A 72,089-nucleotide genomic window follows, 5' to 3' on the forward strand; every position below is an offset into this window, starting at 1 on the left:
GCCTTTTGATTTATTACTTGTTAGATTATGCTAGGTCATGTGTCTGAAAATTCTACAATTAAACACATTAAATTAAAATGGAAAAGTTTTAAAATGAGTAGTAATGAGTTCAAATTCCAATTCAGATATCTAACTAGATGTGGGATCTTAAGCAAATGATTTTAACTCTCTTACCCTAAGTCTCCTCATCTATAAAATAGAGGTAGTAACAAATTAGTCAATCAATCAATATTCATTAAGCACTTGCTATGTGCTAAGTACAAAGATCTTGAGTATCAAATGAGATAATATATGCTTTGCAAACTTTGAATCACTTTATAAATGTTTTTGTTGTAACTATTTTAAATTCAATCTCTAAATAGTTAATTTTTATTTTCTCCAGGACCACAGCAGGTAGAATTTAGGAGATATGACCTCAGTTTTTGCCCTAGTAAATATTTTTTTTTTTTTAGGAAGAACACGACAAAACAACCAATTATTACAAAGATTACATAAGATCAACGAAATTTTCTAGCTCAAGAAATCTACCATAATTTTCGGCCATGTGTCACTTATTTTTAAAAAGCTGAAATAATTTTTCTCACTTAACATGATTCATAAATAAATGTCTATTAAAATTAATGTATATGTATAACCAGAAAAAAAGAAAAAAATTTAAAAGAAGTATAAGTTAATGATACTAAATGGTAGATGAAGAGGGAGCACTTGTCAGAAATAGGGTACAACCTCCACAAAGCTATGTAGATGAGATATCCCCAGAAATGTAAATAAAATGGTTTGATTCCAAGATAAAGTATATGTCTTGGATAAGCCTGGAAAGGCCCACTGGCTCCATATTATATATGGTTTTAAATGCCAAGAACATGATAAAACAGTAGAGGGCCAGAATCTGTGCTAAACATTGCTTTTCCCCCTTTCAGGACACTTTCTTAGGAGAAATAAGACTGAGAAATTATCAATGATTATTTCTAGGAAGTTGCTTTCTTTCCAAGCTCCCTTCATCTTGAAAAACACGTTACACCATCCAATAATAGGACATTAAGAAGTAATTTTAACCTACTTCCTACAACTTGCTTTTTACAACAAAACCTGTTGATTTCTATTCATTCTTTTTGGGTAATGGTTCTTGCCTCAGTATTCTCTTTCCCTCCACATAATCACATCTTGCTTGTTCCTTATTATCTGTTTTGAACTGATGTAATTTTTTGAGGCTTTGCTTCTGGATATTTTCAAATTGTCTCCTGTGTTTGAGCTTGCCTGTCATCATAGTAGCTATCATTGAGGTTTTTTGTTTGTTTGTTTACTTTTTTTGTTTAATTATTTCAACTTCATTCTTGAGTTTGGACTTTATATTAATGACAAGTTCAACACACTTTGGGGGAAAGGGGACAGGTTTGACCCCAGATTCTGTCCTTTTATATATATCCTTCTACTGCTTTCATAGCTGAGATTGGGATTGAAAGTTTTCAGTACATAGTCACTGGTGTGATCCTGCGAGTGGCTTGTTTCCTGCCACACTGGTCTGAATTTTGAAAGTTCCTGATCCAGTTTTCATCAATTGGTTTATTCACAGTTAAATTTTAGTAAGTATCTATTGAACTCAGTATCTGTTAGATTATTGAGAGGCTTTTTTTCAGTTTGGAGTGACTGAACCTTGCTCCCTTTTTTTTTTCTGGGACTCCTGCCCTGGTTATTTCATGTAGATTTAGATGCTAGAGTAAATTTTAGAAATGAATCTCTCTTGGTATGATCCTGGGCTCAATTACATAACATTTCTGGAACTGATTTCTCGATCAGTGAACAAGTAGGATGGGCTCATATAATTCAGAACTAAGCAATAGTCACTGAACTGACACATAGCCCCATGTAAATTCAAGGATCCCTTAGGGTCTCTCATGGTTCCTGCCATGGCATTATATCTCATCTTTCTAAATGACTGAAAAGCTTTTCTCATTCTTGACTAGTCCTGCATCCCTAGTGTCCACAGATCTCTCTGTTTGCCTCCCAAGCCTCTCTAGGATGAAAAAAAAATGAAAATTAGAAGAAAGAAGTTAAATAAGAATTCCTAGAAGAGTTTAAAAGTGAGCTAAAATAATTTTTAAAAACTAAATGATAGATGCTGAAGGAAAATATAAATTTAGTTTTAAAAATGGTAAAAACTTTATTGAAGGAAATATCCTAGATATGTTTTATGAAATCATAAAAGAAAACTGCCCAGATATTTTAGGGGAGCTACAAGGTTAAGGAAAAATAGTTCAAGCAGTGAGGAAGAATTTAAATGCCTTAGAGCCACAGGCTTGAGCACACAAAACTTAGCAACAATTTTAAGGAATGGAGAGCTTGAAATATATTTTTGAAGGTAAAGAATCTGAATTTATAACCAAGAATCACAGACCTGAGTATAATCCTGCAGGAGAATAAAATATATTGTTAATGAAATCTAGGATTTTCAAGTATTTCTGATAACTATACCAGAGCTAAGTAAAACATTTGGTGCATAAAATTAGGGCTCAATAAAAGCATAAAAAAGGTAAACATAAATGGGAAATCATAAGTGACTAAAAAAAATAAACTGTTAACCTTCTAATATGGAGAGATGGGATATTTAACCACCTTGAACCTTATTATCACCAGATATCTTAGAGGGACTCTAATTAGACAGAGGGCTTAGGTATGATTCTATTATATTTGGATGATCTCAAAAGAATGGAAAAGTGAAATGTACTGCAAGAGGGAAGATGAGAGAGGAATGAATACAAATATAAAATATATTCAACCTATTCTGGAGGAGAGAACATGGGGTAATGGATTGAGACCTAAGCTTAGAATGAGGAAGAATCACAGCTTTTTGTTAGATTTGAGTCTAGACTCTGATCAATATAGACTAAGAAATCACTAGTAATTTTGGAGAGAACTCTTTCAGGGGAATTCTAACATTGGAAATTGGATTGTAAAAACTTAAAAATGAGGTACTTATAGATAGCCTTCCCAAGGAGTTTGGCCACAAAGGGCAGAAGAAATATAGGACGATAATTAACAAAGATGCAAGGATTATGATGTTCAGTGTTTTGTTTTGTTTTTGAGGACAGGGCAAAAATGGGCATGTTTGTAGACAGTAGGAAATAAACCAGTAGATATGAAGGATTGGGAAAAAGTAAAAGGGTCAGAATGACAGAGGGGGAAATCTGTCTGGATTCCCATCTGGACATGGGATGGAATGGAAGAGCTTGACAAGCAGAAAGAAGTTAGCCTTAGTAAGTATTAAGTCCATTTCATTATATGAAATATGGGTGCAAGAGAAGATCATGGTGGAAGGCATCTGAGTGATATGAAATGAGGAAGAGCAGAGAAGAAGGAGCACATGGGGAATGACTTCATTTTTTTTTTTTTTTTGTTTAAAAAAATGAGGTAATATTCTTACTAGAGAAAGTGGAAGCTATGGGAGGTTTGAGCAGGGATAAAAAGGATTAGAAGAGTCACTTTGGAGAAAGGGGTAGTGAATTGATAAGGCAGGATTACCTAGCAGCAGAGAGGACCCAGCTAGGTGCTTTTCTTCACTTTTACTCCACAGCATGTGAGCAAAGGTGGCAAATGGTGGGAGTGATGTAAAGCTGAGCACAATTGGGAAAATATTAAGGGATTATGGGATCCTCAAGAGAGGGTGGCAATGTGGAATTTAATTGGTTCACTGAATGGTCAAGAAATGCAGAAAGAAAACTGGCTAGTCCAAAGGAGATGGTTTGAGGGAGAATTGAGGGGTGAGTGAATGACTGGAAATCACAATAGAGATGAAGAATAAATTTTAGTAATAGGAGACAGGTAATAGTGAAAAGCCAATAAATTATGGTCAGGTAAAAATAATTTAAGAGAAGCATAAAAAAGTAAATATGAATTAGATATCATAAAGAACTCAATTAGGCAAAAGTATTTATATTCTTCCATGAGAAGATGATATATGTAACTCCTAAGAACCATCACCATTAGGACATTTTGAAAACATCTACATAGACAGAGGGAATGGATATATGTTAAGGACCACACCTAAGTACAAAACCCAGAAAACCTGTAAAGGATTAAAGGGGATTGTACCATTAAGGGATTTGGCAGTTCTCAGAAAGCCCCCACAACCTTGAATCATAGCACACTTGAAGGAATTGCAAATCAGCCTTTACTGATGTAGATATTGCTTGTGGATTGGGAATGAAATAAATCAGAGGCAAGAGGGAAGAGGAGAGAAGTCAGAGAATGCAACTGCCTCTCAGTCTCCTTGTGTCATTATCATCCTCTCACATAAAGAGATCTGTTCTGCTGGTCAGAATTAGATTCCCAACAACCACTAGCAGGTGGCTCCTGTAACAGGTATGAGTTGATTATATTGAGATGATCTAAAAAAAATGAAAGGTCTAGCATTGGAAGAAGAGGGAAAGGAGAGAATGATAAAAGAGAGAACAAATTAAGAGAGGCAGGGGTTAGAAATAAAACAGACATTTGAGGAGATTCTAGGTAAAAAGAGATAAAGAAAAATAGAAAAAATAGCTTGGAGGGAAACACATAGTAATCATAGTGATAGTAATATAGTACTCATATCTGAATATGAGTAGAATAAACTCACATTTAAAACAGAAAGAATAGAAAAGTGGATTAGAAATCAGAATCCAACAATATGTTGATTACAAGAGACATACTTGAAACAAAAAGTCATACACAGTTAAATTCAGGGATTAGAACACTATCTGTTATGTTTCAGCTGAAGTAAAAGAGACAGGGGTAGTAATCATGTCCCAGACAATGAAAAAGCAAAATTAGACCTACTTAAAAGGGATAATAAAGGAAAAATGTTTTCTTAAAAGACACTATAGACAATACATTACAATAAATTATAATTTTTTATAGTAAGTTTCTCTGATAAAAGCCTTTCATAAATTTGACTCAGTTTCTTGTGAGTCATTATCAATTGACAAATGTTCAAAGAACATGATGGACAATGTTTAGGAGAAGTTATCTAGTCCTATAAGAATGATCTAATTATTAGAGAATGAAAATTAAAACATGTGATGTGATATATCACCTTACACCTATCAGATTGGCTAATATAAGCTATGAGAAAACAAGAAATAACAAAACAGGTTCTAAAGAATTAAAAATAGAACAAAATGTGAAACATCTTATAAGAAAAACAATATATTTAGAGAACAGATCAAGAAGAGAAAATATGAGAATAATTGGACTACCTGAAAGTTGTGACCAAAAAAGAGAACCTTGATACAATAATGCAAGAAATAATCCCAGAAAATTACCTGAAGTGATAGAACATGAGGGGAAAAATAGAAAAAGAAAAAATCCACCAATCAGCACCTCAATTAGATCCTTTGTGAAAAACACATAGGAATATTATTGTCAAATTTCAAAACTCCCAGACCAAAGAAAAAATTTTGCAAGAAACAAGAAATAAAAATTCAAATATGCTGGAGCTACAATTAGAACTGTACAGGACTTATCAACATCCACAATAAAAGACTGCAGGACCTGGAATAATATCTACTGGCAATCCAAAAAACTGGCCTGTGGCCAAAAATATCTTATCTAGAAAAATAATATTGAATGAGAAAAAATGGATAGTCAATAAACTTGCAGATTTTCAGGACTTTCAATCAAACTCAATAGAAAATTTAACATTAAGAACAAATATCAAAGATCAATTTCAAGGAACTTATCCTTGACAAATTGTTTTAGTATATGGGAAATGTATACCATATGTTTAAGACTGACATCAGCAATAGGGTCAAAAGAAAGATTGGGGCAGAGTTAAGGTAAAAATCATAATTATGTTATATAAATGAGGTTCAGAGGAAGATGACTCAGAAACATTAAAGAGGGGAGAAGGGCTCATAGCTTACATCAGGAATGAGTTCAATAGGCAATGCTACATATATACCATGAAGGTATAACATTGTCCAAAATCTATAAAGAATAAGGGGGCAGATGAGGAAGCAAAGGGTGAGGAAAGAAGACATGGGAAGGATCCATGGGAGGGGTGAGGTTAAGTAATAGCAAGGCAAGTAATGGAGCAGAATTTAATTAAAGAGTAGGAAGGATGTGTATATGTGTATGTATATATATATATATATATACATATATACTATATATATATTCACATATGTATATGAATATATCTTTTCTTAACTATAACCTGCTTGGGGGAAGTGGGAGGAGATGAAAGGGGGAAAAAGAACAAAGTGAAAAAAGGTGCAGAACAGAGAACACAAGAATAATTTGTAAGGAAGTAAAGAAAAGATGGACACTCATGAATATGATTTCTTCTACTAATTTATCTATCTTTACTTCCTTGAACTGATAATTCATTATTATATATTTTGAATCATCCCTGATGCTCTGCTGGGCACATGACTTGGTTCTCTTTTGTTTTGTTTTATTTTGTTTTGTATTCCTTTTGTTTTTCTTTTTTCTTATTCTGTTTTTTTAATTAAATAATCTTGTGTATACTAAATTTTTCCTGCTTCTTTTAGATATAACAGTTGTCTTGCACAATCTTCTTTGTAATGTGGGATTGCATAATATACTTACTGATATGTTCTCTAGGTGACAGTGACACAGTGTCTACCATTTTCCCATATATAAATACCCAGGTATTCATGCTCTCTATTTCAGAATCACTTGTCCTCAGCCATGGTTACTTCCTAGTTCCCCATTTGTGTGATATCGTTAGCAGCCCGTGTCCTCATTGTTGGTGCCTTAGACACATTCGTGGCTGCTGTATATGAACATGCTGTTATCATTCCAGATAGGATAGAAACACCTGTTTCCCAGGAAGATGCCCTGGATGTTGATGAACAAAAACTAGGATGTTTTGGAGAAAGCAATCAAACTGGCAGCTGAGAAGGTATGGTTCCTTGCTGGGCAAGATGTTGGGGCATAAAGAATAAGTTGAAGGGCTCTGTGCTTTTGTTCATATTGAGAAATTGATTTGATTTGTTTCTGATGTGGTACAGATAGAAAAAATGCTAGATTTGAAATCAGAGGATTTGGGTTCAAATCCTGTTTCTTCTACTGGGAAAGGCATTTAAAATCTTTGGAGCTATTCTGCTTTTTGAGAAGATTGGATCTAGATGATATCTAAGTTTCCTTATAGCTTTATATCAGTGATCTGTTGTGATCCTTTTTGGAGAGTAGAACTCAGCTCAGATTCTTGAGGATTGAGTTCTAGTTCTCAATTAACAATCTCTGTAACTAAGCAAATCATGGATTTTCTAGACCTTTGCCTTTTCTTATGTAAGATGACAACCTGTATCTTTCTGGATTTAACATTCTATAATTCCATTGTTTTGAGCAGTACACAAATAATGGTGACCCTTGAAGATGGAGTTTATGTCTGGGTTTTCACAAGGGAAACCATTTACCCATATCTAGAAGACCTCACAGACCCTAAAGTAAACTGGATTCCATGTACTGAACCAAACAAGTATTTTTATTATTTTTACTGTATAAGCAAAGAAGATATGATTCTATAAAAGGCACAGTAACTTTATTTTATTTTTTTAAAAGATATCCCTTCCAGTTTATTTTGTTTTGTTTTGTTTTGTTTTTTCATAATTATAACTTTTTTTTTTTTGATAGAACCCATGCCTAGGTAATTTTTTTTACAACATTATCCCTTGCACTCACCTCTGTTCTGACTTTTCCCCTCCCTCCCTCCACCCCCTCCCCCAGATGGCAAGCAGTCCTATACATGTTAAATATGGTACAGGACATCCTAGATACAATATATGTGTGTAGAACCGAACAGTTCTCTTGTTGCACAGGAAGAATTGGATTCAGAAAGTAAAAATAATCCAGGAAGAAAAACAAAAATTAAAACAGTACATTCGTTTCCCAGTGTTCTTTCTTTGGGTGTAGCTGCTTCTGTCTATCATTGATCAATTGAAACTGAGTTAAGTCTCTTTGTCAAAGAAATCCACTTCCATCAGAATACATCCTCATACAGTATCATTGAGTAACTTTATTTTTTGTTGTTAATTTTTTTTAGTAATATTTTATTTTTATAAAAAGCATAAAGATATTTTTCAACATTCATTTTTGTAAGACTTTCCTTATTAATTTTTTTTCCTTGACTCCCTTTCTTTCCTCCTCCCCCAGATAGCAAGTAATCTGATACAGATTAAATATGTGCAATACTTTAAAACATATTTCTATATTGTTATGGGCCAGAACTCTGAACTTGAAACAAAGGATTTTTATAAGGTATTAAGTCAGTGGAATTGATAGAGACAATGGTTATCTAGTTTAGCATGGTTCAGTATGATAGATTTAATCTTACAACAAATAATGGTTTCCTAGTGATATAATGATTGGTTTATACTCCATGTAGAGCATATAAGCTAGGAGCCTTAGCCAGGATTCATTCAGAGAGATTCAGAAGGCAGAGAAGACGGGCGGGAGCTCAAGCTCTTGGAACCAAAGAGAGAGGTAGGCCTCTAAGAAAACTAGTCAAACCCCAAGTGAAGGAGATAGGACTTTGAAAGAGATAATAAAGGATTTGGACTTTAACCTCAGGCTACTCGTGTGATGATTACTGAACTGAAATGAAGGCTGCTCCCAGAGACCCCAAGAAAACCAAACCAAAGAGAACACCACACTATATGTCATGGTGTACAAGAAAAATCAGGCCAAAAGGAAAAAAAAAAATGAGAAACTAATTAAACCAACAAAAAAATAAAGATACTATGCTTTGATGAACATTCAGTCTACATAGTTTTCTTTCTGCAAGTGAATGGCATTTTTCATCCCAGGATTATTGAAATTGCTCTGAATAACCACATTGTTGAGAAGAGTCAAATCCATCACAATTGATCATCACACAATCTTTCTGTTACTATGTATAGTGTTCCCTTCATTCAGCATCATTTCATGTTAAATCTTTCCAGGCTTTTCTGAAATCAGCCTGCTCATCATTTCTTATGGAACAATAATGTTCCATTAAAAGACATAGTAACTTTAAAAAAACGTATCAACTCTAGTAGAGTAGTATAGTAAAGAAGACCTGAGTTCAAGTTTTGCCTGTGGCACTTTCTATCTACATAACTCTGACCTAATCATTGAACCTTCCCATGCCCCAGGTCACCAAAATAAATGCTAATCTGCATTATTAGAGAGCATTTCTTCATTGATGATCCCTTATATTACAGTAATCACTGGTCCAATGCCATTCCATAATATTGATATATAATAAATTATAAATGATGGAGAGAAAGTATGATCTACTGTATAAAAAGATATCATTGGAATCAGGAAGATTTTATTTTGCACTGCCACTGATACACACTAGTAGAATGCCCATGGACCACTTAACATCACAGTTACTTACCCAATACTCTAACTTTGAGTTATAGATGAGTTGAATTCTGAGATCTGGACTAGTAAACTCTACACCTATCTTTGGTTTGCTTTGCCAATGAAAAAATAGTTTCAAATCTTCACAAAAATATTCATTTAAAATATGTAAAAATCCATAACATATGTAACAGGATGCTGCACTCCCTATGTATCACAAATAGAGTAGGCTTCTTTTTTCAGCATTCCCTAAAAACATAGGCCCTGAAAACCTAGTTCAAAAAATATTATCACACTTGTGAACCCTGGAATATATTCTGCTTGAATCTTTCAATTCTTTAGCACTACTCTCTAGGCTGAGAGGTTAAGAAATCAGTCTTTCACACAAATGTTCTGTATTCAATGAATCAAATTTTTATATACTGGCTGTTATTTGGCATGTCACCTTTTACAGAGGAAGATGGAACACACATACATACAAACACAGACATATACAAAACTTTCTGCTTTTTCCATAAATATTTTATTACATTCAGGAGTAAAATATATAAGAAATGCAGTTATTACCTGCAAAACTGTTTTTTTTTTCAAATCCCATTAGTGCAAGTGGTGTTTTAATGTACAAATTTCCTTGAGTTATGTCTGGCTCCTGATTATTATTAATTTTAAAGATATTTTCATGTTGCTATTTGACATTTGACAAATGTTTTGTGTTTACAAAATGTAAAAGATACTAATCTGTACTAGTGAAGGGAATTCTCTTATTGGTTGTTCCTTACACTACAGTAATAATAGGTCCAATGGCATTTTGGAATATTTACACATAATAAAATATGAATGATAGATAAATATTAAACTAAAAATTGTTATTTTTTTAAAGAAGTACATTTAATGAAAGGAACCAAGTATTTTTATCTGTTTATTAAGTATATTGTCATTATTGATAGGACAAATATTGGTGTACTTTGTTTTGAATGAACCAGTAAAATAATACCTCATATGAAACACTGCATTTTCCAGACATTTGCCCTTTGAATAGCAAATTTCCTTAGTACTTTTAAAAGTGACTATTCATATACTACTTCTCAGAGATACCCTCTGTTCATAAGTTTATATGTTGAATTTTGTTAGTTGGTACCCACTGTTTCCTGGAAATCAGAGTTTAGACCTACAGGAGAAAGATTCAACAAGAGTTGCATGTGTTGGTCTCTGAACAAAAATCACTGGATGTTGCAAGTATTTTGTTATTGCAGACCATGTTAGAATTACAGTACTCAGCTGATTGTTGGAACCTTTCCCAGTGGAGAGAGCATTCACTGTATATTTTAACTGTAATTCAGAAGGAACCTGCTGGTCCTGGACCATGGAGGAACCTGGACCTCATGGTTCTGAATTGTTCTCATTTCCCTGAGCTGATCACCCAGAAAACTGATAAATGGCTGATATAACTGAATATTGATAATTATCCTCAATTATAATGGAAGCATTCACTTATGTTATTTCCTTAGATCATCAAAACAAAACTGTGAAGAAAACAATGAAAGTATTATCATATGCATTTTACAGATAAGAAAATTGAAGGTCTGAAGAAGTGAATTTTCCAGGGTCACACTCAAATATATGAAAGAGCCAGGATATGAACCCAAACCTTATGATTGAGAACCCAAAAAGATCAGATTTACTAAGGGATTGTGTTATCAAAAAGAATTAATGTATAAAGAATGCTATCCAACTCTTCCTTATTTGAAAAAAAAAATAGCATTCAAACAATGATTTAAAGGTACTAATAGTAGAGTAAAAAATGCTGCAGTTCAGATTTTGGCTTCATGTTGACTACTTGTGAATCCTTCAGCATGTCATTTAAATTCTCTGAACTGTTAAGTCATCAGCAAAATGAATGAGTTTAGATTTGAAGGCCTCTTCCCATTCTAAATTTACTAATTATCTTTGAATTAAAGGACAAAGCAGAATTTCAGAATCAGAACATCAGATGTGATTATGTTTTCCAAGAAAATATATTTGCTAAAAAGTGATTTAGCTTGAATGTGTCCAAATGTAAGGCAACATGATCCAAATGGATAGAATTTTGGATCTGAATAAGGAAAAGGTTCAAATCCTGACTCAAATATCTATTAGCTATATTACTGTAGAAAAACCACTTACTGTCTTTGTTTACTTTTTAGTAAACTTAGTAACTTTAGTACTAAAGTTTAGTAAACTTTAGTAAACTTTAGTAAACTTTACTGTTTTAGATTCTCATCTTTAAAATGAGGGAATGAAACTCAGGGGGCCTTTCAATTTTCCTGTCCGCCACAGTTGAGCATCACATAACCTTGTCATTACTGTGTACAATATTTTTCTGGTTCTGCTCACTTCACTTAGCATCAGTTCATGCAAGTCTTTTATGGCTTGCTCATAATTTCTTATAGAATAATAATATTTAATCACATCCATATACCATAACTTATTTGAGAATTGGGAGCAGTTGTTAGAAGATGTGAAGATGCAGACTTAAAATGGATTCAGGAAAAAAAAAACTTTCTAATAACTAGAACTCTTGAAAAATGGAATGAGTTACTTCAGGAGGGAAGGAGTTATACCTCCCTGGAGACCTTCAATTTGGATGACAAATTAATGGATATGCTATTGAAGAGATTGGTGTTCAAGAAATTGAATCATGTGCTCTCTAAGGTTCTCTTTATCGCTCAGATTTTTCATGATGATAATAGCTTACTGATTTTCTTTTTTTTTTCTCTTCAAGAGGGGAATTTTTTTACTAAGAGCATCCATAATGGTCTTTAGCAAGGAAAAGGGGTTTTAGCATTAACAATTGGGAACACAAGTCCCCTAGCAGTAACCAGGAGGAAGGTGCCATTAAGATGTGACATACCTTACGGATTTTCAAAAGAATAAGTGTCATAATTAAGAGGAGGTTTGGCATATGTACACTATTTTACTATGTGTGAAATTTTTAGAGCCACACAAGATGAACCCCAACAAAAATATTTTGACTTGAACCCACAGAATTCATCCATTTTGTGATAAAGCCGAGACTGGAATTCAAATCTTTGGGCTTTCAATCTATTGTTCTTACCATATATATGACATTAAAATGATAATAACTATACTGAATCATTTACTCTGTTTCCTGATTTGTAACTTGTTCATAATGTATATTTGATTTTCAGGTTTGGGAGAAATTATTTGTGTGTGAGGAAAAAAATTCTTTCAACTCTGTATCATAGTTGAAATTTCAGGCCCTACCTTTGTTTGCCTACATGGTTCAAAGTGAAAGAAAATACTGTTTGTCTTTCCACCTTAAAAAAATTAGTTTCATTCCTATCTGGTTACATGCTAATATATCACTCGGGTTATTAAAGGAAAGGCAAAAGTCAATAAGAGCCTTTACGTGTGTTTATATTGTCATGAATTTAGAACATGGATTCAGAAGGTTCTGAGAAAGGTAGTTTAAGAAAGGTTAATTGACTTATTTTTCATCACTCTAACTTTTGTGACATTTTGGCTGTTAAGATAAACTATTTTATATGTAGGAGCAATTAAAAAAATATATAAAAACATCTGTTGCTTTCAAACTTGAACTAGATTCAGCCATACATCAGTGCAAAAAAGACTGCAAAAAAGACTTAGCTGCTTGGCCAGAGAGAACTCTAGCTATGCGGTGGCAAACATTGGAGACAAGAGAGAATGTGATGTCAGTGACTCCAGCTGGCTACTTGATGGCTGATACCAATACAGCATTGATGTAGTGTTTGATTCAGAGGGGAAACTGGTGGCCATATACTATAAGGTAAGGAATTATTGTGGATAGCAAAATCGTTAACCTTTTTTAGTAAGTTCCTTGTTTGAAAGAGGCAAAGGTTATTTTCTGTAGTATCACATAAGGGCTCTAAACATTTGTAAGAAAGGATGTGGGAAAGACATTTAAATTGGGCTTAGCAATAGGATTTTTTGTACCCTTTCCTTTTTTGAAAAAAAAAAAAAGTAGAAATCCTTTTCTCCTTAGAATAATTTTTTGACTAACTGTTCAGCCAACCACTTCACTTTTTTTCCCTTTCTTTTTTTTCTTTTTTGTCAAGCAGTTGATAGGGGTAGCACATTGGCAGAAAGTGTTACAACAACTTTAAGACCACATAATTCAAAGTGAAAAACAGATAATATCTACATTTTTTATTAAAGCTTTTTGTTTTTCAAAACATATGTGTGTGGATAATTCTTCAGCATTAGCCCTTGCAAAACTTTGTGTTCCAATTTTCCCCCTCTTCCCCCACCTTCTCCCCTAGATGGCAAGTAGTCCAATATATGTTAAACATGATAGAAACACATGTTAAATCCAAGATATGCATGCATACTTATACAATTATCTTGCCACACAAGAAAAATCAAATCAAACCAGAAAAAAATGAGAAGCAAAATAAAACGCAAACAACAAAAAGCCAAAATGTAATGATGTGACCCATACTCAATGTCTACAATTTTTTTTGACCCCCCCAAAAAAAATCACAGATGTGAATCAAAAGATTTATTGACTGAAACTGATCTGATTGTCAGTGTTGGCTTTCTCATTTGCACAAATATAGCAAAGCACCAGCATTAATGTTATTTTCATGCTTCATATAGTAGGCAATGTTTTATAGTGAAAAAATATAAAGAATAAAGGGAGCCAATTTAGCTTCATGAAATTCTAACTAGGCTTCTCCATGCCAGGATCAAGTTTCCTAAAATCAATTTGAGGCAAACTCTATAAAAGGTATACCTAGAAGCAGCAGCAATGAAATGGGATTAAAGCATTCAAGTGGGAATTGGGCAACAAAAGTTTCTAAGACTCCACAAGACCATTTTACTTTTAGGCATTGCATGAAGGGGAAGAGTTTTCCTGATGTAATTCTAGTCACTCCTATTTTAAGTAAAGGTCACATCCTTTATCAAAGGATTCTTCCTAATTTTGTATTAAATTGAGGGGTTTCTATGGTTCTGAAGGAGTGTAAATGCTGTGAGCACCCTCTGATCTAGAGCATACTGGACCAGAGACCTGTTTGTTTAGCCTCAGTCACTAGATTAGAGAGGAATGAAATTCAAGATTTGAACATGAACAACTTTGAAGAAGAATGACATGATCAGACCTGTACTTAATTGGTAGCTAAGGAGAGGATGGATTGAAATAGGGATACACTTGAGACAGAGACTAACCAGAAGGCTACTGAAATATTGCAGGCATAAAGTTGATAAGAGCCTTCATCTTTGTGGCATTGTGATAGCAGTATGAATGGAAAAAAGAGAACTTACATAAAAGATAAAGGTAGAGATGCTGAAATTCATAGAGACACGTTAAATACCATGTAAAATTTCCTCTCATTAATCTACACTAATTTTATGTAACTCTTGACCCCACATATGAAGGAAACATTCATGATATTAAATACATACATATCTGATGGACTATTTCTAATAGTCTTTTTTTTCCCTTTTTTAATAGTACAATTCCTTTTTAACTGATGTTCAGTTCAACTTCCCTAAAGATTCATTGTATGTGACCTTTGATGTACCTTTTGGAAAGTTTGGCATATGCTTTAGACATATTGTTTAATGATTGTGCTGTAGTTGTGGATAAATTCCAAGCAGATTGCATAATGTTCCCCACAGCTTGGACCAACAATCTGCCCTCCTTGTCTGCTGTTCCATTTCATTCATTCTGGGCTAAGGCCATGAGAGTCAATTTCCTTTTGGCAAATATTCACAATACCAGCATGCCCATGACAAGTAATTTAAGATTTATCTTATTTCATGCCCTAATACTCAACCATTAGCTTTTCAAACTAATTAACTCTACTGATTACAGCATTTGTATTCTGTGACAATTTTATTTATACTTAACAGATGAGGAAATTCAAGCACATAGAAATTAAATAATTTGTTCAAATCCATAGGATAACTAATATTTCATGCTAGTGTTTTCTAGTCTTTTGCTTAAACTTTTTTTTTATTAAAATAAGTTATAATTTAAATAAGTAGTAAGTTATCAAGATATTGAACAATATCTGTCTAGTGCTGTATAATGGAGAAAGTTCTGGAGTGGAATGAGCCCCAGATCTACCATTAACTATTTATATAACCTTGGGGATGTAACTTATTAAGTCTTATTTTCTTCTTTTTTAAAATGAGGAAAATAATACTCATGCTATCTATTTTCTAACTTGGAGTGTTAAATGATTCAATGAGAAATGTTCTAATATTTATTAACCATAAAGTACTACATAAATAAAATAATTCATGCTTCTTTCTGTATTATTACAATTCTTAAGGATTTGTGACTTGGTCAATATTATCGCTCCTTTTATTAATATAAAATAACAACTCTCATAAATATATTTTAAACCTTCTATATTGTATATGTGTTGCTCCCATTAGAATGAGTTCTTCAAGAACAGGAAGTTTTATATTTTCCTTTTCTATTTCTATTTTCCAGTGCTTAGCATAAGGCTTTTTACATAGTAAGCACTTAATAAACATTTCATTTATTCATTCACTCACTCATTTATTCATTCACAAGAATTTTAGTTGAAAAATACATCACCCACAAGAATTTCAATTGAAAAACATGTTACCTTAGAGTCATACTTCTGATGTTAAGGCATTTTTTATTTAGCTAAATTGGTCTTTGGATAGCAAACATGCCATCTAGAATAAACTAGATTTTTTTCCCCAAAGTCTTTCTATGGACCCAGTTTCTTTTTCCTGTTCCTAATAGTTCGCAATTCTATACTGCTTTAAAATGTACTAAACACATTCCACACTCCTGTGTGACATTTGAGAAATTGTTTAATTCTTATTTGCTTTAAGCATTTCTTTAGGACTTCTCTATTCAGTCACAGATTTTGATTTGCATAGACAAAGAGAGTTCTCCCTTTGGGAAGTCCATGAGTCACTATCACAGATCTTTCATGAATTCCTGTATTCCTAACAACCCAAAGAAGAGAACACTATTCAAGCATTTTGCTGACTTTTCTGGCAAAGAGCTAGATAATTGTCAACTATCATGAGAAGTCATAATACTATTGGTAATGTGATTAGTAGAAATAGTTTTCTCATTTTATAGAGGAAGAAACATACACTCAAGTTAAATGCTTTGCTGATAGCACAACTAGTGTCAATATCAGGCCTCAAACCTTCTTCTGACCGTTAGACCAGTGCTGTTTCCATAAAGAAGTTTTAAGGAGTGATAATTTCAGATTTTATTCCTTTATTCCTTAAATTCAACTGGGAGAAGCACTCTGAATTTGTGACAATTCAGAAAAAGTAAACCCAAGGATGCTACCAACTTTGTGTGTGTGTGTGTGTGTGTGTGTGTAGTTTTTAATAAAAATGTGTTTTGTTTTCTTAGGGAGTGGAATCTATGCACCAGAGGCAAAGTTTATCACTATGACATGGAAACAGAAAGTGGCCAGCTATTGCTATCAGAACTGAAATCATGGTCCCGAATTTCTTCCAACTACTTTGTAGTTGTAGATTGGAGTGCCTTTGTCCCAAATGTCAAGCCATTTACTTCTGATCAGGAAAACTTCCTTGGGAATGTCTATTTTGATTATGTTTACCTTCACTGAGCTTACTAAAGGCAGAGGAAATTACACTATCAGAAAGACTTCTGTTGTCACAAGCTACAGGATATCTAAGAAAAGAAGTGAAGTGTATGCACTAGGGGCTTTTGATGGTCTTCACACTTTTGGGAGAAAATATTATTTATAGGTAATATAGTTGGTTTTTGTTTGTTTTGCTGAAACAACTGAAGTTAAATGACCTATTCAGGGTCACACCACTAGGAAGTGTTAAGTGTCTGAGGCCAGATTTGAACTCTGGTCCTTTTGACTTCAGGCTTGGTACTCTATCCACGGCGCCACTTAGCTGCCTCAGATAATATAAATTATATATTTTTTCTTACTTCTGTCCACTTCTTGCCACTCATTTGACCACTACCAGCTTATCCCCACCCTGTGATGGGAGTGATATATTGAAACCATACTTGCATCTTGATTGGCTAAAGTGAGGCTTTTGTTATCACAGGCTAGTTACAACAACATAAGACAGTCATAAGGAGCTCCAGGCATCTGATACTTGGATCACAAGAGACATTTTAGAGGCAGGGAAGCCTGCTTTGTATGAATCAGCTTGGTGTGTCCTCAATGCATATCCTTGTTCATTACCCTTTTCCTGCCATGGTGAAGCATGTCTCCTCTTGTTAACTGTTGAATAACTTATTTCTGCCTCATTTCCTTCTCATATCAAACATAAAGTCCCAGAATGGAGGCCTGTCTGAACCAGGCCAGCCTCAAATACACAGGTAGTCTGAAATATTGCAACAAGCTCCTAATTGATAATCTTGCTTCCCAGCTCCTCTCTCTCTAATTTATCCTTTATACAGGAAAAAAAAAAAAATCTTTCTGAAGCACAGATTGGATCATGTTACTCCCTCCCTCAAGAATCATCAGTAGCTTCTTATCATTTCTATGATGTAACTAGAGCTCCTCAGTATGACATTTAAAACCCTGTGCAATCTGGGGCCAATAGGCCTTTCCAAGTTTATTCAAGAGATATTTTGTCTTAGAGGCAAACCATTTTATTTACATTTCTGGGGATATCTTATCTACATACCTTTGTCCAGACTGTACCCTATTTCTGAAAAGTGCTCCCTCTTTCTCTACTTTTTAGTATCATTAACTTTGACTTTTTCAGTTTTCTTTGAAAATAAATGTCAAAAGGCTGGAAATTATGGCAGATTCCTACAGCTAGAAAATTTCATTTTTATTGGAGATTAAATCTTATGTGATGATTGACCCATTGTGTTCTTTTTCTTTACTTAGGTATTGAGTGAAGGTCAGTCAGAATGCATAAGTTATGTTCCATTGCCTATTTTAGTGATGATGCTATATGGGAGAGTATTTGAGAAAGATCCACCTTGTTTGGTACACTGTGATCCTCTTTTAGAAGAGGCAATATGGAAAGAAGTTTAAAAATGTCTTGGGTTCTAATTGCTATTAGTTTCTAATCAGTTACCCAAATATAGGAATTTAGGCAAGTCAGACACACACACATATATATATGCATATACACACATATATATTTCTTAGGACTATTTGGATATGAATTTTTTGTTGTTTATGTGGCAAATATATTTGTTTTTCAAAACAATTGAGATAAATGACAAAATAATTATTAAAATTATTCATCTTCCCCATCTTTCCATTCTTATTTTGATATCATCCAAATATATTAGAATATATTAGATTCATACCTGGACCCTCAGTCTAATTAGATTCCCTCTAAGATATTTGGTGATAATAAAGTTCCATTCCATATTAGAAGATAAACAATTTAACCTAGTTTAATCACTTATGATTTCCCACTTATGTTATAACCAAGTCAACAAGATAAAACTGTTTACCTTCTAATATGGAGTGATAGTACATATAACCATCTCTAGAAATTTATTATCTTAGAAGGAGTCTAATTAGGGAAATACAAAATATATTTAACATATTTTGGAGAAGAGATGGCATGGGGTACTAAATTGAGACCTAGGCTTAGAATGAGGAAGAATTGCAACATTTATGTTAGATTTGAGTCTAATCTCTGACCAATTGAGACCAGGAAAGTCACTTAGAAAGTTACTGGGAAAATTTTCTAAGATTGATTAATTTATAGAGTAGGTTTAGCTCTGCATGAGTAGAGGATATTCTTCACTGGAAATTCTTCATGCTAATGAAACCACAGATGAGTCAAAAGCAATTTTTTTTTTTTTCTGGGAAAAGGCACAATCTAATAGGAAAGGCAATTTGTCAACAGTAAAACAAGGGCCCATAATAAAAGGGTAGAAAAGAGTGTGAGAGAGACAACTGAAGATAGGACTGATAAGAATGGAAATGAAAAGGAGTAATAATCAGGGAAGGGAGCTTTGGCCTTGGTAGTCTACAATGAAAACTCAATGAGATATACATCTGTGTCACGCCCTTTTCATCAGTATAGGTAATATTAATTATTAATCCTTGAGAAAGAGATGGGAAGGGTGGAGATATTGAATGGATGAGAGGCAGACAGAAGCAGAACAATTCATCTGATGGAATCTGAGGGCAACTAGTTGGTAGTGGGGGTAGATTGTAAAACTTGAGAGTTGGGAAAATCTGATTTTAAATTTTGATTCTGCCACTCTCTAATTCTGTGAACCTTAGCAAATCCTTTATTTTATCTTATCTGTGAAATAGCACCTCCCTCATAGAATTGTTTTGAGGATCAAATATTCTAAAATAATTTGCAAACTTTAAAACTTTGCCCATCATCAATCTGTGTCTTTATGGCAGTTTTTCACATAGTCATCCCTTCTATATAGCCTATGTATAGAAATTGTAAGACAGGGGTGCCCCCAATGTATCTGGTCATCAGACAGCAACCCTTCGTGTATTCTCTACAGCAAGTTGAAATCAATAAACTCATTTTTCAGCTAAACACTTAGATAAAATAAATCTTTATCTCTCTCTCTCTCTCTCTCTCTCTCTCTCTTTCTTTTTGTGGTGCCTTTAGATGTCCCATTTCTCTCCTTCCTTTTCCAGCCCAAAATCTAAGATCTTTTCTGCCCGGGGTTCCTTCCCACTTTAATTTTTTTAAATTTTGTGTTGTTCAGTCATTTCCAACTTTTTTTTTTTTTTTTTTTTTTTTTGGTGTTTCCATTTGGTACTTTCTTGGCAGAAACATTGGAGTGGTTTGCCATTTTCTTCTCCAACTTATTTTACAGATGAGGAAACTGAGGCAATTAGGACAACGTGGTTTGCCCAACGTCACACAGCTCATCCGATACCAGATTTGAACACTTGAAAGTGATTCTTCCTGACTTCAGGGCCAGAATTCTATCTATCTATTCACTGCTTTAAAAAAAAATAAGAGAAAAGTATTTTTTCACTCTTTACTCCACTGGAGTAAAAAAAGGAAAAAAAGTCTTTACACACAGGTAGTATGTAGACAGATTCCCTTCTCAAAGGGAATTATTTAAGACCTGATTATTTAAGTACTCAGAGAAGAGGAGTCGCAAACAAACAAACAAACAAACAAAAAAAAATGCGTCCCACATTTTGTCCTTGCTTAAATGTAAGTGGTACAGAGGATAGACTGCTAGACTCAAGTCCGGAAGACCCGAGTTCAAATTCTGACATTTACTACTCACAGAACCACGAGCGAACCCCTTCATCAGAAGCGTTTACTCTACGCACCTTCCAAAGTTCCTTCCAGATCTGAGCCTACCGATTACGTAGTCTCCATTTGGAAGTGATGCTAACCCTGGGTACCAACTTCACAGGACTGTTATGAAAAGTGAGGGATGGGGCGGGGCCAATGAGGCGCATTAAAGGCTACGTTCTGATTGGTCGGATTCCGGCCCTTGGCAAAAAAGTCCTATAGTGCTGGGAGGAGCTGAAGGATAGAAGGTCTCTCTCTGAGGAGCATAGAGACTCCGCGAGGACAAGAGCGCCCACCTCTAACGTGTGCTTGGTCGGCTGCCTCGTGCCTGACTCACTGCGCCCCTGGCGGTCAAGCTCGCGTTGTTGTTTCCTAGTCAACCCAATTTCTTTGCGGAGAGCTTTTTGGTCAGGTAAACGAGTACTGTTTCAGAAAATTTGATGGGAACAAGATGCCTCCCTCTTCTCTTGTGTATCTCCAATCTCCCAGATCTTCTTCTGAATCTGTGCTTCCCTTCTCACACCTCCTCAGAGCTCCTAAGTTTGATGTCTTCCCCGACATCTCCTGGCTCATCCCCATTCCCCAACTCCCTTCCCCCAGCCTTCTTCCCGGCATCCATCCCGCATTTCTCCTCGCCACTTCCATTTCCTGTTGCGCATTTCTACCTCCTCATCCCTCTTTAGTTCGAATTTCATTATTTTTTGGCCTAGTCCCTTAGTCTTCTCTCAAGAATCCTTTATTTCCAATCTCCCACTGAGAGGAAAAAAAAAGGAAAAAGAAAAAGAAAGCCATTGTAACTAATTTTCATCATCAAGAAAAACACGTGATTGAACATATTGGACTTGTCCAAATGAAGTCTTGACTCCATTTCTGTCAAGACTTGGTTGATCAATATATTGATCAAAAGTTACTAAGTTTAAAAAAAATTATCTTTACGTTTACGTTGTTATAAAAATTGTTTTGGTTCTTCAAATTTCTCTCTAAATCATTTCAAATCACCAGATTTCTCCCAAACCATCATTTTTTTTTACTGCTTATTTCACATTACAATCACATAATATAAACCATTTGTTCATGTGTGGAAACTTCCTTAGTTTCCAGTTCTTTCTTACTACAAAAAGAGCTTCTATAAATATATTTATACGCGTGTGGATCTTGGTATATGCTTGTTGACAGAATTTTTGACTGACCTCCCAAGTCTAATTCAAACTAGTTTGCTTTTATGATGAACAGTATCACTAATCCCTTTATATTTATCAAAATTGCCAATTTTATCTATAATGTAAAAATAGGAGTGAATGTTATGTGAATAAAATGATAGAGAGAGGCATTATTAGAATTAGGTTGGGAAAGGCTTCCTGTAGGGAATTTTTGGGGACTTAAAGGAAGGGAGAGAGATCAGTAGAAAGTAGACAGAGAGGAAGGAAAACATTCCAGGCATGGGGGTTGCCAAAAAAAACAAAAAACAAACAAACAAACAAAAAAAACCCCCAAAAAAACAAAACAAACAAAAAAAAAAACAACAACCCAGAACCAGTGTATTGTTCCTAGAATATCCAGGAAGGCATTTTCACTAGATCAAAGAGTACTTGGTGGGAAGTAAAGTGTAAAAAAAAAAAAAAAAAAAAAAAAACTGAAAAGGTAGGAGGGGCTAAGTGTGTAGAAAAGAATGACATTCTCAGAGGTCCAATGAAAGAAAATCACTAAATGAAAAGTAGATCAGATTGGGGAGAGTTGCAATAGCTCAGGCATAAGGTAATGAGAATCTGCACAGCGAGGATTATAGTCCTCAGACTGACTGTAGTGTCAGAGGAGAGAAGGGGGCATATTCTAGAGATGATGTAAAGGTGAAATATTCGATTGGGACAAGTTAGGTAGATTTGACAATCATTAGCATAGGAATGATAATTAAATCTATGGGAGCTAATGAAATCACCAATGAAATAATATAAAGGGAGCTGGGAAAAGGGCCCAGTACAGGACCTTATGGGACACCATAGGGTATGATGTGAATAAGAATATTACAAAGAAGATTGAGTTGGAATGAACTGATGGTAGGGAATAGAATCAGGATAGAGTAGTATACTAAAAACCTAAAGAGAAAAGAGTATCAAGGAGGAGAGTGTTCAGCAATGTCAAAGGATAAAAGAGAGGTTAAGGAGAATGAGGACTGAGAAGAACTGCTGAATTTGGCAACTAAGAAATCACTGAGAGAACTGCTTCAGTGGTTTTAAGGTTGGAAGCTGGAATGAAAGGAGTTAAATAAAAAAGAAGTAAGAATGTGGAGGTATTTGTAGATAGCCTTCACAAAGAATTTAGCCGCAAAGGGCATAAAGAATATAGGACCATGATTAACAAAGATGGAATGGTCATGATTTTTTTCTTTTTTTTTGAGGATGGGGGAAAAATGGGCATGTTTGTAAGCAGTAGAAAATGAGCCAGTAGATAGGAATGATTGGAAAAAAAGTGAAGAGGTGGGAATGGCAGAGGGAAAAACCTGTCCAGATTCTCATCTAGACATAGAATGGAATGGGAGGGCTTGAACAAGTAAGAGAGAGGTTAGCTTTGACAAGTATTAAGACCCATCTCCTCATATAAAACATGGGTGCAGGAAAAGATAGTAGTAGAAGGCATCTGGGTGATAGGAAATGAGAAAGAGGAGAGAAGAAGGTGCTTATGGAGAATAATTTCATTTTTTTTTTGTTCAAAAAATGAGGCAATATTCTCATCTGAGAAAGTAAAAACTATGGGAGGTTTGTGCATAAAAAGGTTTGAAAGAGCCATTCTGGAGAATAGGATAGTAAGTTGATAGAGCAGGTTTGGAAGGATTGCCTAGCAACAATGAGGGCTCAGGTATTTGGAGAATCCATTTGAGGCAAAGGAATATTAAAGACAACACCTCAATGTAGGATGGAGATCAATAGAGTACATGAAAGGGAACACTATTTTGATAAGTACAAACAATAAGTTGGAACTGAATTGTGGAGACTCTTAAATAATAAAATAATTAATTTATCCTAAATGCTAAATTTTTGTGAGACAATAAAAATATTCTCAGTTGTATAGTCACTAAAGGTATCCTGTTAGGAAAAATTCATATGTGGCCATCTATTTTGGCATCTCCATTTTCTGTAGAATTCTTCTCATTTTTATCAGTACCTAATTAGTTTTTGGGTAGCTTCTCTCCATTCTTTGTAAATATCTTTTTGAGTTTTGTTTTCTGCTTTCAGAGGTTTAGCAGATAAGCTTGCTAATATTTTTAGTGGTTCAAGTTTAACTTTCTTTTTATCCACCTCTTTTAGATTTTATTTTGGACATAGTAATGAAAGGACATATGATACATTATTTGATAGCCATTGTAAAGTCACAGAAGGTTTTTCAGTAGTGATGTGATCAAGTTGGCATAGAACGATTGAATATTTGTATTAACAATAGAAGGATAAATCTAGATAAAGGAAAATTAAATATAATTATTGTAATTATTTATAATTAATTTGTAAGCATTATCAGCAAGTTCTTTTAATCTAAAAAGATACCGAGTCTAAACTAGTTTAATTGATAAAGAAGTGAAAATTAGAGTGAGCATAAGAGCATGAGCAAGCATGGCTAGCATTAGAAGTGAGAAAAAGGAGTGAGTAAATAAATCAGAGGCAATTTGGAGGAAAATTTGATAATATTTGCAATTCAGTTAAGTTGATTTGACGAAGGAAATGGATGAGATGAGATGGAAAGGGAAAACGACTGAGTTGTGTAGAATATCAAGAATGAGGAAATTAGATAACTTATGGTCCTATTAATAGAAACAGAAGTTTTCAAGAGGGATGGATTTAGTTTTGGACATGGATTGTTATCAATAATAATTTGGGGTGGAACCAGGATGTGATGTACGGGTGCCAGCATAGCCAGATTCTCCCAACATTCCTCACCAAACAGTTAGAATAGTGCTGAAATTGAATTCTGGAGTAGCAGAACCAACAAAAAGTCAGGTGCAGACATTTTTCCAGAACAAGACAACCTAACAGATCAATAGGAGAGATTTGTGACAGGGTGGAAGCTAGGTCTGGCTAGATTGATTTAGCGATTCCATGATACCAGTGGTGGGCCTTGGAGGCCACCATGACAACAGCAGAAGCATCTTTGAAAGTTCTCAGTCCAGAGGTGGTAAGGGGATTTGACAACTGGTCAGAAAAAAAGATTAACAGGGAACCCTGATCTGGCACTGGGTACAGAACCTGGTGTTTTTTGGCAACTCTGTTGCCCATATTTAATTCTGGGCCACAGTTTCAGGGCACAGATTAGCATTAATGTTTGCAGATGCAAAAGAGAAGGGGCCTTGGTCACAGTTCCAAGTCATACAGTTGTGCTACCACTTAAGGATGTAAGGGCACTAGGGTATAAGATCAAAGAACAAATCCAGAGAGCAGTAACTGCAATTTTCTCAGGGTGATACCATCTTAGAGGTATCAAAATTTTGCAAAACTCACAGAGCTACCCTTCGAAAATATCAGGACAGAAAAGCCTGAAGCTTGGGACTGGGCATTCCTACCAAAGGTGAACAGAGCTTAACTGTTTAAATTTTTTTGAAATTAATTGTAAATTTAAATACAAAATGAGAAAAAAAACTATATTTTTAAGTAAATAGCAGAACATAGAGGCTACAACATAAAACAATAAATTTTCATTTTCAGCTGTTTACTTAAAAAAAGTTATGTAATAAATACTGCACATTGTTTTCAAAAGTAACCAGTCTTTCTGTGCTTCCTTCTAAGTTTTCCTTGGCTCTCTGCTGTGTACTTTTTAATTTTTTCTCCCATTCTGCCCCTCCAAAAGACAATATACATAGACACACACAGATGCACACACATATCTCTGTGTGTGTGTGTGTGTGTATGTGTGTTAAAACCATACTATTATATACTTCTAATTATTAGTTTTTCTCTGGAGGAGGATAGCAAATTTATTTTATAGGTCTAAGCCTTTCCATATTTTCCTAAAAATCAAGCAAGAACCCAACTTTAATATGAAGTTTAAAGTCAAGAAATAGATTGGAAAAATAAACAAACTATAGAAAAAGATCTTGACCATAAAAAGTAAGTATGGTGACAGGGAAGACCAAGACAAAAGCTAGATAACAATATGAAAACAGCCACAATCAAGTGTCAAAGAAAAATGCAAATTGGACACAAGGTGAACAAGAATTCTCACAAGCATTAAAAAAAGAGATAAGAGCGGGAAAAGAAAAATTGGGAAAAGAAATGACAATGGTGCAACAAATTATTAAAAGAGAATTAACAGCTTAAAGAGTTACAAAAATACTGAATAAATAGCACCTTAAAAAAATAACCAAATGGTAAAAAGCACAAAAATCTTCTAAGAAAAGAACTAATTAAAAAGCAGAATTGACTAAATGGAAAAAGTGGCACAAATGCTCCCATAAAAAATAATTCCTTAAAAATAAGAATTGGAATTGGAAAAGTGAAAAGTATTGATACTATGAAAAATCTAGAAACAATGAAATAAAAGGAAGAAATTCAAAAGGATGAAAAAATGGGCAAAAAGTGAAATATTTCATTGTAAAAACAACTGACCTGAAAAATAAAGGAGAGATAATCTAATAATTATTTGACTATCTGAAAGCCATGTCTAAGAGCTTAGACATCAATTTTAAGAAATTATCAGGGATAACTGTCCCAAGGTACTAGATTCAAAAGATAAAATAGAAATTGAAAAAATCCACTAATCACTTCCTGATCAAGATCCCAAAATGAAAACTCCCAAGAATATTATTGTCAAATTCCAGAGGTAATGGCCAGGTGAAAATATAGTATTGTTATATTAGATATTGCCGACAAGTTAAAAGAGCAGAGAATTTGGGAATATGGTATCCTAGAAGACAGAGAAGATCGAATTTTGACCAAGAATAACATATCTAACAAAATTGAGGATAATCCTTCAAGGAGAAAAATAATGAAACAGAGAACCTTCAAGAATTCCTGATGAAAAGACTAAAGCTGAAAAGAAAATTGGACATTCAAACATAAATTATAAGGTACTCAATAAGGCTAAAGTATATTTTTATGTGACAAGATGATACATATTAACTCCTAAGAACTTTATTATCATTAAGGCACTTTGAAGATGTCTATATAGACAAAAGGCATGGGAATGACTCAATTAGCTTGTGACCTAAAAACAGTGAAGGTATAAGTATGCATTGGAAGATGGGAAAAGGAGAGAAAAAATAGGGAAAAGGTGTGTTTTTACAGTGAAGAGGAAAATGGGTGGGAAACTCAATGGGCATTGCTTGAATCTTAACTATCATTGGAATTGGTTCAAAAAGGGAAAATACATATTTATGTATATATAAATATACATAATCTATTGTTTACACACACATTTATACACATACATGTATACATACACATACACATAGTTGGGTATAGTAATCTTTCTTACCAACAGAAAAAAGTGGGTAAGGGAAAGGAAAGAAAATGAAAAAAGAATAAATTAAGAGAGAGAGTGGTTAGAAATAAAACATTTAAGAAGGAAGAGGGTAAAAAGAAACAAAAGAGAATAAACAGAAAAATATATGTTGGAAGAAAATAACAGTAATCTTATCTGTGAATGTTAATGGGATGAAATCATCTATAAAACAATGGGGGATAGAAAAATGGATTAGAAACTAGAATCCATCAATTAAGAGACAAACTTGAAAGAAAAAGTCATACATAGTTAAAATTGGGAACTAGAATAGATTGTTACACTTCAGCCAAAGTAAAAGAGACGTGTTGTAATCATGGTCTTAGACAAAGCAAAAGCAAAAATAGGCCTAATTGAAAGGCATAGTCAAGAAAACCACATTTTTTAAAAAGGTACTATGGATAATAAAACAATTAAAGCTTTTTTTTTTTTTTTTTTTTTTTTTACAATAAGTTTCTCTGACAAAAGCCTCATTTCTCAAATATATAGGCAGCTGAGCCAAATTTATAAAAATAAACTTCAGTAACTAGTTAAAAAATGGTCAAAGAATATAAACAGGCAGTATTCAGAAGAAGAAATCTTAAGTTATCTATAGTTAAATAAAAGAATGCTCTAAATAGCTGTTGATTAGAGAAAGGCAAATTTAAAAATTGTGAGATACTACCTCACATATATCAGGTTGGCTAACATAAAAGAAAAGGAAAATGACATGCTTTTTTAAAAACATAGCTCATGTGGAAATATGTTTTTCAGAATTTCACATTATAATTAGTGTTGTATTGCTTGCTTTCTCAATGTCTTGGAGAGGGGCTGGAGATAGAGAAATCAGAACTTAAAATTTAAAGAAAAGATTTAATAAATAATAAAAAATTTTAAATTAAAAAATATGTGAAATTTCCCTGAAAACCTATTCAGTATTTCAACTCTGGGGATACAGGGAGGAGAGGAAATGTCATTTGTGGAACAGATGGTAATAGATTATAGAAGACCAAATGGCAAAAAGTGATCCATCACTATCACAAATTAATTGTGTGCAAGATAAGGAGTGAAGTCTTAGTATTTTTATAAATACGTACATATTTAAATCCTTCCCAAGTCTGCACTAGGTACAGAGTAACTGGAAGTTGTGGTGTTAAAACATCTTCACTGAAAAGGATAAGCTGAATTTGCCAAGTTTTGGATTTTGAGATAGGGCTCATTCTCAGAACTGTCCAGTGATAGGATGATTGATTAGAGTTGTTAATAGGATGGGCTTAATCTGGGCAGCGAAGATCACTAACATGTAATTATAAACTACATTTAGAAGTCAAGGACTCACTGCTTAATGTTACTTCTTAATGAATTACTACTTAATGCTAATTTCTACAATATTCTTTACTTATCAATAGACTATAATAAAAGTTTTTTCATTTGATATGTATACATTATGAGTTTATCTGTTTTTCAGAAATCCTTGGATAAATATGCTTTCTTCTCAGTGGCATAGTTATATGGTAATTTTTGCTCTTTGTGCCTTCAAAACCACTTGTCTGGATAACTTTATTGCAGCAGTATATGAGCATGCAGTAATAACGCATCCTGAAAATTTAAGGCCTATTACTCATGTAGAAGCCTTAGATTTGATGAACAAAAATATGGACATTTTGGAGCAAGCAATTATATCAGCAGCAAAACAGGTACTTTTTCCTAAATATGTTTTTTACAACTACATTGTAGTAGAGTGAGATCTGAACTTTGGAACCTTTACTGAAGGGCTCAGGAGAAAAGACCATATAGGAGCAGTAAATTCATTTGTGCTTGACATTGGCCATACAGTATGCCATCTGATAAAGGTTTGTCACTTTTAGTATCTACAACCGTAACATCAGTCAGAAAAGCTAACACTAGAAAGCTAACATAAATTTTAGGTTATGTGAAGATATGTATTGACCTTATAGAGAAAAAGCACGATTCTGATGTATTCTGCTCCAGAATGCGTCATTAAATTCTGGGCACCACATTTTCAGAAGGACTTTGGTGAGCCAAAGAGCATGCAGAGGAAGGAAAATAGTAAAATGAATAGACTAGATTTCTGTTAAATGCATATTAGTTGAAAGAATTGAGGATGTTTATCCTGGAGAAGACATAAAAACAGGGGATTCTTGATAGATTTCTGCAAGTATTTGAAGGAATGCCATTTGAAAGAACAATTAGACTTGTTTTACTTAGTGTAGTAGGACAGAAATGAGAGCAATGGGTAAAATTTTCAAGGAGGCAAATTTGTACTTTATGTCATACAAAATTTTATAACTATTAGAACTTTTCAAAAGTGACATAGGAAGTGAGATTCCTTTAATTTGAGGTCTTCAAGTAGAGGCTAGATGAATATTTGTCTGTTATACTCATTCAGGGATGAGTTAGACTAGGAATTTTCTGTTTACTTCCAAATCTGAAATTCTATGTTCTGTGAGTATAAGGGGAAACCCAAATTTAAAAAAATGTTTATAATCAGATTATGTAATTAAGACCCTGATTCAACAACTATTATATAGGCTTCTGAGATATGTAGAGAAAATTTATAGTTGTCAATGTTCCCTACCCCAAATAACAGGAAGATTAATTTCCTTAATAGTTGAATTTTTAAAAAAGTCTAGAAATTCAATAATTATTAGGAACCAAGGATAATAGGACTTAATGATCAATAAGATCTCAGAAACTATCTATTCATTCCCCTAATTGTACAAATAAGGAAATCAAAATAACAGAAGTTTAGGGGACCCTTTAAATGGACATTTCTATTGGAGCTCTAATTACTCACCTTCAAATCAAAAGAGGTGAAAAGTAAAAAAGTCCATGGTCAAACAAGTGATAAGTAGCAGAGGTAGGTTTTGAAGGCTTATATCATCTAAATTCAATGATTAAAAAATAAAAACAAAAGACAAATTTATACTATATTTCTGCGCTGCTTTCCTGTGAGAATTGGGTTTTCTCATAAAATTCAGGGATTAGGTAACATCATCTCTTCGAACTTTAAAAATCTAAAAGTCAGAATCTCAGAGTTAAATATAAAAGAGACAAGAAGATAGCAAGAAAATTGGGACAGGAATTTTTTTTGGGCTCACTAGTAATTAAACTATTAATGGCAGATAAACTATGAGACAGCTGAAAGAAAGTTGATAAAGGAGCTGATGTGGCACAAGAATGGGTGTTATTTAGCCAACATTATTACTGTTAGAGAGCTTGCGAATTGTATTAATTAAATTTATTTTCAACAGGGTGCACATATCATTGTGACTCCAGAATATGGTATTTTTGGATTTATCTTTGATAGAATAAATGTATATCCTTATCTGGAGGACATTCCACATCCAAAGGTGAACTGGACTCCTTGTACAGACAGCAAGAGGTATTAAAATATATTGTCAAACCTCGTCCTTCTTTTCTTAATCTTCTCTGTTCTTGCCTGCATTGTAGCATTTTATACTGTTGATAATCTTTCAGAAACTCTTCTGTTTCTCCTTTACACTGTTTTCTCTAGGTTCTTCTGTCAGTCTCAGTGCTCTTTCTTAATTTGTTTGCTAGATATTTTCATCTCTATCATGCTTTCTAATTATAGGTCTACCTTACTCTCAGACTTGGGTTCTTCTTTCTATTCTCTATTTTCTCTCATTGGTGACATCCGTGACACTTTGGAAACAACTCCCTGATCTAAAAATCCATTCTTAGTCTCTATCAACAGACAAACACAGCTTCACAAAACCTATGTGAAAACTAGATTTTTATAAGAGCAATGAATAAGAGAAAAGAGTATGTGGAACCTGAAGACATTTTCATATTTATGTATATAAGACAAAAAAAAAAAAAAGAAAATTCCAAACATCTCTCCTTAAAGGGATTTGGCACGAGAAGGAAAGGGTGCAGGAAATGTGGTAGGACAAAACCCCTCTGGGAGGGAAGGAGCAAGGTAATGGCAAAAGCTGCATTCTTTTCCAGTGGGAATTGCCAAACTATGAAGATAGAATGGTCTGCTAATCTACCTGGTCTCCGCTGAATAAGCACCTTCTTAGCCTAACCTAGACTGACTGATGACTCCCAAGAACACACAGGGACCCCAGATGAGGTTGCAAACAACAAATTATGTCAGCTGGGACTTTATTCAGGATGCATTCAGGGCTTCCATGCTCGGGGTCCCATGTTTCTGGAAAATATGGCAACTCAATAACACAAGTTTAGGGGACCCTTTAAATGGACATTTCTATTGGAGCTCTAATTACTCACCTTCAAATGTATTGGATGTCCCTTAGACTCTCCAAACAACACATACAAAATAGAATTTTCCTCTAAAATTCAACCTTCTTCTGAATTTCCTTTTTTTTTTTTTCCTGTGGAGTATACTGTGATACTTCCTGTGTCCTAAGTTTCATAATCTCAGAATTTTACTGAACTCTTCACTCTCATCTTACAAATCCTGTCAGTTGCTAAATCTTTATTTTTTTTCTATTTTTGATCTGATGTGCTAGTTCTTTGTAATAACTTCTTCCTTTTTTAGAAACTCATCAAGCATTTCTTTAGTGATCCATTCTAAAATTTCTTCAGGAATTTGTTAAACTCATTGATTTACAGTTTATAGACCCTTTTCTCTTTCCTTTAAAAAAAATTTGGATATTTTCTCTTTCCCAGTCTTTTCTATTTTCTATAGTCTTTCACATATTTCTGATAGTGGCTCAGTAATATAACTTTAATAAAAGCTAACATTTATATGGTACCATTTATGTGCCAGGCACTGTGTTAAGCAAAACAGCACTAATATGTAGATGCTATTATTATCTCCAGATGGAGAAAATGAGGCAAATAGTGACTTGCCCAGAGTCATACAGCTTATATATGTATGGGCTGTATTTGAATTCAGGCCCTCATTTTATCCACTGTGCTACCAGCTGCTCCAGTGCTTTCAATACTGAATATCTGTCGGTACTTTCCTTATCTAGGAATCTAATTCATTGAGGTCCAATGATCTGAATTCATCAAAGGCAACTAGATGCTATCACTATCATCTTGCTTCTCTTGGCTATCAATTTTCTCTTGGTCATTTTTATTGTTACAAGCAGAGTATAATCAAAGAGACATAATCAAAATAAGAGTTGAACAGAAATTCCTTCTCATTCAACCTCCTTAAGCAAAAATCTTTAATCTTTATCTTCTTTTTGTTTCACAGTGTAACTCAAAAATGAAATGAACACATACCAAATCTCTTTCTTGTCCTTCTTATCCCTTGCCAGGTCACTTAAATCTCAGGTCCAATGTTCCTATCACTATTTTCTACAGGACTTTGCTGTGCTCTTGTATACTTTCTGGGTTCCTGACCCTTGTTTCCATTTTCTTTACATTTCTCTTTAAATTTTAAGTTTGTGAATTTCTGAAGCATCCACACTGATATCTTCAGACAAATCCCATTTTCCCTCTCTTCAATGAAATTGTTTCTCTTTTTATCTTTAGAATTTCATTCTTGACCATTTCCCATGACTCCTGGACTAACTTGCTCCTGCAGCATTTTAGTCCACTGAATGTGTTACTACTTATCTGTTTTCTGAACCTTGTGAATTTTGTTTGCCCAAGATCTAATTATGCAAGGCAGACTAAGCCTAGATTTCCTCTTTTTTTTTCACAAATTTGTAGGAACCTCTTCTCCTTCCTTTTCTCCCACCTCCCAGGCTTCCCATAATTTCTACACTAGAAATCAATTTCTTCAAGATAGTGAGAATTAGATTCAGAATAAAATTTCTCTATATTGCTTTCTTCACATTTTGAAGAATGAAACTAAGTCAAGTTAAAAAAGTTATTTGTTCTGCTTTTTGGCAGAGAAGGTGCCCCAGCAGACGTTTGGAAATTTAAAATCTTCATTACCACTATATTATGTCTCAGTGCTAGATTTGTTATCTAGCTCCAAATTCTTTTTCTTATATAACAGTAACTCAGGTCTGGCAAAAAGAACCTAGACCATTGATTCAAATCACTGTTCAATTGCCTTTGCTTTCTATAATAGAAAATCTCTACAACTTTGGTATTATACCTGACTACAATCTCCCTCAATCTATATCTATATCTAGTCAGTTGCCAAATTCTGTTATTTCTGTCTCTATAATATTTCTTGCATCTATTTTCTTTTTTTCTACTTGCTTGGCCATTATTTTAGTTTAGAATGTCATCATGTTTTTCTTTTCTTTTTAAAAATTCTTTTCTTTTTGGTACATTGTCATGTGCCCAGCAGAACATCAGGGAGGATTCGAAATATATAATAACAAATTATCAATTCAAGAAAATATATATATTAGTAGAAGAAATTATATTCATTGATTCCATCTTTCTTGTAAATTGTTCTTTCGTTCTCTGCTGTACACCTTTTTTACTTTATTATTTTTCCCCCATTTTATCCCCCCACTCCCAAGTAGGCTATAGTTAAGAAAGACTATATTTATGTATACATTTGTAGATATATACATACACATATACACACACGCATGCATATATACACACACATGCAATTTGTCCATGTTGAATTCCTTAAAATTGGTATTTGATATTGGTTCTTATTTATTAAATTTTCTATTAAGTATGGGTTTGGTTGCTATAAAATCTTGAAAATCTGAAAGTTTATTGAATATCCATTTTTTTTGGAAATTTGGCAATAATATTCCTATGTATTTTCCACAGAGGGTCTATTTGAGGTAGTGATCAATGAAGTTTTTCTATTTCTACTTTCCCCTTATGTTCTATCCTTCCAAGACAATTTTCTTGGATTATTCATTGCATTATTTGGTCAAGGGTCTTTTTTACTCACAACTTTTAGGTAGTCCAATTATTCTTATATTTACTTTTGTTGATCTGTTCTCTGACCTGTTGTTTTTCTTATAAGTTGTTTCACATTCTGTTCTATTTTTTGCTTCTATAGATTCTATTTTGTTATTTCTTGGTCTCTCATAGCTTCACTGGCTTCTCTTTGCCCAATTCTAATTTTCAAAGAGCTGTTTTCATCATCAAGACTCTGTATTTCCTTTCCCACTTGGTTTAAATTTTTTTTAATCTCCTTTTCTACTTAGTTTAACTTTTTTTCATAACCTTGTTTTTTTGGGGATTGTTTTTATTTTATTTAATTTTTGCTCAATGTCTCTCATTTTATTTTTAAATTCTTTTTTGAGTTCTATAAATTCTCTCTGAGCAGGGAGCCATTTAAGGTTTTTTACTTCAATTTCCTCCTCTGAAGATGAACTCCAGTCTTCCCTGTTCCTATAGTAAATTTCTATGGTGGGCTTCTTTGCTGGATCATTTTTTTTTTTTTTTAAATAAGAGGTATTAGAGTAAGCATCTCTAATTGTTTGATGGGGGAACAGTGTCTCTAGCTTCACTTCATCTCTTCCAGACTCTGATCTAGAACCCCCAAACCAAGACTTCCATACTCCTGCAAGTATCCACAGCCAGCAGCATCCCTGCACCCCTGCCCTTGCATTCACTGAGTACTAATTTCTTCTCACCCAGGCTACAGCATAGCTGGACCTGACACTCAGATCACTCAGGTCACTCAGGTTCACTCGGTCTTCCCAGAATCAGACTCCAACATCCAGACACAGCCTGGGAGGTGCAAATTTTTGTGGTTCCTGCTGAGATTCCACCCAACTCTCTAGGGGTCTCCACTAGATGTTTTTGCAGAGCTAGCCTGAAGGTAGTTGCACTTCACACTGGCTAATCCCTGGCCTGAGGGCTTTCTTTGGATCTTCTTGGGTTGTACCACAAGCACCTCAGTTCTGCCCCAAGTCTTCTTTATTTTCCATCAGTCTATGTTTGCCCTAATGTAGAAATTTGTTCTATTTATGAGGGAAATCTGGAGAGTTTAAAATTTACCAACCTTCTCGGCCATTTTCCCCAAAATCCTCTCCCCACATTTTTCTTAGATACATTCATCTCATTCCAGTTCCCCTCAGCCCCCACCTCGTTGCTAAAGTTATTTTCATAACAGAAAGGTCTTAGCATTCCACTGCTCTGGTCAGTAAACTCCAATAGTTCTGTATTGCTTCTTGAATAAAATATAAATTCCTTTATATGGTTTAAAACCCTTTGAAGTTTGCCTTAAATTTACTTTTTGACATTATAATACATTTCATCCTGTCTTGTAAACTGTGATAAACTATATTAGCTCCAAACACCTCATCTTCTGTCTCTTTGTTATTTGTCTTGGTTGCCTGTCATTCCTATAACGAACTCCCCCTTTACTTTCCTTTTACATGAAGCCTTTTCCATTCTTCTCAACTGCTTGTAGCATTCCATAGTCCCATCGATACATCTCATTCATTTTGTGTGTATTTAATACATAAACATACTTGTACATGTTATGTCCTCCAATTGAATGTAAACTCGTGGAGTGCACACATTATTTTTTTGTGGTGTGTGTGTGTGTGTGTGTGTGTGTGTGTGTATGTGCATGTGTATGTGTTTGGCATCTCTAGCATTCATTACAGTTTTAGCACGTAGTAGGTGCTCCAGGAATGCTTAATGATAGAGAATCAAATTAACACATGTGAAAACACTTATGATTCTTTTTAGCCTTAATTTCTTTATGATCTCTCTTAAATAGAATTGAATATGATTTTAAAATTAAAAAGAGAGTCTAACCAAAGTGTGTTATTTATCACTTGCTCTTAATGGATGGCATGAGGTTCTATGACTCAACCAAAAATACCTTAAATAGCTTTTTTATTTCATAGAATCTTTTTCCCCCAATGATATTAAAATGACTGAACAGATGTAAAATTCTTTGCAATGCCTAGGAAAGCTAAAGTTTAAATCCAGAAGACCAATTAAAAGAATAGATTTTTATGTTACTTACAAATACCTTGATCTCCTCCAGCCAAGACTCAACTAAAATGTGTCTTTCTATGTCAAGAGACTTGTTGGCATCTTGAAATCAAATATCAGTGGGAAAAACATATTAAACAGTAAGACCAATGTAATGTCACTCTTATTATACACTTTTAGAATTGTCCAGATTCAGCTAAGAAAAAGAATGATCTCCCATCTGACTCTAGTCTTTCCATTTCCTACAGCTCCTGACCTTCAGGGAAAGTTTCTGTGGCTTAGTATGATTTCCATTCACTGCAAAGCACCATATCCTCTGCAGTGAGGAGAGTCTCTTCTAGTTCTCTATCTCCTTCTGCATGTATTCGCTGCATTTTCTCCTGCCTAATCTTCAGTCTCTTTTGGGATAAGAAGTCGTTCCTTCCACTCAGTGATGAACATACACATACCCAATTACACCCTACACATTCCAGTGATTCTGAACCCTTATAGGTCATCATCCAAACTTCATGCTACATACCCCCTACCCAATTTTTTTATTCCCATCCTCTTAAAGGATCCCACCCCAAACTCCTGACCAAACACTACTTACTCTTACTGTGCTTTCTGAAATCTATAGGTCACAAAGTTACCTTCATCTTTAATCTTCTCTCTCTTCAACATACATGTTGAAATACCCTATTTAGTTATTTCAGATGTAGCACTAGACTTAGAATTGAGAGATCTGGAATGAAATTCTAGTAGTGTCACTAACTAGATTTTAGTAAAACTCTTAGGATTATATAATAATTTAGATATGAAAGAGACATTGATCTAATCCTCTTATTATGTAAATGAAGTGGAGGTCCACCAAAGAGGCAGTGTTACTCAGGAAGTTAGCAAAGAATCAGAATTTGAACTGAGGTCTTCTGATTCCAACACATGATTGTTCAATATATCACACCTCTGACTCAATTTCTTTATTTATAAAATTCAAATAATACTTATAATATCGACCTGCTATCTGTAAAAAATACTTTGAAAACTTTTAAATTGTAAATACTTTATAAACATGAGAATAAAAAGGAAAAAAAAAACCTATATTACTCACTCTTCAAATATGATTTAGTATAAAAGATGATTTGAAAACTTACTTGCCAGCAGGTGGCACCAAAATAATGTGTTTTCCCATCTGTTTCATGCTGTTCATCCTCTGCACTATTCTATTTCCATTATATTCAAAGTAAACTGGAGGGATTAATTTAATTTTTGTCCGTTTGCTTTGTTAAACCCTGTAAAGTGTGTTCACTGCTTTTTAAAATGCTTTATTAGGCCAATTATTTAACCTCTCACTACTCTAATTTGCTCACCTAAAATAATGTTTATAATTCTAAAGGCTTTAAAGCTTCAAAACATGTTTCTCTTTCCCACAACTTTTATGAATTATAGTCTAGGTTTTGTTTTGGTTTTTTGTCCTGATTTGTAATTTCACTGATTTGGGGAATTCCCTGTAAGGAGATTGTTTCTATAAATGCAGAATGGCAATTGTTTTGAAATTTATATGTTTAGAAAATTGCCCAGGGACTCTGAGAGTTTAAGCTAATTTGTCTCCTCACAGAAACAATGAATGTTAGACATTCTCAGATCTAGGACTTGAATGTAGGTCAACCTGACCCATCTAAGCATTATGGCATGCTATTTTTGCTGTAAAATAGGTAGCATGAGTATTATTATCTTCATTTTACAGATGAAATTAAAAATCTCGCTCATAACAACATAACAGAATTGTCAGAGCTGGGACTCCAATTGACATCTTATGATTCTAAAACTAATGCTCTTGTGGTATTATGTTGCCTGTCTGTCTGTCTCTTTTTAAAGAGTTAGGTTTAAAGAAATTTGGCAGCTCTTAAGAACAGCATTATTTATCAGCCTGTTAACTTACCCAAGGAACCTAATTTATTTATTGATTTTAAATTTTATTTTTTTTATTAATTAAATTATATGTATATATTTGCTGAGGCAATTGGGGTTAAGTAATTTGCCCACAGTCACACAGCTAGGAAATATTAAATGTTTGAGGATAGATTTGAACTCAGATTTTCCTGACTCCAAGGCTGGTGCTGTATCTACTGCACCATTTAGCTGCCCCAATTTTTAGTTTTTTTTAAATTTTTATTTATTTTATTTTTAATTCATGGAATAAAACGAACATTTCCATAACATAGTATAATAAAAATAGATGATTGCAATAAAAATCAATTATTCATTAAATAGGTAATAAAGTTATCATATACATTTTTTATTTTCCTTTTTTTCTCTTCTATATCCCTGCCCAAGACATGTAGATTTTCTTCTTACACAACATTACTATTATTGTATACAACATTCTCTTGGTTCTGTTCATTTCACTTTTCTTGATTTAGTGCAAGACTTTCTATGCTTTTCTAAAATCATTGAGCTCATCATATCTTATTGTACAGCAGTAGGATCATAATTTATTATGGAAAATTCAATCTGTTTGAGAAGAGAGTGTTGATATATACCCCACCAGAATCTCTTCTCTTACATGCCTCTCTATTCTTCAATTTCATTAGTGTTACATTAGTTCTGATTATCCCTTTTATGTGGCATATAATTCCACATGGTATCACTATCACACACATCTATCTATCTATCTATATAAATCTATAAAGCTTTATACTTTCTAAAGTGATTTCATAATAACTCCTGCTCCCTTGGGTTAGGTAGTATGTGCTATTATTTCTACTTACAAACTGAGAAAACAGAAATCAAAGGAGTTGCCCAAAGTCATACCTTGTAACCAGCAGAGCCAGAACTAGAACATGGGACTTCAAATTCAATGGGCTTTTTCCTTTGGGACTCACCTTTTCCCTTTCCCTTTTTCTTTTTTGAAGGGGTTATCTGGGTTTGTAATTTTAGTAGTTTGGGGAAATACCATTTATGAAGGCTTCCTCTGCCAATGTACTTTGTCAATTCATTCACAAGTTATGATTATAAAGGAGTATTGAGAGGCTCATGGTCACATAGCTAGTTTATGTTAGAGACAGGACTTGAGTCTATGTGTAATTGACTCCAAGAGCAGCCCTTATTCTCTATGCCAAATATTGATTCCTGGGATCTGATTTATTTCTTCCTTAATGAGCTTTGCCAATCTTTTAACACCTTATTGCCATAATTTTCTCTTAATATATATACCCTTTTATAGTCATATACACCCCTAGCCCTCTTTTGAGAATATTGCCCACTGAACTTTCCTTTTATCTTCTTTTTTATTCTTCTACCTCTCTTTTAAATTGCCTTTTTGTGAATAAGACAGTTTATTGTAGTATCACTTTTTTTCTGTTCACAAATATAGTTTAAAAAGTCTTAATTTAAGAAATGAAACAAATGTTTCCATAACAAAGTAGAATTAAAAAAAAAGGTTGCACAAGCAATTAAAAATCTATTATTTACAACTTGCTTTTCTTTTTAAATATATGATAAAATAATTATATAAATTTCTTTTTTTCTCCTCCTTTTCCTGCCCTAGAGATGGCTACCATTAGACACAGATATGTATATAAAATATAATATAAAATAATAAATAATAATAAAATTGTATATATTAAAAACATAACTATACATATTTTTATATTAGTTCTTTCTCTGGATACAGATGACATCTTTGCTTTATAGGTCCTTTGTTATGAATCTGTGTACTTAAAATAGTCAAAATGACTTTGTTGCTCAAAGTTGTAGTATCACTTTTAATTCTTTAGATGTTGCATTTAGTGGATCCTATTTTTTTTTCCTTCCACTGAATATCTACTAGATTTGGCAACACACCAGTTCAAGAAAGACTCAGCTGCATGGCCAGGAATAACTCCATCTATGTGGTAGCAAATATAGGGGATAGAAAGACATGTGATTCCACGGTGGCCAAATGTCCCTCTAATGGCTATTACCAGTACAATGCTAATGTGGTATATGATTCAGAGGGGAAATTGGTGGCCCGTTACTATAAGGTATGAATTCATTTTTAAGTAATTCAGCAAGTAAATGTCAAAGAAGAAATATTGATAATTAGGATTATCAAAATAATAGTGATGTCAATAGTAGTAGAACTTTAGAAATAATTTTTATCAAAGTTACTTACCCACATTGTTTAACTTCATATTTGCAAGTAGTAGTAAAGCAATTGGAAACAATGGCCTTATAGGAAGGGGCCTATAAAGTTTCAGTTGTAATAATATCTATTGGAAAAAGTTACTATTATAATGAATTAGAACATATGAGAGACAGAAGTTACTATTTTATATTGAATGTTTCATTTGGTCCCAAATAGTGAAAAAGGTAGTATTATAAAATGGTTTGTATATTGGACTGAGAGTTAGCAAGTCCTGGGTTCAAATCTTGCCTCTAATACCTGTTAATCTGTATAAACTTTATGTCTCTTAATTGATATATGCTTCAAACACGTGCCTGGGATTCATCCAATTAATCATTTAAAGGAGCCAATCTTTGTTTTATTGGAGGCAGTTCCCATAATAGAAGTTCTTTATATTGATGGCATCAGAAGATTTTATTCCATGTTTATGTACTCATGCAGTAGACTGGGAAGTTTGTTCTGCCGAATTAAAGAAATCAAAGTGCACTTGTCTACAGATAATTATAATTAAGTATTTTTGATAGTCATTAAAATTGACAGATATTTATTGCTTTCCTATAATGGATAAGGAATTGTAAATCGTATCTTATCTTCCCCCATGAAATACAAAAGAATTGTCTTTAATTTCTTTCACTGTAAGAATAATAATGTCGTTATACAATGCATTATCTCTATTTTCTCCAGAAGTTTTCATTCTGTCTGAGGCAAAAATCAGTACTGTCCAATAACTGTAAGCTAGCACTATTTAAGTACATTACAGTATCTATATCAACTTTCTTATAAGTTTTTTTTGTGTGTGTTTTTATTACAGAAATATATGTTAACAAATGAAGTCCAGTTTGACAGCCTAATGGAGCCTGAGTTGGTGACTTTTGATACAACATTTGGAAAATTTGGCATTTTAACAGGCTTTGACATACTTTTTCGTGACCCTGTGGTAACTCTGGTAGAAAAGTTGAAAGTGGACACAATCGTGTTACCAGTAGCTTGGATGAACAATTTACCATATTTATATCCTACTACATTCCATGCAGCATGGGCTACAGGAATGAGAGTTAATTTGCTTGTAGCCAATATCCGTAACACTGTCAATCAAATGTCAGGTAATTTATAATTTCTAAAGGAAGATTTATGGATTTTCTGTAATAAAGTTCTCAGACATCAATTTCTCTAATTGACATACAGACCCAACTAAATTATTTATTTCCCAATTTAAAACTTCTCAATCAGCAAATTTGGAACAGAATATAGACTTAATCTGAATTTTAATTTCTTTATAGTTTTCTTATTTAATTTTCTAAAATTGGATACTTAATTTGTCCATAAAAGGCTCAAGTAAACCTTTTCCAAAGCTTTTTTCCTGATCGTCTCTGCTTCCCTTCCTCCTATCCTCTAACCTGAAATCACTGGCAATGTTAATATTTGTTCAGTATGTTAAACAGTACAAGAGTGGCTAATTTAAAAAGATTTATATTTTATACTTATTGAAAAAAATTTCTTATTTATTATTTTTAGGGAGTGGTATTTATGCACCAGATTCTCCCAAAGTGTTTTATTTTGATATAAATTCAAAGAATGGGACACTTCTCCTTGCACAACTGGACTCACATCCTAAACTCTCACCACCAGTGAATTGGAGCTCCTATGCTAATAGCATAGTACCTTTCTCAACAGAGCAAGAAGAATTTAAAGCCTCAATACTTTTTGATAAGTTCACCTTCAAAGAACTTGTTAATGATACAGGAAATTACTCTGTTTGTCAGAAAACACTGTGTTGTCACTTAAGTTACAAAATGTCTGAGAAGAGAACAGATGAAGTTTATGTTTTGGGGGCTTTTGATGGACTTCACATTGATGAAAGGGAATATTACATGCAGGTAATCATTTTTAGCAGAAGGTTAGGTGGAAAGATTAAAGATCAATATTGAATAAGAAATTTAATATATATTATAAATTTCACTGTTCTAATAAAGTTTGTATATAATTAAAAAAAGCAAAACAAAAAACTAGTATTTATATAGTGCCTTAAGTTTTACAAAGCACTTTATACGTTACCTCATTTGTTCTTCACAACCACCCTGTGAAGTTTTATTATCATCTCTATTTTACTGATTAAGAAGCAGGAGGCTAAGTGACTTAGCTAAAGTGACATATTTAAGGTCTGAGGTGAGATTTGAACTTTAGTCTCCAGAAGCCAAATCCAGTGCTCACCACTGTACCACCCAGTGGCTTCTAGGTACTGAACCCTGATAAAGAGCATTTTGGTACTGTGGAAGATATATTGGCCGGAAAGGCAGAAGGTATGGATTTTTATCCATGCTTCCTCATTAATTGGCAGTATGACACTGTCACACTTCACTTATCCTCTCTGGATCTCTGTTTTTTCACCTATAAAGTGAGGGTACTAGACTAAACAATCTTTAGCATCCCTTCCAGCCTGCAGCTAGAATATTTTATGAAATAAATAACAGAAGATGTTTAAATAAATTTTTCCAGTCATTATTTTAAGATATTACCACTGTTGAACTAAATTGAATTAAATTAATAATAAGTCATAAGCACAGGCACAAGTAATTTCAGGTTTTGACAGGGAACACCTAGGGTCTTGTTCTGTTTCTTAGTAAATATGTGTGAGTATATATTTCAGTTACTACCTAAAGAGAAGCATGTACTAGACTATAAAAAATGTCTTATCAAGTGAATTGTTAGAGCCTCAGACATGCTCTAGGAGAAAGGAATGGCTTAATCAAGTAGGGAAGTTTGATTACTTAACAAAAGAACAAAAGCAGTTTTATGCTGTTGAAGTTGTGTATACTGATCATTTGATCTATATTTATTTCACCCAGATTTGTACTCTTTTGAAGTGCTTGACAACTATGTTAGAAACTTGTGGGCAGCCGGTTGAGAATGCTTCTACTTTGTTTGACATGTTCTCTCTCAGTGGCACATTTGACTCTAAGCACGTTTTTCCAGAGATGTTGCTGAGTGGACTTCAGACTGCACCTGGAGAATTTAAGGTAGGAGTTTTTTCTGTGCATTTTTATATAACTTCTTTGTGAGATGAAGGAATAGTTTATGCAATAAAATCTAATTAAAAAAATACTGCTGTGCCAGAAATACCATATTTTATAGAAATTAAGGGATAATGTGGCATTTGAGAACTGTCAGAAATACTTGAATATAGACAGAAAATAGACCTAAGTAAAAATGATAAGCCATAAAGTAGTACCTAAATTTGCATGTGAGAACTTAGCAATAAATCATTTATTGTTCTGTGATTATTTGACATGTAGTTAAATTAGTCTTCTATTTCTTTTTTCAGTTAAATTTTGTTGATATTTTTTGTATTGCCACATTATTTTCTCAGTATCTCTTCCCTCTCACTTTCAGAGAAACAGTCGATATAAGAAATAACAGCTTATAAAGAACAAAAAAGAAAAGTAAAGATCAGCAAAAGTGATCAGTACAATAAAAAAGTCTGAAAATACATGTAGTATTCCACATTTGTTTAACTCCTACTTCTGTAAGGGAGCAGGATATATGATACTATACATATCTTGTCATGCTTGTTCTTTTTAATTTTGCAATTATCACTTTTGATTTTTTATGATGGTTCTTTTCATTGATATTGTTGTAGTCATTGTATATATTGGTTTTTTTTTTACTTAGTTTACTTCATTCTCTGTTAGATTATGTAAGTCTTTCTATCTCTACTCATGTTTCTTATTTGACAATAATATTCCATTACATTCATGTACCATAATCTGTTTAGTCTTATCTTAATTGAAGAGTATCTGTCTACTTTCTTTTTAGTTCTTTACTCTCATAGATATGTTGCTATAATATATATACATATGTATTATTATTATTTTTTGGTGTAAATGGGAGCTTTCTTTTTAATCAGTGACCTCTGTGAGGTATATACTTTTTAATGGAATCTCTAAGTAAAAAAGTATAGATATTTTTGCAATTTATTTGCATAATTTCAAGTTGCTTTCTAAACCGATTATATTGATTCACAGCTCCACCAAGAAAATCCTAATGTGCCATCTTGTACCACAACCTCTCCACTAGTATTGCTCTTAGATCTAGGCAAGAAGGGCTTCTGCTTCAGGTCCAGAGCCTCAAGGGCTCTTGTGCTTTGAATGACTCCACACATCTTAATTACAAAAAATTATAGAAAATGTGAGAATTAAGAGGAAATCCTTGCCTTAGAAACCCTCGAGTCTTACTGGAATAAACTTAGGCCTTTATGAGTGTTGCTTCCTGTAGAGAGAAAGAAGCTGTTATTATAGCTTATTATTCAAGTAAGGAAACCTTGTTTCTAGGGTCATCCAATCAGGGATTGGGGCATAATTTAAGTTTTGGCCTTCCTCACTCTTTAGCTCAATGAGAGTATTGAGTCACCTAGACTTGACATCTCAATCCCTACCTTAGAAATTTTAGACTGGAAACATACTTTTGAATTTTCTTTTGCTTCATTGGAGAAACTGGGATTAGGGTATAAAGTAGGTATAATGGCTATAATATACCAGGAGACAGATTTCAGCTCAGTAAGTTGCTGTTGAAAGTCAACGTGGCTTAGGCCAGGCCCTAACTGATACATGTTGGCTGTATGACCCTAGGTAAGTCTTTAAATTCTCAGTGCTTTTTGCCAGGAATAAAGCCTAGGAAAATCATTTAAATCTGGACTTCCAGATTGGACAGTTTTCTCATTGTAAAATGAGATGTAGTAAGAAATAGCATGAACTTCAGTGTTTTTGCCAAGAAACTCCCAGAATGGGGTCATGAAGAGTCAGGGCCAACAGAAACAAGTGAACAACAACTTAATGTTTTGAGCAGTTAACTACTTTTGACATATATTTGCTTCTTAGAATTTGTAATATGCCTCCTATTGGCAGTTTCAAAATCCTGAATGCTTTTTAATGACTCATTTAATGACTCATAAAATGAGCCATTTTCTTCACTAATAAATTTAAATTGGAGAGGTCTCTCATTTAAGGAAGGGACAGGTAAACATTTGCCACCAAAATGTGCATGTACTCTACCTCATTGTATTATGTAAGATGGATTCTATTACGTACTATTATATTAGAAACTGAATTTTTAAATTTTATACCTTTTGTGTTTGAGTGCTATGAAAATATAAAGATAGTATCAACATTATACTTTCTGGTTTATTTGTTTTGCCAATATAACAATATTTTTAAAAATAATATTTTAAATTTTAGTGTAAGGTGAAACCAAAATTATATTTACAATTATTATTGTAATTATTGTACAATTATTACAATTACAATTATTGTTACAAATAAACATTATCAAGGCCTTCTATGAATGGCCTTTTTTCATGTGAAATGTGAAAGAATTTTTATTCACTATTTTATTCTTTGGTTCATGCTGTTACAAAAATGATAAGATTTTCAGTTTTTCTTAAAATGTGTGTTATTGAGGAGTGATAGTGGTCTGTTCTGTGTCTACATCTTAGTTATCAGCTATTGAATAGTATTGAAAATACTTATTGGAAAGGAAGCTATGAATATTTGTGAAGTGGAATGAGATTGTAGGTAGCCAGAAAATAAGATGAACAATCAAGGTATAAATTGTTTTCCTACAAAATCTGATAAATATTGTTTGAAATAGGTAGGAAGATGAAAATCGGGGTCGACATCTTCAGGAAATTGTAGTACAAGTGGTCATATGAACTAAAGTAGGAACTAAATTGGGGATTTAGATATTCTGTACAGTTCAGTATTTTTAATCATAATATTTCTTATGAAAAGATGAAGATTATAAATTAATTATTCCAGTTTTTCACAAAAATCATTATTTTTCCACTTGGCGCCATAGATTTTGTATTACACTTTTTAATTAAATTGTTTATATAGACAGTTTTGCTTCTTCCAAATTTTTTTTCCTTTTTGTAATATTCTTCTCTAAAATATAATATTCTCTGGGAGCAGGTTTCTTAGGGGGCTTCTGAAAGGCAGCCTTAGTTTCAATTCAGTGTAATCATCCCAAATGCAGCCAGGAGTTAAAGTTGAAATCCTTTATTGTCTCCTTCAAAGTCTTAAATCCTTCACTTGATGCTTAGCTAGTTTTTCTTGGAGGCCTTTTGTAGTCTGGGTTCTGAGAGCTCTTGCTGCTAGTCTTTTGCCTCTGCCAGCTTCTGCCTCTAGCTCCCTCCAAATATCTCCAGCCAGCACAAAGGTAGAAGATGAAATGAATCTGTCTCCTCCTCCGAGACCTTCTAGTGGGCTTCTATTCTAGTGGGCTTGTCCTTTAGTGGGCTTGTCCTCTTTGACCCTGATAGCTCCTCCTTATATATGCTCTCTTAAAGGTGTGAATCTTGTGGAATTATAGTAAGTATTAAGTACTTGTGAATTAGAGAATCATTATCTCATCAATTCCACTGACTTAGAACCTTGTAAGAATCCTAACATCTCCTGCTTTCTTTTGATTTAGAACATAGGTGGCCATGACCTCCCTGACTTCTCAAGGAGGTGAGAACCCCAAAAAAGAAGGTGATCACGCCTTTCCTGACTGCTCAAAAAAGGAGTGAAAACACCATAAAAAGAGGTGATCACACCCTCCCTAACTGCTCAGGAAGGGAGATGAAAACACCAAAGAAAATGGGAAATCAAATCAGATTAGCGGGTTTCTTCTGAAGGGGTTCACTTGAAACAGGTATACATAAATCCATCAATATGGGAGGTATTACACATAATTACATAAATTACATAAGCACATAGTAACACAGACTAGTAGTGATGTAACAAATAACATGAATCAACATGAGGATATATACATGTCCATAAGTCCTAGAAATAGTCCAAAAGGAATCTATTGTCCATTAGTTCATGTACCAGGAATCCAATAATTCTTGGAAGTTTTGAAGTCTTGCAATAGTCTCATTTTGTGTTAGGGAATCCAATGATTCCTGCTGGTTTTCAAGTCCTGCAACTGTCTCATTATCAGCTATGCTCTTTCAGTGTCAGATGTTTTTTGGTTTTCTCCTTTGTTTTGAGATTTTTCTCTTTTTCCTATCTCTCTCTGATGGACAAGGAGAATATGGCTTGTTGGCACCCATCTGATTCCTTCTCCATCTGTAGAGATACAAGCAAACCCTTTTTCCCACACAGTTAACCTATCTAGTCCCTTCTATTTACCACTTTTGGGATTTCTCCTTATTACCTGGAAATTGCATTGGAGCTGTTTGCACTCGACACTGCCCTGTTGGTTTAAAAGCCTGTATTCTCCCCAATTGTAATCCCTTTCTGCCATCTGATGCTTTTTGGATGGTTAATCATGTAATCCTTTTCTGCCATCTGAATGCCTTTTGCTAATTGATCACATCAGAGTCCTGATCTTTTAAAGACTCTCTGGGTGTAAACTCAGCTGCCATAATGCCCCACCTGTCTTTTATATGATATCTTGGGGCTGGGCCCTGCCTCTCATTTATTTCCCTGGGTCAATCTACATTCTGAGGCCCAGTGGAAACCCTTGTGGCATTTTGGACATGGTGTTTTTGGTTTTATTCTCTCACCTGTCCTCTCTATCTCCATATCTACACTGAGCTCTTAGATGTCCAATTTTTCCACACTGAAAATATCAACTGAGTTTCTCTAGAAGTCCCTTGCCTGTCTTCCCATGTCCATCATATATATATGGGTCTGGGTATAATAAGCATTTGTGCCCACTGTGGCACAGCGTCTTATGATCTCCTCTAAAGGAGCATCTTTGTGTAGTCCCCATATAATTCTTCTGCAGACCTCATTAACATTTTCCTTAGCCAGTTGTCTTATCATAATTCTTGTAGCTGCATTTTCTCCATTGGTTTTTGTGACAGCTATTTGCAAACGTCCCACAAAATCCGCAAAGGGTTCATTGGGATCTTTCTTGATTTTTGTGAAGGCTTTACCTTCATCTTTACCTGGGAGGGAACCCCAAGCTTTTATAGCAGTAGCAATCTGTTCATAAGCTGTTGTGGGGTAATTAATCTGTGCTGAATTCTCTCCATATTGACCTTCACCTACTAGTTGGTCAAAAGTGACTTGTATATTAACTCCTGTTTGCCTACTTTGTTGGGTCCTACATAATTCATGCTTCTCCAAAAGCCACAACAATTTTTGTCCAGGTTCTAAACATGTCCTTGCTATGGATTTCCAATCACTAGGGGTTAGGATTTCATAAGCCAAATTATCTAGTAACATCTTAACATAAGATGATGTAGCCCCATAAAGAGTGCAACTTTTTTTCAAATCCTTAATTTTTTCCAAATCAAAAGGAGTGTATTTTCTCCTTTGTTGACCTGAAGAGTCAAGTTCTTCAATCACAGGATATACATTTATTTTTAAATCAGATACATTCTGGCCTTCATTTTTTTTTTTTTTTTTGCTGTAACCAGTGCTTTTTGTAATCTTATCATAGGCTGCTTAATAGGTGGTTCTGTTCATGTCACTGCCTCTCCCCCTTCTCCTTCCTTCATCCATGAAGGGTTAATTGAAGGATGTAGGTCAGGGGATAGGAAATGCTCCTGCTGTGAAGTGCCACACTCAGAATTGTACTTAACTCCATTCTTATCTGATTCTTCATCCTTTTCACCTAGTTTAGTTGGCTCCTCCCCCTCTTGCTCTTTCATCTTTTTTCCCTATTCTAACACTTACATAATTTCTTAAAGCCAGTTGTATTAAATTATATGTATTAAGTGTATTTTTGGAAGTTGAGTTTGGATTGTAATTGTAGTATTCACCTAGTTGCTCTCCTACTAATTTCCACTTGTCTGGATCCAATTCTTTTTCCATAGAGAACCAAGGAGATGTGTACTGTACAGTTTCCAAAAGTTCAGTGATCTCCTCCCAAATTATTATCAAACCTTGGCTTTCCATAAGTCTGACAATGCTCTCTACACATTTTCCTTGAATTGGAAAAGAAGGCTATTTTCTAAACATCTGTCCCATTTTAGCTGAAATTCTTCTTTAGCCCTTAAACAAAAGTTTCCTTGTCTGTTTTTGTACTCCCTAATTTCTGGGTCACAGATGAAGGTTCTTAGCCCCATGTTGAATGCCAAAGTGTAATGTTCTTCTCTAAAATATAATGTTCTCTGGGAGCAGAGCTCTTGGGGGGCTTCTGGGGCAGCCTCCATTTCAGTTCAGTGTAATCACCCCAAATGCAGCCGGGTATTAAAGTCCAATTCCTTTATTGTCTCTTTCAAAGTCTTGTCTCTTTTCCTGGGGCCTGGTTAGCTTTCTTAGAGGCCTTCTGTAGTCTTGGCTCTGAGAACTTGAGCTTTGGCTTCTGAATCTCCTTAACTTCTAAAGGTTTGTGCTTGAGCCTCCAGCCACAACAAAGGTGGATGATGGAATGAATCTGTCTCCTCCCCTGAGAGCCTCTAGTAGGCTTCCATTCTAGTGGGCTTGTCCTTTAGTGGGCTTGTCCTTCATGGCCCTGACAGCTCTTCCTTATATATGCATTCTTAAAGATGTGAATTTTGTGGAATTATAGTAAGTACTAAGAACATGTAAATTAGAGAATCATTATCTCACCAATTCCACTGACTTAGTACCTTGTAAGAATCTTACCACTTTTTACCCTGTAAACTCCAGAGATGGTTCTTCCTGTCATTATTTCCTATTCTCATCTTTTATGATTACCAGTTTGCTGAGTGAGTTGAAACCCTTGGTGGTTTGATTTACATTTTTCTTAATAATTATTTGAGTAATCTGGAACATTTTTTCATGTTTATTAATAATTTGATATAATTCTTTTGAGAATTATTTATTTATATATTTGACCATTTATTTTATAAATAATGTACATATTAAATATTTTTATATTTCCATCTATCCATATAATCTGTTAATTGTCTCTGAATTCTGGATGACTTGTCTAAGAAATTTGATACAAAGATTTGTTTTTCTATTTGACCATTTCCTTTTGTGTCCTAGATGCATTTGTTACAGAATATTTTCACTTTTATATAATTAAAATTATTTATTTTTATCTTAAGTAATTGCCTTTTTCTCTTGTAGATTTAAGAATACATTTCCTATTCATAGCTATGTAAGGTGCATGACTGCTTCAGTTTTAACTTTCTATAGGATAATCTTTGAAATTAATGTCACATATCCATTTTGAATTTATTATGGAATGTGGTTTAAAATGTTGGTCTGTGCTTAATCTGTACTTAATCTTTGCCATGCTGCTTTCCAGGTTTCTCAACAGTTTGTATTGGTTACATGTATTTAGTTAACAGTATTTTATTTATGTTGAATGTTGTTTTTATTGTATGTTTTCTTCCATCTTGACAATTTTAATTAAACAGTTAACAATTTAATATTCTTGACTGTGATCCATAAACTAGTTTAACACATTTATTAATCATTTCTTAGCTCAAGAGTTTGGAAATATTTTGTTTATTATATCATTTTGAGGTATTGTCTCTTTATTGTTAATGAAAGCAACTTTAATTTTTTTTTGTTAGATTTTAAATGATGGACGCATAATAAATGAGAATGGTACATCTGGACCTGTCTTAATGGTGACTCTATTTGGGAGGCAGTATGAAAAGAATAAACCAACAAATGCTTCAGTTGAGCAGGAAATTGCATTATTGATGAGGATAATAACTATGGTATTTCTTTTCTACTCAGCAGTTTGGTAGGAACTGCATAATATTGTGTTGCCTACCATTTATTGTTTTCTAATGGTAAGAACATATATGTCTGGACAACTTTCCCACCCTCAACAATTCTTAGGTGAATACCTAGGTTAGTATAATTCCTACCTTTTTCTGTAGTATTGAAAAGTTACTGAACCACAGTGGCACATTTAAGTCCACCAAATGATACTGGTAATTGGATACTGGTATGGGAGACTCTACCACATGCTTCATCAAAGCAGGATCACTGATGTTACTTTCTAAATTACATTACTACCATTACCACTTGCATCCTTCCATTTACAATGGGAAGAGCACTGAATCTGAGTTCAAATTCTAATATTGACATTTACTGTCTGTGAAATCTTATGCAAATCAAATCTCCCTGAGCCTCAGTTGCCACATCTATAAAATGAAAGGACCATACTCTCTTATATGTATATAACATCTTAAACAGAATATCCTGAGACAAACATTCTTTTATGCCATTCTCCTAACACCCTTATGAAATAAACATCGTGAGTACTATTATACTTCAGATGTGGCAATTGATCCTCAAGGACATGAATCATAGAATCCTGAAGTGAAAAATGGGCATCTGCTTTACCATTATCTTAAACATGGATCCTGCTTTTATAAGCATCCCTTACAAGTGATCCACACACCCTCTGCCTCATGATTTGACCAGTATCACACAGTTATTATGTGGTAGAAAAAAAATTGAAAATTGCCTCTTCAAATTACATTTTTAGATTTCATGTTTGTGTTTTTTCATAATTGTACTGCTTAGTCTTAGCATTCATTAGGACATTAATGATGAGATCAATATCCAGTTTCCTGCTATTTACATGATCCAAGCTTTAACTCTATTGACAGGCATTTGGGCTTAGTCTGTAGACTTTTGAGAGACATCTCACTGTTTTAAATATGTCCTTGTTTAATCACCTCTTTGATTTGTCATATCTTTCTACTTACAAATAACAAGTGCCATTGCTTCTTTGAATAAATAGATTTAAAAAGAATTTTGTAACTTTACTCCCTTACTACATCTCCTTATACATATACACTTCAGGTTTATGTATGAAATTTGTCTGCCTCTAAATGGCTTCCACATCACTTATGTAAGTCCTTCACTGCTGTACAATATTAACAATTCCTTTTGCTTTTTATGTTTACAACCTCAAGGTTCAGATTTGTTTTAAAATAAAGTATATTGGAATCCTGTGAAATACAGAAAACAAATACAATTGTTAGACTGTTCATCAAAGGAAATTTAATAAATATTATAGGTGGAGAAACATACCATCGTAGAAATGCTTATTTCTTTTGTGATTAATTGATTCATTCTATATTTATTAGATTCTTAAAATGTACTTGGACTGATATTTACAACTTTTTTTTTTTTTTTTTTTTTTTTTTTTTTTTTTTGCTGAGACAATTGGAGTTAAGTGACTTGCCCCAGGGTCACATAGCTAGGAAGTGTTAAGTGTCTGAGATCAAATTTGAACTCAGGTCCTCCTGATTTCAGGGCTGGTGCTGTATCCATTGCACCACCTAGCTGCCCCCAATGTTTACAAATTCTTTACAAAAATTCCAAGGGTTTGTAATTTTATTTTTCCTATAGGTAAGCTTTTTTACTATCTCAGTTTCTCTTTGACAAACTTTTTATTTCTTTGGAAATGTCATAATCTCAGGAGATAGGCTCACTGAAATAATTTTAGGATTATTAATAAAAATAGTAGATAGCTACACAACTCATTGTGGTTTAAAAAGTACTGTTCATACTTGATCTCATTTGATCCTCAAAACAGCCCCATGAGATAGCCACTAGAGATATTATTTTCCTTGTTTTCTGGACAAGGCAACAGACTTTGAGGGATTAAATGACTTCCCATAGTTATACAACTATTGAACATTGAAGATGAGATTTGAACTTAGGTCTTCCTGGTTTCAAGCCCATTCATCATTTCACTATATTTATGTATAATATATAAATGATATTATTCTATAGTTGTAGATGTGTTGCTTTTTAATTATGTATTATTTGTTTTCTCTAATGTCTCAAGTAGAATATAAACTTCCCAATGGCCGCAAAGGTGGCCAAAGTAAGTTCTATAAAGCATTTAGACCTTAGTCAAACATTGAAGATGTCTGTGTTTACATGTGCATCCCAGGCCATTACCAATTGGTTTGACATTTTGTCTTGCCACTGGACTTTGATGACTTTGGAAGAAAGAGTGAAACTGAAAACTGTACAACTCTGCCTCACTTAAATCCAATTTATATGCAAGCGAAGACATCATCCATGATGTCATTTGTCCCCTTTGAAAATGGTGGTCAAAAAATTATCACCTTAAATTAGGAAGATAGTTTCTTCTCTACAATTTAGAAAAATTTCTTCTGTCTTTTGGAACTAAGCAGATCAAGTTTAATTCCTCTGCCATATGATAGCTCTTCAAATAGTCAAAGACAGCTATCATATATTCCTTCTAAGCTTTTTGTCTTCTAGGTTAAGCATCCTTAGTTCCTTTAGTCAATATTCATATGGTATAATCACATGGTCCTTTACTATCCTGTTTGTCCTCTTTTGGAGGGTTTCCAGTTTGTGGAACTAAATAAATAGATTAGTTTAGGTAGTCTTCATCTTTATTATATTCGCTCAACCTATCCACAAGTACTTGATATTTTTCTAATTGCTTAGATTTTTTTTTTAGGTTCTCTTGCTATTTATTTATTTTTTTTAATAATTATAACTTTTTATTGACAGAACCTATGCCTGGGTAATTTTTTACAACATTATCCCTTGCACTCACTTCTGTTCCGACTTTTCCCCTCCCTCCCTCCACCCCCTCCCCCAGATGGCAAGCAGTCCTATACATGTTAAATATGTCACAGTATATCCTGGATACAATATATGTATACAGAACTGAACAGATTTCTTGTTTAACAGGAATAATTGGATTTAGAAGGTAAAAATTACCCGGGAAGAAAAACAAAAATGCAAACAGTTTACATTCATTTCCCAGTGTTCTTTCTTTGGGTGTAGCTGTTTCTGTCCATCATTGATCAATTGAAACTGAGTTAGATCTTCTCTTTGTCGAAGAAATCCACTTTCATCAGAATACAAGTGATTTGGAACACTCTTTCATATGAGTGGAAATAGTTTCAATTTCATCATCTGAAAATTATCTGTTCATACCCTTTGACCATTTATCAATTGGAGAATGGCTTGATTTCTTATAAATTAGAGTCAGTTCTCTATATATTTTGGAAAAGAGGCCTTTATCAGAACCTTTAACTGTAAAATGTTTTCCCAGTTTGTTGCTTCCCTTCTAATTTTATTTGCATTAGTTTTGTTTGTTTAAAGGCTTTTTAATTTGATGTAATCAAAATTTTCTATTTTGTGATCAATAATGATCTCTAGTTCTTCTTTGGTCACAAATTCCTTCCTTCTCCACATTTCTTATATGATTTTAAGCTTTTTGAGCTCTTGCATGAATGTTTTTTCCTGGGCTTGAGAATACTTTTCATTTTTCTTTGAGGTTTTGCCTGTACAAGTATTGACATTGTTAGTTGTTCTCTTCTGAGTTTGTTTTAATCTTCTCTGTCACTATAATTTTTTAAGGTCAGATTCTTTGTTGTTTTTTGCTCATCTTTTTTCACCCTTTTCCCTTTCTTTTAAATTTGAGTCCTGTTTCCACCATAAAAGGAGGATTTCTTGTGCCAGTGGCTGCAGACCTAGTGGCCATTTATCTGGTGCTACATTGATGTTGACCTGAGGCCCAAAGCGGACTCTTATGTCTGGTGCTACCCTCAGGGGAAGTGTTGGGGGATGGAAGCTGGTTCTATTGGAGGCTATAAGAGTCTAGCAGCTTACTTGGTGCTGAGTTGGGGACCTAGTGGTGATAGATGGCATGTGCTGAGAACTGGTAGGGTGGTTCTGCATTTCCCTTTAGGATAAACTGAAATACATAGCAGTCTGGCCTCTGGAAGCTGCTTACTTTTCTGGGGCTACACTGAAGTGTGACAGATTCGTGTTGGTATTTAGCTGTTTACTTAGGTATCTAGAGGGTTGGTGTGTACTTGCTTGTCCAACTCTGTGGCTTCTGCAGAGTGCTTGTTTGCCCCAGGAGCTACATCAAAGCATGTGGAGCTCCTGGATCTGGGGTCCCTGGGCTCCCCTGGCTATAGCTAAGACATATGAGTGGGGTTTCCTAGTATTGATATTCCCCCTATCTACCACATTGCAGTTCAAGTTCTCTTGATGGTTTGCTGAGATGAGTCTTGCTAGCAGTTTATTGGATAGCTTCCTGTCCTGCATTGTAGCCCTTCTCCCTGCACTTTACCCAAGAAACATGGATTTTTCCTGCTAATCTTCCAAGATTCCCGTGCTAAACAATTGTTTCACTCTATCTCCTAATTGGTTCTGCTGTTTTAGAACCTTTCTTGAAGTACTATTTTATGACTGCAAAGAGATGAACAAGGGAGAGTTAAAGCAATTCAATGCTTACTTTGCTGTCATGCCTCCTAAAAGTAGTATGCATTCCAATAGATGCTACAATGCCCATTTAACAGATGAGGAAACTGAAACAAGATGAGATTAAGTGATTTACCTAGGGTCACACAATAAGTATCTGAGATTAGATTTGAACAAAGGTCTTCCTAACTTCAAGTCTGACACACAATCCCCTAAACCATTTATTTGCCTCAGTTTCTTCATTTATAAAATGGTGATAATAGTATCTAACTCAGGATATTGTTATAACAAATGAGATAACATGTAAAGCACTTTGCAAACTTTGGAACACAATATAAATGCTAATTATTTTAGTACTAATGCTTAATACTGGTTTTTTAAAAAAGTTGATCAGTGAAACACAATAGATACACAACATTTAGAAAGAAACAAAGTAAGTCACACAAATGTTTGGTAAGCTCCCAAAACTCAGATACTATAATAAAGAAATAATCATTATTCCTCAAAAACTCCTTGGAAAAATGGAAAGCAGTCTGGGAGAAGACAGATATATACAATCACTTCACACCATATACCACTCTAAGCTTCAAAAGGATATGACTTAGACATAAAAGATGACATCACAAGAAAACTAAAGGATCCAATGAAAGTCTTATTTTTCACAGTTACATTAAGGGGAAAAGTTCATGACCACACAAGGGATAGAATCACAAGACATAAAATGGATAATTGTTACTTCCTTAAAAGGACTTCAGAAAGACATGTATACTATTGCATTGCTGGTGGAACTATGAATTGATCCAGCCATTCTAGGAAACAATTTAGAATTAAATTTAAAAAGTCACTAAACTGTGCATATCCATTAACTATATAGATGTATACTTCAAAGAGATCAAAGAAGATCCACATGTACAAAAATATTTATAACATTTACTTTTTTTGGTAAAGAAGTGGAAATAAGAGTTTCCATCAATTGGGAAATGGTTGAAGAAAGGATAGGATATTATCAATATACTATTATGCCATAAGAAATGCCAAAATTGACAGTTTTGTAGAAATCTGGGAGGATTTGTATAAACTTAGAAGTGAAAAATAACAAAATTAAGAAGCATTTATCAAACATCTACTATGTGACAGCCACTATTCTAAGCATTAGTAATAGAAATATGGAAAGCAAAAAAGGGCAGAAATAATCCCTACCTTCAAGGAATTCACAATAAAAAGGGGGTGATCTTAGTCATGGAAGTTTTCTGCTCCTAGTTGGGCACACTTACACATTCTGAGCAAAATGGTCAACTAATACCAAGAAGCTAGTTATATTTTCCTTTTTTTCTTTCCAGAGACAAGAAGCTAATACATACCAGCTATATCAAGTAGTTCTGTCAATAACATATTCCCTGGGGTAGGTAAGTGGCTCAGTGAATAGAGCACCAGCCCTGAAGTCAGGAGGACATAAGTTAAAATCTAGACTCAGACACTTAACACTTCCTAGCTGTGTGACCCTGGGCAAGTCACTTTACTCCTATTGCCTCAGCAAAAGAAAAAAAAGAAGAATAACATATTCTCTGATATAAGTATCAGACCCTCAGTTACTTCCATTTGACTGGCCTAATTTTTCATTACTGACTTTCATCATCACAGACTTTATGCCTTTGAGAAATATACATAGTTTTGTTTTCATAAGGCCTATAGCAGGAGTGGGGAACCTTTTTCCTGTCAAAGATCATTTGGATATTTATAATTCATAGGCCATACAAACTCATTAACTTACATAACTCAATGTAATGTAATGATTCAAACTCAATCATTGGGAGGTTGTTGTACCTACTTTTCAGCTCATCATAGGCAGCAGTTGCCTTTAGCCAATGATTTTTCTGGCCTTATATGGCCTATGGACCAAAATGTTTCCTACCTCTGGCCCATAGGATGGAGCATGTGCCTCCATGTTAGTTTCTCCTGGTCAATAGTATATATTGAATTGATATTTATTGAGTACAATGCATCTCTAGCAGGCAGTATTTAATTTGGTACATGTAAAAATATAGGTCAATAGATTTTGTCATTCTATAGTCTTTGAAGTTCTTGGTGACATCCTGTTCAAAGCTAAGAACTCCAGTTTGAATGGGAGATAAAAACTCTGATTGTCAGTATGTTTTCTACTGGCAAATGCAAATAGTTTTCTGCTAATCATTGCTCTTTTGATTTAGAACTGCTCTCAAGTCCTTTAATCTAGAGTAAATAGACAAAGTATATGAATTTACATCGACAAACATTGGTTAGTATATGTGAGATAAAGACTAAATCTTTAAAAACGTGTTCATCTAGCCATATCAAATGCAAAACTATATTAGAAAGAGGCAATCATCAAAACCACTTGGTACTGACTAAGAAATAGAGTGGAAGATCAGTGTAATATATTAGGTACACAAGACACAGTAATAAATGACCACTATTTGATAATCTACTATTTGATAAACCCAAAGACTTTTATCCAAAGTGGGATAAAAACTCACTGTTTGACAAAAACTGCTGGGAAAACTGAAGAATAGTATGGCTGAGGCTAGGTACAGACAAGCATTTCATATCCAATGTGAAGAGAAAGCCAAAATAGGTATATGGTTTAGGCATAAAGGGCAATACTATAAACAAATTAGAAGAGCAAGGAATAGTTTACCTGTGAGATCTTTGCAGAAGGGAGGAATTTATGACCAGAGAAGAAATAGAGAACATTATGAAATACAAAATGAATAATTTTAAACTAAAAAAATTTTTGCAGGAACAAAACTAATGTTGTAGCCAAGATTTGAAGGAAAGCAAAAAGACAACAATTCTTATAGCCAGTGTTTCTTATAAAGGCCTCATTTCTAACATATATGAACAATTATGTCAAATTTACAAGAATACATGTTGTCTCCATGTGATAAATGGTAAGAATATGAATGAGCAGTTTTCAAATGAAATTAAAGCTAAATAATAGTCATATAAATATTAAATCTTCATTTAATGGTATGTAACTGTAATGGAATACTATTGTATTATAAAAAATGATGAGCAGCAGGGTTTCAGAAAAAAACATGGAAAGACTTACATGAACTGATGCTGAGTGAAGTGAGCAGAATCAGGAAAACATTGTACACAGTAAAAGCAACATTTGCAATAATTAACTGAGACACTTAGCTCTTTTCAGAAATATAGCAATTTAAGACAATTTCAAAGGACTCATGACAGAAGTTGTTATCCAAATACTGAGAATTATGGGAGTCTAAATGTTTTCTTTCTTGTGATTTTTCTCTTTTGTTTTGTTTTTCTATTGTTGTTTTTTTGGTTATGTTTTGTTCTGATATTTCTTTCATAAGACTACTATGCAAATGTGTTAAACATGATTGTACATATATGTATATTCTATATTGGAAGACAAATTTGGGACTCAAAATCTTACAAAAATGAATGTTGAAAACTATCTTTATAAGTAATTGGAAAATAAAATATTATTAATTAAATAAAAATGTTTATTTTTCATGCTAATAATTTCATAATGGTTTCTGGGGCTTCAGGACAAATAGACGTTTATTGTTCTTCTGCTTAGAGTGCTCCTCGGTTATATAATCAGAATGAAATTATTTAGAACTTTAAAAATGACAAAAATAATTATTCACAAATTTTCTATAATATCTACCAAATCTAGAGAGAAAATAATGAAGACTGAATGTGGATCAAAACAGTATTTTTATTTTTTTTGTTGTTTGTGCTTTTTCCCTTTTCATCTTATTTTTCATGTGCAGCATGACAAATATGGAAATATGTTTAGAAATATTGCACTTGTTTAATCTATATAAGATTGCTTGCTGTCTTGGGGAAGGGGGAAATGGGAGAAAAGAGGGAGAAAAATTTGGAACACAAAAGTTTTGCAAAGGTCAATCTTGAAAATTTTTTCTTTTCAGGCATTTGGAAAAATAAAATATTATTAAAGTAATATATGCCAAATCCTAGAAAAGTAAGTCTTAAAAGTTCTTTGAACATGACTAGCTGACAAATCCTTCTATGTTCTCTGCATTAGTAATGAGTTCTAGAAGATGTTATGTAACTCATGAATTTCATAGCTTTTTAGATTTGGAACTTATTTATTGATGGCTCTTGTCTCCTTCCAGCTATTCCAATACAAAATTAACTGAAAGAAGTAACATCATTCAATTCAATGAAATTTTCCTTTAATTCATGGCTCCAGTCATGTCCATAACTCTTAGAATGATAGAAGTTACTTATACTATGCTGGGGACATATGATCAGATTTGTAAAGTCCACCTGAACCAGTGAAAGTTCTCTTCTTTGTCTTCCTGTGCTATAAAGATCTGATGTATTCTATTGGATAAGCCTCTGTCCTGATTGCTCCTTCTCAAGTCTTCTTTGCTTTTTTATTATCCACATTATCCATCCTAACCGCTGGTGTTCCTCAAGGAACTATATTGGGTCCTTTTTTTTTTTTTTTCTCTTGATAATCTCCTTAGTTCCTATGGGTTTATCACCTCTGTGTAGATAGATCCAGTTTCAGTTTTTCCCCCAGTTTCAGTTCTGTATCCTCAGATTGCCCAGTGACTAATTCAAACATCCAATTATCCTGGGTGTCCTAGTAGTGTCTTATATTCAATACATTTAGAACAACTCTTTATTATCTTTCTCCTTAAAAACTTTCTTTTTCAAAGTACCCTGTTTCTGATAGAAGGCAACCACCATCTTTTTATTGTCTCAAGTTTGTAATCGTAGAAGAATTCTTCAATCCTCCTTTGATCCAATCAGGTACCAAATGTTGCTTATGCCTATGTAATATTTGACCCCTGTTCTCCACAAAGCTACCACTTTAGTTCAGATTCTCATTTTTTCTTGCCTATATTATTGCAATTGATTCCTAATGGATCTTTCTTCCTAAAGCCTCTGAATAATCTATTCTATACATTGCTGACAAAATAATTTTATTTAAGCAAAAAAATATGACTATGACTTCTCTACTCAGACACATCCAGTGGCTTTGATTGTGAGACATGGGAGACATTGGCACAGGACCATTTAGCATGGCTTGCTCACAAATTAGATATTGTATTCTTTGAGCAAAACAGAATCACAGTAACAAATATTTCCCTGACTCAGAGCAGCTAAAGAAATTGGCTATTTCTCTATTGAGTATACCTGAGAAGAGAACCAATCATTAAATGTTGGCTTCAAAAAACAAGGATAGAGTCAGAGCAGTGGTCAACTTGGATCTGAAAAACAATCCCTTTCTGATCTGGAAGTCACCATGATGGGCATACAGTTTAATTTATACCTAAAAGAAATCCTAGTGACAAAACAAACATTAAATCATCAGCTGGAAAGGAAATTCTAGTGAAGAAAAAAAAAATTTGAGAGGTATCTTTAATCTCAAAAGGAACACTACCAACTTTACAAAACTTTTTTTTTTTTTTTTTTTTTAAATTAAGCTCCCTGTGGTAAATATATGCTTATGGAGACATTCTGGGAGCAGCATTTCTCTACTAGGGACCAGACTTAGAACAGCAACTCCGAAGGACTATATCCGCACAAACCACCAGATGTCACTCAAAGTTTGAGTTAGACTCTGCCTGGCTCTAGTTTCGGAGATCATGGAAGTGGGGTTTGGTGGGCTAAGAGTGCCGAAAGTATAGGTCTCTACAATCTACCAAGCTCCAGATGACTGTTTTCTTTCATTACAGATAATCATTTACTTCCTTAGAATGTAAACTTCTTAATACATTTTGTTATTGAGGAATAAATAATGAGGAAAGAAGTGTTCATTTTTGTCTTTATATTTTCGGCATCTAGCACAATGCCTGATATCTCATAAACACTTAAATGTCTGCTTGTCTCCAATTGCTAGCCACTCGCTATAGGCATATGGTAGCTCTGTGTAGCATCAGACTGGCTTTGGGAAAGAAGTCGTCTTCTTCAGGTCTCTTTCTAGGGAGAGATGTTCCCCCTGGGAAATCTGATCCTTCAAAAAAATCTTGTCCAAACTGGAAACTGAGTGGATACCCATCAGTTGGAGAATGGCTGAATAAGTTATGGTATATGAATGTTGCAGAATATTATTGTTCTATAAGAAGTGACCAGCAGGATGATTTCAGAGAGGCCTGGAGAGACTTACATGAACTGGTGCTAAGTGAAATGAGCAGAACCAGGAGATCATTATACATGACAACATCAATATTATATGACAAATCAATTCTGGTGGACGTGGCTCTAGTCAACAATGAGATGATTTAGTCCAGTTCCAATGATCTTGTGATGAAGAAAACCATCTGCACTTAGGGAGAGGACAGTGGGAACTTAATGTGGATCACAACATAATATTTTCACTTTTTTGTTATTGTTTGCTTTAATTTTGTTTCCTTTTATTTTATTTTTTTTTACTTTTTGATCAGATTTTTCTTGTGCAGCATATTTGTAAAAATATGTATAGAAGAATTGTATATGTTTAACATATATTGGATCACTTGCCATCTAGGAGAGGGGGTGTGGGACAAGGAGGAAAAAATTAGAACATAAGGTTTTCTAAGCATGAATGTTGAAAATAAAAAGCTTTAATTAAAAAAAAAGTCTTGTCAGCACAACCAGATTGTGACTTCTCAAAAAACTGCCTTGGAATAGACCTTCTGTTCTCCTTTGCATTTCCATCTCTTTTTGACACTTAAGATCTGGAAATTTCAGGGAGGGAAAATAGGTAAACATTAAGTAGCTGGTGCTTGCATCAGCAGAAAGAGAGACCCATGTGGATCTAGTCATGAATTCATCAAGAATATCCAGGTGTTCTTTTTTATTCTTCCTAATTATTTTGAGTGTCAACTCTATTAGCCATTTTTTGTTCTGTCTTTTCCATTTCTTTTGGCAGAATAAAGAGGAAGCAAAGTAAGCACTGATGAACTGCATTTTTTTCACCCATTAATTTTGCAGAGGTCTCCTGTCTTTTAATCCTCCTCCTCTTCCCTGATAGCTTAAAAGATCTTATCTTTTTTGTAGTCTAGTTTTATTCATTGTCATGAGCTAATTTTGAGGTTTAATATTCTGATGCTTACAAGACTGTCAAGTTTTTGTGGCCATTCTTTATTACCTACAATAAAGACTTAGTATGGAATTAGGCCCCATGGACCATTTACATGGCCAGGGAAAGAGCCCTACCAGGAGCATGTGGTTCTGGACAGATCCTCATTACAATCCTGGAGTCAAGGAGAATGGAGAGGTCCTACTCTTAGGGCATGGGATTCTTGGTGTCGAGGCTGTTAACCCATCCTGCTCAACAGTCAATGCTTCTAAAGGAGATAACTGACCTGGCTGATGAGCATCATCACAATAGGACATAAAAGCTAGGAGCTAACAGAAAATAAAGACAAAAAAACTTTACTGCATGAAAATATTGAGAATACAAGGGGGTCAGGGAGTATGGGAATAGGTCAGGGCATTAAGGTACAAAAAGTGGTCCATTTTTAATAGGGTCTTTATCTGGATGGAGAGGGTACCAGACAATGTGGAGAAGGAGCAGGAATCTGGATCAGACCAGATATACAGGTATGTTGGTAACTTACATGGGGGGGCAATATTTGGGAAATTGACAATCTAGTTTATGTTCCAACTTTCCATCATGAACTTTTGGATATTATAGAAGGCCTTCCTTTTGGGATCTGGGATTTTCTGGTTTATTTATTAGGCCCAAAAGCTACTGAGGTCTGTGGGAGAAAAATAGGAACCATAATTATTTCACATCATCCTGAGGGGCTAATTCCACAACTCTGCGGTATCCTAGTGCTAGAAAGTCTTCAACTCCTTTTGAAAGAAAAATAAAAGATTACAAACCATGCATGGACACTGTAAAATGAATGGTCTCATTCACTGATAAGATGACACTGATATGTCATCACTGACATAATTTCCTCCTCCCTCCCTCTGTGTCTCTGTCTCTGACTCTCTATCTCTGTCTGTCTCTCCATCTTTGTCCCTGTCTATATCCTTTCCATCCCTTTCTCTGTCTCAACTAGAAATCCTTAGAGAACACAATAATGGTATGTGAATGGTTTCTGGCAGATTTGTGCCTAACATAGAATATAGTACTATACTAATTTTTTTTCTTTAACAAGAGTTTTTCAGAAACTTTGAACCCCTGCCAATGCAAATATAACCTACCTGTTAATTAAGTGGCTGATTACTTGATAGACAATGTTTGATACATTTAGTAGAAGTGATGATGGAAGGACAACAATTTACACAAAGATACAAAAAAGGCCCTTCAAAAGATTATGATATTTACTTTGCTAAAATTGGTGACATTTTGTCTTCCTGTCTTCGATGATACTGTATCCTATTATATTATAAACAATTATTGGGAACCTGTTTGCTGTTGTAGTATAACTAAGAACTTATTGAAAATATATTGGACCTAGTGGTATTGTTAAGAGTTTAATGATAATTATTACAGCAGGAAAAGAGATCAATTTTTGAATAATTGTTAAAAACAAAACAAACTAATGATCTACCAAAAAATGGTCCATAAAATGGTATATAAATATATTTATATAGATGCATATATACCTACATGGATTAAATGGAGTGTATATACAGCTGTATTTCTGTATATTTCATTTTATTTTAGCTGGAGTATTGAATGTTGGATATCTTTAGATTGTTCTGACAAAAATAATATAAAACTATAAAAGTTTTAGTAGATAAGAAATAACTAATGTTTATATTATTATTAAAGTTTACAAAATATTTTATATCTCATTTGAATTTCACAATAACCCTGTGGGTAAAGTGTTATATTTAATCATCATTCCCTTTTTATAGATGAGGAGACAGATTAAGTTATTTGCCTGTGGCTACATTAACTACTAAATGTTAAAATTAAGATATGAATCTAGGTCTTCTTGACCAAAGGCTAGTACAGTTCTAGTTTTAAATAAAGTTGTCAATGAGTAGTTGGCATGCATTTATTTTTAAGTACTTATATGATTTGCTAGATACTTTTCTAGGAGCTAAGGATAAAATAGAAAAATAAGCCAATTTTTTCTTTCAAGGTTTTTGTTCATATTCCACAGTGGGGATGCCATATGTTTACAGACCAATAAATATAAGATACATACAAATATACTAAGTTATTGGGAGAGGGGAGTATTAATTACTGGGGGGAGGGGAGGGATGAGAAAAGGCTTTTGGAGGAATTTGCTTGATCCAATCCTTGAAGGGAAGTAAGGTTCCCAGGAGGCAGAGTTGAGGAAGTGCATGAAACATAGTAAGTGCTTAATAAATGCTTTTTGACAGATTTATTGTAAGGATTCCAAGCCTGGCAAATAACTTGGACAAAAACTCAGACACAGAGTATAAAATGTTATACATAGGGAACACCAGATAAGCCCCAGAAAACTGTGTCTGAGGGGAAGCACACTATCTGAAAATGAACTAGGGAAGGAAATGGCAAGCTCCCCAGTATTTTTGCTAAGAAAACCCCAAGTGAGATCCCTAAGAATAAGACATGATTGAACAACTAAACAACAACAATAGCCCCCTGAGGTATATTCAGTTAAGGTACTGATATATCTCTAATCTGTTTACCTGAGCTCATGCTAGTTTGCCAGGTGAGACTGCTCTTCCAGTGCTCAGAGCTTCTCCTTGTCCTTTTTGCAATCCTAGGCTCATTCAGAAAGAAACTTTGTGACAATCACACTAGCACCCCAGACACACCAGAATCAGCCGGAGTCGGGATAAGCAAAAGTCCTTAGTCTTTATTCTTGATCTTAGATGCAGGATTGAACAGGATGGAAGCTGAATCTCTGCAACTGCCTTCTTCCTCGTCTATGGCCAAAGTGTGTCCCTGGCCAGTCTTACTCCACCCCCTAGTCCCTTCTATAATCCTCTGTATACACCAATCATTGAGCCAGCACAGGATAGTGGGAAGGACCATTTTCCAAGCATATTCCCATAGAGTATTATCCAATCAGTAGTTAGCCTCAAGTGCTCAACAGGCCTGACTTCAGTGCATCGACTCAATAATTTCAGCCCTCTACAAAACTTCTGAAATTTTTCTTTGGATTCTGGACCATTATTTGATCTGGAATGCTTTTTAGAGAATTGCTAATGTTTATGTGGGAAGACTGGGCTTCTCTGTGACTCTTCATGCTACCATCCTTATCTGGATGTCCACTGTCACAAAACTATTTCAAAGAATCCCACTGTCTTCCCCAATTTCACCACTTGTTCTTTACTGAACATTTTGGTTCATAACTAAATGGTAGAGTCTTGAAGGAATGCAGATACATTCTCTACTGTTTCTAGCTTCAGTATCTTGCTTTATAAATTCTATTGTCCAATTCTTTGGTTTTCATTGCTCATACAAAGTTTGCTAAACATTTTATATCTTATTTGACCCTCATAATAACCCTCTGGGGGTATGTATTACAGGTATGGACATCCCCATTCTATAATTTTAAAAGTTCAAATTGTGACTCAGTCACATAAATAGACATTTTATTTACAAAGATTATAGGTTTATGGAAATGGAAAGTAATACACTTGTCTTTAGGTATAGAAAAAAATGAATAAGCAATATTCACACACATCATTAGTGTGTGAAAGTCAGTACCTTAATCATATTCCTGGAAAATAGGGGCAAGATACTTGCTGTTATCCGTCTGAGCTATTTTTATCAGATTGCAGGGGGGTATCAGAGGAAGGGGAAAAAAGTAAATTTTGCATAAAATATAAGTAATAAATGTCTAGCAAATGTTCTCAAAGATGATGTTGATGATAATGGAATTATAAAGTAAATGTTCAAACATTAGTTCATCATCATGATAGCAATTTATATAAATTAGTTACAATTTCAAATTTTTCATGATTTTCCACATTTTAAATTTTGTTCTTTTTTTAATTACCCAGAGATTCTAAAAGAATATTGCTACACAGAGAGAATAGTATGTATAATGAATAAACACTTTGATTTTCAAATGATCTTTATTATTTATAGGAAGAAATATGAGATTACCAAGATGGCAGGATCATAGATTTAGCATTGGAAGAAACCTTATCAATCCATCGCTTTTATTTTATAGATGAAGAAACTGAGTCTCAAAGAGGTAAAAAGGAATTGGTCAGACCCACATGGCTACTATGCCCATCAAACCCAGATCTTTTTGACTAATTCCCTTCTTTTTCTAAATCATCTGATCTCCGAAGTCTTGAACTTGGGAATGTTCAGCCTTGAGGTGACTCAGGCAACCAGAAAGCTGGTATTTTCTGGGAAATCTCTCGTTAGAAGGCTAAAGTGCCATCTTTGTTTGGGTGGAGGTAGAAAATGGACAACAAAGACCCCGAAGACTGAGGGTGGAGTATAAAGAGGAATGTTTATTTTTCTGGCTTCCATGGAGCTTTTCATTTATTTCAAAGCCATAACCTTAGCCAATTTTCAGTATTCCTAGATTGAATGAAAAACTTAGACAAATCTAAACATTGCTTTGGAACCCAGTAAGCCACTTTCTTGCTTGATCCCAGCTTTGCATATTTATTGTTCTTGTTATTTTTATCGTCTTATTAGCTATATTGGACCTTCCAGGAGCCTTACTTGACCCACTCCTTGCTTGGACTACTTCTTTCAATCTCAGTCTTTCCTTTAAATGATTAACCACCTAGCCAAATCTTATGATAACTAACTGCCACAATATGTGAGGCATTTGTTTAGATCCTGGCAGGTACATTTAGAATAAACAGTTACCAGTATCTGCTATCGCAAACTAGCTTATTTGGCAGCAAAATCTCAAAAACTTTATCTGGTCAAGCAGGGACAAGCCTGATTTATTCTAGGCAAATAGTTCAATGGATCCTCAGAAGTTTATTTTTTCCCTTCCATTTCTAAAGTTTGTGCTTATATGTTAGATACAAAACAGATGATATAATTAGTGCAAAAGGAAGAAATTTTGACTTGTTCATCCGTTCTCTTGGACATTTGACCTTAATAAACAATTTAGGTATTTATTTCGATTTAGTAGTAGAAGTCACTTGTTTTAAATGTGAATTATTTTAACATGCCAGACATTTACAATGTTGAGATCATTCAGTAAATGAAAACAAGAGACATTTTAAAGTCATATCAATGGACAAGTATTTGAATTCATGCCTCCTGTAACTGGAGACGCAGATTTAAAAATATATTATTAAAGTAAATTGTAATATTCATGTATCCATTTAGTTTGCTCATTTCAATCTGCCTGATTCTGTTTTTGAACAAAAACACTTTCATTTATCGTTTTCAGCACTGTGAGCTTGTCTTCAGAAAGATTTATTATTAGCTTATCTTTTTCCAGTGTTTAATATTTACGTCATTCTGTCATCTAACCCACCGTTAAGTAGCAACAGGCTCAAATCAGCAGCAGTTGGATTTGTGGATTCATGTGAACTCAACACTCATGCGTGCTTGGTACTTTCTGGCCTCTCTGATCATATCCTGAGAAGGTATGTTTGTAAAAAGTTGCTACAGAGGAAATAGAGTCAAAGGATTGCAATGTCCGTATATTTGATAGCTCAGATGTATTATTTGGAGAGAGAGGGATTATATTTTATATGAAGTCAAATGAAACAGCAGTGGGTTAGTAATGATCAATATATTAAAATTTAGGTTAATTTAATATAGAGCCCCAAAGTTTTGTAATTAAAACTTCTTAAAAGATTCAGTTTCTTTTAAGGAGTTCAAGCTTTAAAGGAATAGTTATATTTTTGAAAACAGATTGCTTTACAAGTATGTCTTTTAAAGATATTCACACTTTTTTGACTATTCACTTAAGATATGTAAAATTCTGGGGTGATTTAAAACACCAAATTTTGTCTACTAATCTTTAAAAAACAAGAAAAGAATATTATGCCAGAGATATTGTCCAGATTTTATGCAAGTCAGATTCAGAATAAATTATTTAATCATTTTGTAGCAAGAAAGAATAATGTTAGAATATCAAATTTTTCAAGACAAATTTCTATTGGAAATTTTTACCATTACATTTAGTTAATGCTCTTTGTTAGATCTTTAAAAGTACACCTTTTACCCTAATTTTAGAACTTAAGGTATTATTTGGTTTTAAAACATTTCTTTGCTCTTTCACCCAAATGTATATATTTGATTAGGCATAAATGGTATATTTTCATATTTTAAAAAGAAATGGTATATATACACACTCTTTATGGTACTTTCAAAAGTTCATTCAATATTCTGTGTCCAAAATGCTGATGGTTATTATCCATTCCTAATTTTGGGAGATAACCCCAACATCCACTTTTAATGTGATCCTATTTGGTTACAATATTCCTAACAGCCACATGTTTTGATTCAGAAAATATGGCTACTTTATCATATGCTGTTTCAATATATATTATGACACTTCTGATTTGCCTTTAGTTGTATTTAAACTATTATTGACATTATTCAAATCTGTGCAATAGAATAATTGTAGTACTATTCTAATTTTTTTGGTCAACATTTTGTTTTGTTTCGTTTTTCTGCTCATAGTTGCCTCTTCTGTATACTTGTATAAGGAAATAAATGAATATGTAGCTGGCATTGTCGTTCCAGTTTTAATAGTAGAAACAATTTACTACTGACTTTATAGTACAACCTCTGTGCAATGAGGTTATGTTGGCTTCACAACACAGCTTAAGTTGGCAATATCCTCTTTGTCTCTTTACATTTTTCTTGCTTTAATTAATCTTTTTGGAAAGTTCCTTCAGTGTTGGGAAGGGAGTGTGGTAAACTACTGCATTAATTATGGAACTCCTAAAGGCTTTGGAATTAAGACCAAACTACATTTTGAGTTTTATTATTTTCTTTGGTCTTATTTCCTTGCTATGTGTCCTCATGCCTTCTTCCCTTCCTCCCCTTTATAAGTGTTTCTCTGATTTCACTGGAACCTCTTTTGCCAGGTATTTTCCCCCTTTTATCCACTCAATTAACACCCAGATTTCTTCTCCCCTAACTTGCAAATGATGGGTCTGGAAAATTCTGGATTGTAGTACCTTTTCTCATGTTCTGAAATATAAATTCTATAACTTTCTGACTTTTTTCTTTTTCTTTCCCTTCCTTTTTTTTTCTTTTTCTTTTTTACTACATGAAACCTATACTTAAGTCAGAATAATAACATATTCACTGTTATTAAAATATGAGAATCCCCAACTTTCCACAGCTAATTTCCCCCCATTTCCTCCTTCCCACTTAATTGAATCTTACCTACATTTTGAGACTTATTTTGGATTTTCCCTTAATCAATAAATATCAAGCAAATAAACATTTATTAAGTGCCTACTATATACCAGGCACTATGTTTTAGTAGTCATAGCTTTCTGATGATATCTATTATGCCACTGTTTGCTTTTTACATTTAGATATTAAATATAGACATCTACAAGGGTTTACACCCTTGTAGTTATGTAGTTCAGTTAACTAGATAAGAACATTTTTCTAAGGTTATGCAGACTAAACCACTTTTTTTCCCCCTTCATGAACCTCTTTGGACCTCTTCTCAGAGCAATGTTTTTAAACAGATGAAATAAAGTTATAAGAGAAAACTGATGATATTGAAATACAATTATCAATTTTTAAAATTTCAAGGACCTTAGGTTAAAAACACCAATTTAAGTCATCTGAAGAAGAAAATTTCATTGAAATTATTATTTTGTACTTTTTATAGGTATATAGAACACAAGAGGGGTATCTGGCTTTCTCAGAGGATTAAAAAAAAAAAAAAAAACTATTCCTGAAGTCAGGAACACTCATCTGTGAGTTCAACTCTGGCCTCAGACACTTAATAGCTGTGTGATCCTATACTAGTCACTTACCACTGTTTATTTCAGTTTTTCATCTACAAAAAAAATGAACTGGAGAAAGAAATGGTAAGCCACTCCAGTATATATGCCAAGAAAATCTCAAATGAGGTCACAAAGAGTCAGATGCAACTAAAATGAGTTTAAAAAAAAAAAAAAAGAACACAAGAAGTTAAAGAGATCTAGTCATCTAGGATGTTCAAGTTCTTTATGGTAGACATAAAGAAACAAACAGGCTCCAGAGGTCATGTATTTTGTTCAGGTCACACAAGTGACCTGCCACACAAGTGGCAGAATAGGTCACAGAAATCAGATCATCAGTATTCTTTTATATCACAGTTCTTCACAGCCAGATAAATGAGAAACTCAAAGAGAATAAGACACCACTCACTTTGTTCCATTTTTAGATAACTGTGCAACTCATAATGCTATGATAAATCTTTAATTCAACAAGTCAACTTATTTTAAACAAAATCACTTCATTTTTAAATTAGACATTTAAAATTTTAAATGTTAAAAATGACATGTATTAATTTTATTGCTACACAAAGTGGTATTGACAAGCAAGGTTTCACCAAAGACATTTTCAATAGGGGCATCTCTTTCAAATAGTGAGCCAAAATTTCTCCTTGAACAAAGGTCCATCTTTTATTTTTTAACATCAATATTTTTCTAATACTGCATAGTCAAAAGCATAGTTAAATGTCACTATTCCTGATCTTCCTGAGGTTTATTAGTGTGAATAAGCAACAGCACAGTAATTCATAAAGTCAACGGAAGTATCATTTGAGATATTTTACTGAAAAGGAGGTAGACTGGCCAATAATGTAGATATTGAAACCAATAATGCTCTGTTTGGTATTCATGCAATGTCAAGAGATCCAAAGAAAGGCTTCCAGTATGCTAGGTTAAACCCTTTGCAGAGAATACTCAGGTAAACATGGACCTAAGGAAAAGTCATAAAGATAGGTTGCAATCTGTACTGTTTAGAAGGAGTAGCTATACCAGTAAGATTAGAGAGACATAGTAAATTTCGAGAAAGGAAGGTCTTTTTTATTATTTCTCCAATTAATAGAGTAATTTTTAAAAATGCTCTTTGCTCCTCCCCAAAATAATATCACTGATACATAAAGTAAATGTTCTAGTCAAGTTATCAGCACAGCGAATTCCTACAAAGTAAATCCTATTTTCAATTTAATTTCCATTATTAAATTGGAACTATGATTCTCTGAAATGCCAATTTACCAATAAACTAAATTGAAAGCTTTCCTTTGTATCCCTGTTAGGCAAAGAATGGGTTTAAAAGATGGCCAATTCATGGCATATTGGATGTTATGACACTTTTAAGTACTTTCAAAAAATTGTAAATCTTTGAAGCACTTTTGTCCATGATCAGTATCTCAGAAATTTAGATCCTTCCTTTCTTTCCTGGCATCTTAGAAATCTGTCCTTGAATATGTTATACTTGTGGCTAACAGAACAAAGAATGTATCTTTAAGATTCTCTTTACCTAAGAATTTATTATCATTACATTTTGCCTGGAACATTTTGTGTGGAAACTCTTTCCATGAATGCAGATTGGAAATAAATTAAAAAAATTATAATCTTGGAAAGTTTCTTGGAGGTACTGAAAGGTTAAGTGAATTGCTCGTGATCACAGAGTTAGTAATGTGAAAGAAGTAAAGCAGAAATTCTTCTCAATTCCAAGATCAGTTATCCAACCACTTAACCATCCAGTCTCTGCATAGATGCATGTCCAAAAAAGCTATGCCATAATAATATAATATTGAAGACCTTATCTACTCTAGTTTGGAACCTCAAACTTCAGGTGTAATAAATCCAGATTATAGAAGAAGAATATATTTAAAAGTAGAATTGTGTACATAAAAGTAACAGTAAATCCATTGGGTTGACAATATAACTTCTATGCTAAAAGAACATTCAAAACATTTTTTTTTAGTCTTTTCCTTTAAAAAATTTCAGTTGCAAACCATTTCTAGCAATTTTGTTTTATGAGGTAAAACTCCTCCCAAAGTGGATTAAACTTATCTTTATTTTGTGGC

The 72,089-nt window shown here is 33.8% G+C and overlaps 1 protein-coding gene across 2 annotated transcripts; it reads left to right on the plus strand.

Annotated features, from left to right (window-relative positions):
• Positions 1-20,797: 20,797 nt before the first annotated feature.
• LOC100933586 (pantetheinase) lies at positions 20,798-52,006 on the plus strand. 2 transcript variants are annotated; one of them, XM_012549344.3, is made up of 8 exons: positions 20,798-20,995; positions 28,511-28,739; positions 30,318-30,448; positions 39,701-39,893; positions 40,848-41,139; positions 41,552-41,913; positions 42,883-43,053; positions 50,520-52,006. In XM_012549344.3, exons 2-8 carry the CDS (start codon positions 28,527-28,529, stop codon positions 50,697-50,699), a joined length of 1,542 nt encoding a protein of 513 aa, XP_012404798.1. In that variant the 5' UTR covers positions 20,798-20,995; positions 28,511-28,526; the 3' UTR covers positions 50,700-52,006. The 2 variants fall into 2 exon arrangements, with proteins under 2 accessions (XP_012404798.1, XP_031820108.1); XM_031964248.1 differs by lacking the exon at positions 20,798-20,995 and adding an exon at positions 26,446-26,632.
• The last annotated feature ends 20,083 nt before the right edge of the window (positions 52,007-72,089 follow it).

Source organism: Sarcophilus harrisii, chromosome 4 (genome assembly GCF_902635505.1).
Source record: "Sarcophilus harrisii chromosome 4, mSarHar1.11, whole genome shotgun sequence".
Taxonomy (NCBI): domain Eukaryota; kingdom Metazoa; phylum Chordata; class Mammalia; order Dasyuromorphia; family Dasyuridae; genus Sarcophilus; species Sarcophilus harrisii.

Bases quoted from the DNA above. Each gene is read 5' to 3' on its own strand.
- LOC100933586 (XM_012549344.3), top strand. From the start codon at position 28,527: ATGCTTTCTTCTCAGTGGCATAGTTATATGGTAATTTTTGCTCTTTGT. The intron at 30,449-39,700 runs GTATTAAAATAT...AATATCTACTAG, and splicing joins CCTTGTACAGACAGCAAGAG to ATTTGGCAACACACCAGTTC. The intron at 41,140-41,551 runs GTAATTTATAAT...TATTATTTTTAG, and splicing joins CACTGTCAATCAAATGTCAG to GGAGTGGTATTTATGCACCA.